At 31.0% G+C, this 63143-nt stretch overlaps 5 protein-coding genes across 6 annotated transcripts; 4 read left to right on the top strand and 1 right to left on the bottom strand.

The window, feature by feature from the left end:
- Positions 1–6557: 6557 nt before the first annotated feature.
- LOC133295930 (pyrophosphate-energized vacuolar membrane proton pump) lies at positions 6558–11558 on the bottom strand. Of its 2 annotated transcripts, XM_061494860.1 has the most exons (8): positions 11236–11558; positions 8955–9529; positions 8478–8857; positions 8255–8341; positions 7824–8154; positions 7309–7719; positions 7151–7210; positions 6558–7063 (listed from the first exon to the last, which is right to left on the bottom strand). In XM_061494860.1, exons 1-8 carry the CDS (start codon positions 11483–11485, stop codon positions 6860–6862), a joined length of 2298 nt encoding a protein of 765 aa, XP_061350844.1. In that variant the 5' UTR covers positions 11486–11558; the 3' UTR covers positions 6558–6859. The 2 variants fall into 2 exon arrangements, with proteins under 2 accessions (XP_061350844.1, XP_061350845.1); XM_061494861.1 differs by lacking the exon at positions 7151–7210 and having other exon boundaries at positions 6558–6887; positions 7457–7719.
- Positions 11559–33754: 22196 nt separating this feature from the next.
- On the top strand, positions 33755–37004 carry LOC133295949 (uncharacterized). The gene is made up of 4 exons (XM_061494886.1): positions 33755–34045; positions 35144–35190; positions 35469–35769; positions 36366–37004. The coding sequence occupies exons 1-4, from the start codon at positions 33967–33969 to the stop codon at positions 36677–36679; spliced, it is 741 nt and encodes a 246-aa protein (XP_061350870.1). The 5' UTR covers positions 33755–33966; the 3' UTR covers positions 36680–37004.
- Positions 37005–43946: 6942 nt separating this feature from the next.
- On the top strand, positions 43947–47180 carry LOC133295868 (monogalactosyldiacylglycerol synthase 2, chloroplastic). The gene is made up of 8 exons (XM_061494735.1): positions 43947–44500; positions 44955–45127; positions 45472–45633; positions 45725–45866; positions 45935–46159; positions 46265–46327; positions 46404–46478; positions 46575–47180. Exons 1-8 carry the CDS (start codon positions 44231–44233, stop codon positions 46830–46832), a joined length of 1368 nt encoding a protein of 455 aa, XP_061350719.1. The 5' UTR covers positions 43947–44230; the 3' UTR covers positions 46833–47180.
- Positions 47181–49747: 2567 nt separating this feature from the next.
- LOC133295939 (actin-related protein 2/3 complex subunit 3) lies at positions 49748–52129 on the top strand. The gene is made up of 5 exons (XM_061494873.1): positions 49748–49802; positions 49912–49980; positions 50104–50212; positions 50304–50573; positions 51632–52129. Exons 2-5 carry the CDS (start codon positions 49978–49980, stop codon positions 51772–51774), a joined length of 525 nt encoding a protein of 174 aa, XP_061350857.1. The 5' UTR covers positions 49748–49802; positions 49912–49977; the 3' UTR covers positions 51775–52129.
- A 4034-nt stretch (positions 52130–56163) lies between these two features.
- Positions 56164–58453, top strand: LOC133295938 (uncharacterized). The gene is made up of 3 exons (XM_061494872.1): positions 56164–56363; positions 57782–57846; positions 57928–58453. Exons 1-3 carry the CDS (start codon positions 56259–56261, stop codon positions 58268–58270), a joined length of 513 nt encoding a protein of 170 aa, XP_061350856.1. The 5' UTR covers positions 56164–56258; the 3' UTR covers positions 58271–58453.
- Positions 58454–63143: the final 4690 nt, after the last annotated feature.

The following is a 63143-nucleotide window of genomic DNA, read 5'->3' as shown; positions in this document are numbered from 1 at the left end:
AGACTGGCTAGGTTGACTAGAGCCCTTGCTCTAAATACCCCCCCTCTCACATTGAGGAGGGGATCTTCTTCTTCTCCATTCAGCTTCATGCGCTGCCACCAGGAGAACAAACCTAGCCATACACACACTCACCCCCTGAGCACATACATGGGAAGCTCCACTAGTGCCTTGGTCTCTACTATGGTTACTATGGACACCCCTATATCAACATACTTCACCCTCACAGGAGACATCTATGTACCACTATGAGTACAGAGGGTCTGCTCTAGCTATGGTGAGATACTAGTATCTAATTTTACCTAATTTTTTTTGGCAAAAAAATAATAATAATAATTTACTTATCTGAATTATTTAATTAGAGGGCAACGTCAATTTGGCTCAATCTACATTAAGCCAACCCAAATAGGTTGAATCAATCCAATATGCATATTGTGACTTTTTTACCAGACAGGTCTTTGACTTTTTAATCTAAAAATTTGGTATATGATATTTTTCATAGAGATGAGTGCTATCAATTTGTATTGCAAGTTTACAATATTTGAAGGCATCACTGCATTGTTTGAATGTTCAAAAAACACGATGAAACATATCACGAGATTCGTCTAGCTCACCGTCCAAAATGTACGAAAGTCGATCAATCCTATAAAATGAACCTCAAGCAAACAGCAACATGTGCTTTAACCATCTTTCCATATAAGCATATGACTCTTCCCAATAACCAAACAACTTTACCATGGCTTTTTGTTTGGCCTTCCAAGCTTTTTGAGAAGGCACTTTATAACTATGAAGTCCAGAAATTTTCTCTTTAATAAGTGCAATGCTAATGGATGGGTCCACCTAAACCATGCCAGATAAAAATATAGGAGAATAAAACTGTAAAATGTAAGTACATAATACCATCATTATTTTTCTTAGACAAACAACATTAATATTTTGTAGTTATACATAGAATACATGAACAAATGAAGTCAGAATCAAGCTACTTGTAGTCTTGTGAAAGATAAGGGTTCACACAAGTGTGTTTGCCTCCTCATTTAGTAACAATCCACTGATCTCGTCATCTCGGTAACATCGCTCGCACCCTCCAAGGACATCCTTCAGCATGATCAACACATTTCATAAGCAGTTTTTTTTTATTTTTTTTGCTTTCCTCCACAAAAGCAGTATGATAATTCTGTTGATCTGTTGAATTTACACAGAAGCGATTTAAGACCTAGTACATTGGTATGCTTACCGAATCATCATCGTCTCACTAACACACAAGGCATACCCCTTTAAGCACAGATCTGTGAGCAACCTCCTTGTGTGCAGAATCCCTTTACGAATTGATCTTGTCTGCATCACAAAATAAACAATCTCCTTGTAGCTGGTTGGCGGCAGACCCTCCAAACTATCTATTAAGGGGGAAAGGGACAGTGTGTGGGCACTCTCTCACTTTGAAGGAGATGGCCTTACATTAGCCTCTGCTACCCCAAAGTGAAGATCTTCAGAAGCTAATGACTATAGGCGTAGAATATTATGAGTTCCAAGAAATCCTAGCCCTAAGTTGAACGGGCTCTAGATTTCTTAGGCTCTTCTTACACATTAGAACTAATTGGGCTTTAGTGAAAGAGAAAAATCCAACAAATTCTTCATACAATAATATTTGCTTGCCTTCTGTACCGCTTCCTTACTTTCAAATTCTTAATTAGCATATAATTCATCCCTCATTTACCAAGAACCATCATTACCCCCAACAATAATTTGTTCTTGATTTAGGTGTTCCCAATTAATATAAGTATAGTGTGGACTAGCGTTCCAGAATGGAGTATTAGATTGACCTACACATATTAACACTCCATCACATTCAACTAACATATGAATATAACATGTAAAATACAATAATCACAAGGTTAAATAACTAACCAGTCGGGACGACATTTTGGACATTATTGGTGTCCACATCAAAACCAAAGTCACTACCCTCGCGAGGAACTGCTTCGTATAAATCTTCATCAGAGGCACCCAAATCAACATCCACGTGAGCTGCACAATCTTCATCTTCCACAGTTGTATTATGCCAGTGATGTGAAGGAGCATAATAATGTGGCAAATTTATATCTAATGACTCAATTGGCAATGAAGAACTGTCTGCATAAGCAATGTCAGCATACAACTCAAGCATCGTCTCATTGCAGACTGTTGTTGAAGAGACTGTTGTTAAAACAAATTGAAAATCATATCAACATAATCATCATCGGCAATTTCTAGCACTGCAAATTTTTCAATTGTACGATAATGGTATGTTAACCAAGACACCGATTGATTGGGACCGAGCTTCAATTTCAAGACAATCTTTGGTTTTAAATCATGTGATCCCACCCTGCATCGTATTTGTGTTCCTTTGGTTTGCCCCTCAAATTTCCATCATGTAGCACCTTCATATATTATGACATTGTAATATATGATTGTATAAACTGGCCTCATATTTAAAAGAAAACAGCAAAAATATTAGACAATAAGAGGTTTCAAAAATTAGAAATGGGATAAACCATCAATTGTTCTAAATTACATTATTAAAAAACTAAACACTACTCATTAACCAATAAGCATTATATAAAATATGTACATCTAATTAATTATACATGTCTATGATAGGATAACACCAAATAATTAATTTCAAAAATTATAACTATTCACTAATTAAAATAAACTCTGTATAAAAAAATTAATCCTAAATATTAATCACAAGTCAATTATTCTAAATTACATTGTTAAACAACTAACCACTACTCATCAATGACTAGTTATTATATCAAATATCTCTAAATAATTAATTACACTTGGCTAATCAAAACATAAAAACAATAACATAAAAAAATTATTGCATCTAATAACTAATTAAAACAATAACTAAGAAATAATCACTATATAATTAAAAATAAATTTAAAAAGGACCAAGTTTAGAAATGCAATGTAAAATTGAGAAATGATTAACTTACCTTAGTGTTTTTATTAGGTGCTACCCTCGGTCAAAATTTTAGCTGCAGTGTTATTATGCTTGTGTGGGTCTGCTGCATTTGGAACAAAGAGGACTGGGGTAAAGTCTCAAAGGAAGGCCAACAGGTTTGGAGTAGAGAGAGACAATGGATGGTGTAAAAGAAAAAAAAAATGGAATACAGAGAAAATGAGTGGGATAGTAGAATTTGAGAAAGAGTGGAATGAGTGGTAAAAAAATTTGGTGAAATTTTTATAAGGATTCGGACCGTTAAGATTGTGCCACTTGCCACGTCATCTCAATTCCTTAAAGGGGCGGCACTTGAATACAAAAAAGGAAATAGTTCTCCAACAAGAGAATTTTAAATGGAAAAAAGTGTATATAATTTTAAATATGTAAAGTTATGTTATTTTAAGTGAGAAAAAAAGATAGATAAAAAAAAGAGTGGACAAAAAAATATAAAAGTATAGGTCTCACATTTTTGTGAGAGTGAAATGATATACATTGTGTTATTTAAAAAGACAAATAATTTTTTCATTTTAAATAGTGCCATGGAGGGGTGAGGGAGATTATTTATTGTCAGTGGCGTAGCTCCAACCGGAGCCTGGGCCAAAAAATTACATGTGTATTTATTTTTCTACTTGAGCAGGAAGCATGAAAAAGAATTATAATTTTATTAAATATTTTTAAATTTTATTGAATATATTTTAGGAAAAACTTTAAAAAAAATCCTATTAGTTATTTTAATTACCACTTACCCCCTCACAATTTTTTTGAATCATTTACATCCTTGTTTAGATTTTTTTATCACTTATCTTTCTCACTTAAAGTTTTTTTTGTCATTTACCCCCTAAGTTAGGGGGTAAATGATAAAAAAAAACTTTAATTTAGGAGAATCAATAATTCAAAATTTTGGAGAGAGGGTAAATGATTATGAAAAAAGTTATAAGGGTTTTTTTGAAGTTTTTCCTATATTTTAATTTTTTTATATAAATGAAAATGGAACATATTCTTAATACAACTTCCCAAATCTCTCACTAAATATATTTTTTGATAGGGCCAAATTACAAATTTTAGCCCGGGCCAAATTATAATTTTAGACTGGGTCAAATTATAATTAATTATATAATTATACATGATAAGTACAATTTGTTAAAATTTAGCCCGGGCCGAGGCCACACCCAGGTACAACGTGGCTCCGCCACTGTTTATTGTGGATCGGGACCACTATTTTTTAAGTGGTCCCTTAATGTAAATAGAAGGATAAAATTGAAAAAAAAATAAAAATAACAGGGATAAAAAAGGAAAGAAAAAATTAATGATGTGAGAAGGAATACCAAAAAATTCAGTGGTCCTTAACCATATTAAATATTTTCATGGTGAAGAGGAACTAGGTTAAAAAATAATATTTAATACTGCCGTGAGAGACTGGAGACAGCATTTAGACCCATTAAACCCCCGGCGGCACTTAGAAACCCGAAACGATAATATATTTCAGTCAGATACCATATTAATACATTAAAAGGTCAAGAAGCCCTATCTCGCCTCCCTATTGTGAATTGTCTATCAATAATATATAAGTTTGTGTCTGTAACCTCCACAGCTTGTTTAAACTACATGCTAAATAATAAAAAATAAAAATTGAAGTAATAAAATCTAACATGTTTCGTGAGCAAATAACATCGATTGCTACGTAATTTTATAATTTTAAAGGCGTGTGCCGCGTGAACCACGCGGTTACATATAAATATAGGGAAATTATTGTCTCATTTTACAATTATCTCATGTTCCTCTCACATAAAAAGTTGTGCCATCATTTTTATTTTTTTATTTTTTTTAATGAATGATGGGTCCCACCACATCATGTTCTATAATAGGAGATATTTATCTCCAACATCATAAGAAAAATACAACCATAAATATATAATATGGAAGTAGTTGTAATCGCTGTAATAAAAGTACCACTAGAGCAGAATTGGCAATTTGGTGTTTGCAAACAAAAACAATACTGTACTATCTCCAAAAACAAAACAAAAAACAATACCATACTAAAATAATTTGATAAAGAAATATTGAGAAAACAACGTCGCAATCTCCCTGCAACGCACGATTCTTTTATTTTATTTTATTGTATATTTAAGATAACCACTTTAAATTTTATAAATAATTATTAGTAATTTTTATTTTTTTTTGGTAAAAGAATTATTAGTAATTTAAATACAATACTAAATCTCATTTTAAAGTTAAAAGTAATTGCTTTAAAAAATATTAAATTCATATAATTTAAAACTTGAGAATACCATAAAAAACTTGAAAATAAAAAAAAAACTAGAAAAAAAATACCATAAAAACATCAAATAAGAAATTGAAAAAAATTGAAATTAGAAAAAACTGTACCAAGCCTGAAACCACGTGGAAGGTAAAATCATATTAAAAAAATAAGATCCCTCATTTATTATAAAATTCATTTGATAGAAAAGATAAAATAAGGACGAATATTATAAAAAAGACGATAAGTACATAATAATCCAAATTTGATTGCACTAAATTCGATACAATTATATTTTATTTGAAAGACAATTAGGTAATATCAAAATGTGATATAAATAAATCAAAATATTTTTTATAATATAAATTTGTAGAAAATATTATATTTATAAATTTTTTGTTTACAAATTCTTATAAATTTTCAGGAATAGACTTGGCTAGGAATGTGTTCCCAAAATTTGTAAATATAACTTATACCTAAATTCATATAATTTCCTTTAAAACATCTCTATTATTTTTACTTAATTATAGATTAGTTTTTATTTTATTTTAATATATATATATATATATATATATTACAATTTAAAATAAAATATATGAAAAATCACAAAAACATTTAAAATACAAAATATATAATTTTTATAAATAAATTTTGAATTGATTGTACTACAGTACCTAAATAAAGTTAGAAATTTATTATTTAATAAAAGATAATGACTTTTTTTTTTCAAACAAATGCGCCAAGAAGGTAATGGTGGTAATGTTGACTGGCAAGGGATCGATGGCACAGTGCTGTTTGAAGGTAGTAAAATAGGCAGCCCGCTGCAATCCACATTTGAAAATAATCTAAAAACTCAGCCTATCCCATTCTGTTTGTCGAGTGAGGCGAGATGATTAATCCATCAAAAAATAAGTCAACTCATTCTGCCCCACTTTTAATAATAAACTATAAAACTCAACTTCTTCTACCCCATTTAACGGGACAGATCAACCCATCAAACCTAGCCCATTTTGCCGACCCTAATCAACAGCAACAATGGCAAGGGTGCTATTGGCTGGCGGCGGCGGATGGCAGTAACGATAGCAGTGATGGAAATGACACTTTCGTTCATAGAAAAACTTAAGGAGCAAGAGGGCTAGTTTTTTTAAAATAAAATTATATCCTATCATAACTGACTGAATAAGCTTATCTTATCCTAACACATCATGTCTGTGTTATCATGTAATCATGTCCACGGCAGTAACGTATTTCAATGCGAATAGCCTACATCAAACAAAATCAAAACCCAAAATTTTTGTTGTCTGCAAGATATACTAAGAAACATACCACTCAGAAGAGATTTAAATACCATCGTCGTCATCATCAACCTCCTCTTTACAAGGAAAATTTTCTCAGCAGATTCAGCCTAATTAAGTATCTCAAAACTACGGATGAGACAAAATATAATTTGTTTTGGGGTTGGGGAGGGAAAGATTTTAAAAACAAATAGAATCTGCATGACAACCAAGTTAAGATTAACAAAGAAAAGGCATGGCACGGTAAATTGACTTTTTTTTTCCCTTGTTCTGCAATTTGTAGCAAATTGATGGACGATGCTCTTCTGTATCAAATTTTTAAATCTTGAAGAGTAAGCCACCATGTGTAGCAAAGAAGGGAGCAAACACAAGAGACTCAACGGCCATCAGCTTGATAAGGATGTTAAGTGACGGTCCAGATGTATCCTTTAGAGGGTCCCCAATGGTGTCGCCAATAACAGCTGCCTTGTGAGGATCTGAACCTTTTGGACCAAGGCTTCTTGCATGATCAGATGCACCAGCCTGTTACACCATAAAATCCACATCATTGATTCATTAGTAGTAGACATTATTAATCATACAGCTCAAACTATCCAATAAAATACTTGCCTCAATGTACTTCTTGGCATTATCCCAAGCACCACCAGTGTTGGATGCAGAGATGGCAACCTATAAACACGGTACAGAAATATGTATCAGAAAGCCAAGAGGAATGAAAAGTTGTTGAGGATAAACAACAAAATAACTAGGGGTGTATTAAACATTACCTGTACACCAGACACCAGAGATCCAGCAAGGACACCAGAAAGTGTTTCTACACCAAAAAAGATCCCAACGATAAGGGGTGTAAGCATGACAAGTGCACCGGGTGGAATCATTTCTCTGATAGAAGCATCAGTGGAGATCTTAACACATGTAGCATAGTCAGGCTTAGCAGTTCCCTCCATCAAGCCAGGAATGGTATTGAATTGCCTGCGTACTTCCTCAACCATCTTCAGAGCAGCTTTCCCCACACTCTTCATGGTCATCGCAGAAAACCAGTAAGGAAGCATTGCACCCACGATCAAACCAATAAAAACCTTTGGAGTTAGCACATCAACTGTTGAAATACCAGCTCGGCTCACAAAGGCTCCAAAGAGGGCCAGAGACACAAGTGCAGCAGAACCAATTGCAAACCCCTAAATAAGAATAATGATATATCAGGCATCAAGCAGGAAAGTGAACTTTCCATGAACTTAATGAATTAGATTGAAAGACGGTTGACAAAACAGAAAATCCAAACCTTCCCAATGGCAGCAGTTGTGTTTCCTGCAGCATCAAGGGCATCAGTTCTCTCTCGAATTCTGTGACTCATCCCAGCCATCTCAGCAATACCTCCAGCATTGTCACTGATTGGACCATATGCATCAATAGCCAATCCAGTGGCTATGGTACTCAGCATCCCAAGAGCAGCAACAGCAATACCATACATGGCAGCAAAGCTGAAACTAATAAAAATACTAACTGCAATAGCAAAAATTGGAATAATAACAGACTTGTATCCCAAGGCAAGGCCAAATATAACATTAGTAGCAGCCCCAGTCCTGCAGGAGTCTGCAACATCTTGCACAGGACTGCAAAACCACACAGAAAAAGTGAAGTCAAGCTAACATCTATGATTTAGAAGCACAAAGTAACAAAAAAGAAAGAAAGAAGAAACCCAAAACTGCTTACCTATATGCATTGCTGGTATAGTACTCAGTCACAAATCCAATAATAAGCCCTGCCCAAAGACCAACAGCAACACACAAGAATAGCTGCCTGCAAATCGAAATCAATCCCAGGAGTCCTCAGATACAAAAATTCATCATTCATTATTTTATTAATAGACAAGAACCCATCCTCTAATGCTTGCTTCACTACAAAAGTAATTCCTAACAGAATTTATAAAACTCACCAGTTCTTGACGTCTTTCTGCACTCCAAAATTGAAGATAGTGAAGGAAGGTGGGAGTGCAATCAAACTCACAATTGCAATCCCAATAGTCATTAGCACAGTGGAAATAATGAGCTGTTTCTTTAATGCAGGCTCAATTTCCTTTACAGCCTTGATCTCAAAAAAGTCAGTTGCAAATAAGGTGGTGAGCAAGCAAACGATGATGCCAACAGAACTGATGATGAGAGGGTATAACATAGCAGTAAACTCGTGATTCAGCCCAAAAGAAGATATGGAAGCAACAACAAGAGCAGCACAGGATGACTCAGCATATGAACCAAAAAGATCAGATCCCATACCAGCTATATCCCCAACATTGTCACCGACATTATCAGCAATCACCTGAATACACAATGATTTGTTCAGACATAGGCAAAGGATTAATTAAAAAAATGTTTAAAAACCAAATAAGTACAAGTTTCAGGGAGCTATTTCTTACAGCTGGATTTCTCGGGTCATCCTCGGGAATGTTTCTTTCAACCTTGCCAACAAGATCAGCACCAACATCAGCAGCCTTAGTATAGATACCTCCACCAACTCTTCCAAACAAAGCCATAGAAGACCCACCAAGACCATAACCAGTGATGGCCTCAAAAAGACCACCCCAGTCATCACCATAGTAAATCTTGAACAGGTTGATGGTAATGTAAAGAACCAAAAGGCCATTTGCAGCAAGGAGAAATCCCATAACTGCACCAGATCTAAATGCAGTAATGAAAGCCTTCCCAACGCCCTTTCTTGCCTCCAGGGTGGTTCTTGCATTAGCATAAGTTGCGATTTTCATTCCAAGGAAACCAGAAATAACCGATGTGATGCCACCAAGCAAGAAAGATACGGTGCTGAAGATGGCAGTGGCAAGAGCTGGCTTACACATCTTAGTTTGATCATAGGTGCATGGCTGGTGGCTAGTACTGAATCCTTCCACAGAGCCAAGAAAAAGGAATATCAAAACGGCAAAAGCCACCATGAAGATTCCCACATACTTGTATTCAGTAAAGAGGAAAGAGGTTGCTCCTGGTAATATTCGCACAAAACAAAAAAAATAACATAAGTGAACCATTATTTACCATCCACCAACATGCATTAATATTTTTCTTTAAAAAAAAAAGACCAGAGGTTAAGAAAATATCCAAAAAATTAAAGGCAAAGAAATATGCAGACCTCTAACCAAGCAATGGTTGTAACTACTACCAATTCTGTTAATAATAAACATAAAACTGACTAAAGCTGAGGGTGCGATTATGCATATTGAGAATAGAACAATTCAGTACAAATGGTCAAGTCAGAACAATTTCAGTGATCTCAGCTATTTAATGACTAATCCACACAACTAAGAATTTAGTAATATCTGCAGTTTAATGCGCACAAGTACTAGATAGAATGAAGAAGAATTTTTGTTATGCATTGTTTCAATAGAGCTGAAAAAATTAAGAGGCTGGAGTTATTATCTTTTATCTCTTTTTGTCATGCAGACAAAATTTTGTACCCTAATTTAGTAGATAATAAAAATTTAGAGTCGTTTTGTTACTTAAGCTACATTTTTCCCAGTACTCATACTATTTTAAAAATCATACAATGTAATATTTATTAATAAAAAATAAAAATCATACAAAATACAAAACTTTTTTCTGTGCTGTCCCTTATTTTTTTTATCAAATTGAAAGAACCCTAAGAGAATATCAGGTCTTTGGAGATAAAATGTTATTTGATAACAAGGTAAAACTTTAAGAAGCATTAAGAGTTTATTATCGGCAAAATCTTACAAATTTATTGTGAAGGACAGAGGGAAAATATGGAAAATGCACTCATATATAAATGGAGACTATAATGTTTACCAATTAAACAGAGCAACTCTTTTATCTATTAATGATTCGAAAACTTCAAATTCAATAAAGGAAATCTCTGAAAACAAATGGGTCGTAGAACCTCTAACACGCATAGGATAGAACACCACGCAAACTTTTCCAATAAAGCCACCAAGAGATAAATAAGCAGCACATATAGCGCACAAAACGAATGATCAAATCCGGTTACACGCGGAATGCAAAAAAGCACATAACTTTACGAAACTAAATTATTTATCAAACTACATGTATTAGGTCTCTGTGATTTTCCACGCCCATCAACTATGATGTAAGAATTTTGTGCGGCAGAAAAAAAGCATAATAAAAGCAAAGAAAACAAATCGGCCATAAAAAACTATTCAAATTGATTTTGAGTAAGAATTACTAATTTACTCTATGACTGGGACGTGAGGGTCCAAATTCAAGGACCAACATAGATCTTTTAATAATTAAAAATAATATAGAGTTAATATCCTGTTCTAGGCTGTCTCACTAGCTCAATGTTTCAGATTTAAAGCGATGAACAAAAAAAAATCAATTAAAAAATAGTTAAGTTCAAAATCACAGTCGGAGCATAAAGTTTGCAACTTGCAAACAACCCTGCTTTCTAAGCTGATAAGAAACAACTTATAAATGAAAATTCAAATCAGAAGCTTTTGAAATCAAAATCCAAACAACCCATGCATAACCACAACAAATACATAACAAGATCTACCCTGAAAATTTAAATCCACACCCAACAAATGATTTCCTTTTAAAAATAATTTTTGAAAAAATAACCGAGAAAGAGAAAAGACAGAGCTCGAGTGTAGATCTCAAAATCACATAAAAACACAAGCTTTAAGATGGCAACCAAATATATAGAGAGAGAGAGACCTTCGGAAATGGCGTTCTGAATTTCAGCGCATTTGAGGACAACGTTGTGGTCGTTGATGCCTTCCTCTTCTTCGATGAGATAATCGTTGTAGCCATTCTTGCTGGCGGCGTTTGGAGAAGCGTCTCTAGAAGCAGTGAGCTTGACCTTAGAGACGAGAAACCACTGAAACAGAGAGAACGCTATTCCAATGACGGCGCATACAGGAATCAAAATCTCGGTTCCGAGATCTGGGAGAATCACTGCTCCCATGGCTCTGTGAAGAAAAGGAAAAGGAGCTAGAGAGAAAAAAGAACTAGACACAAAGAGTGAAGGAACGAATGAGAAAAATTGGTATGGGTAGAGAGGGTTTTATATGTGAGAGAGAGCGGAAAGATAGGGTGTAGGATGGGAATGATGACTAGAAACTGAGACAGAAAAAGGTGTGTGGTTGAGAATTTAAAAAAAAAAATTACCAAATTGGATGGGATCATACGAATATGTAATTTGTCAATTTCCTTAATGCCAGATCTGGTTTTTAGGGTGAGATAGTGTGAGCTTTTCTCTTTTCTCACTCTTCCTTTTGCTCTTTAGTCTTTACTTTCTTTTTCTTTCTTTTTTGGTAAATTACTTTCATTTTTTAATTCATTTCATAATTACTTGCTTTTAATTTTATTTAAGGTTAATATAACAATTAATTATGCGTTTGCCCATTTATCTGCATTTAATTAGATTATTTCACACATTATTTGATTGACTCTCTTCTTTAATTTCATTTCCAACTTTTGATAAATTTTGTTTCGCCCTTTAAAAATTTATTTAAAAAAAAGTAATAATCCATTTTTATATAATCATACATTCGAGCTGACTGATTTTGATTGAATTTTTCATAATTTATTTTATAGTTTATAATTTTTCAATAATTATTAGTCATTTTTTTTTTGATATTTTTAGATTATATTTGAATGTGCGTCGATCGTGCGTTACCGCCTTTAATTTTTTTTATTCTGTTTTGTTTTACCTATTGAAAGCTTGAAGAACTCTAGTATTTTCTCGCACTTTTTATGTTTGTTTTTTTTTTTGTTTAGTCAATTGATTACTGTTTGGACATTATATAATAATAAAATTATATTTTTACAATTAATGCAAATAAATTATCTGTATTTACTTCCAAAATGAAGTCGTTTTGGGATTGAAAAATAAAAAAATTATAAAAATAAAGATTATAATAATCCTGAAATAAATTAAAATTACAAAAATACCATGATTTTCATCCTAAAACGACATCGTATTGGGCTTACTGCAAATAACTTATATGCAGAAAAAGAAAAAGAGAACCTATTAAAAAAAATTAACCTATTTAAAGAAACAATCTTTAACACTAGTATGAAAAGGTGTTATTCCTACATATGTTTTTTACAAAAGGCTTTCTATTTTAATTAAATTCTCATAAAATAAATGCAGACGGCTAAACGGTTGAAGTATACAAATTGTATCTTGAAATAAATAACTTCGTGGCGGTCACATTACTGCGTCCATTTGACTTCTTCAGGAAAAAAAAACCCGTCAATTATTGATTGATAAACTAAGACGTAATACTAATACTAAACAATTGACGGCGATTCAAAGAGTATTGTATTCAAATATTGGGAGTGTAGATTTCCGACACCAACTAATATATAAATAGGAATGATATTTTTTTATTTCAGTGTAATATTTAAAAATTTTATTTTCTATTTTAGCCATTGATTTTTTTTATCCAACAATTATATTTATTTAAATTAATAATAATTAATTAATATAACTTAATAAACTATAATTGTTAAATTGATAAAAATTAATTGTTAAGATGAAAAGTAAGACTTTTAAGTAATCGTATATAAAAATTATAAGAAACGGAAATTATAAGCAAATCAAAAATTAAATAAAAAATAAAAATATTCATATAACGAGTCAATCTCATATCATAAGTCCAATTTGCTAACTCATTAAATAGTATACATCAATCTATTCGTTAGCCAAACTTTGTGTTTCAATAAAACGGAAAATATATTTCAAACGGAAACTAAATGAGAAATAAAAATTATATGTAAATCAAAAATTAAATGAAAAATACAAATATCCATATAATGAGTCAAACTCATATCATAAGCCCAAATTGCTAACTCAGTGACTCAATAAATAGGATACATCAATATGTTCATTTGTCAAATTTTGCGTTTCGATAAAACTAAAATTAATTTTCAAAGGGAAGCTAAATGAAAAACAAAAATTGTATTTCAAACAAAAAACAATTGAGAAACGGAAACCAAACGTAAAACATAAATTATATGAAAATCGAAAATTAGATAAAAATTTAAAACATCTATCTGATGAGTCAGTCTCATATCATAAGCCCAACTTACTGACTCAGTTGACTCGTTAAATAAGATACATTAATCTATTCCTTGACCAAACTTTGTGTTTCGATAAAACAGAAAATATATTTCAAACGAAAATTAATGTTCAAATGGAAAATAAATGAATAACAAAAATTATATTTCAAACAAAAAATAATTGAGATACGAAAACTAAATGAAAAACAAACATTACATACAAATCAAAAATTAAATAAAAATTTAAAACATCTATCTAATGAGTCAAGCCCATATCATAAGCTCTAGGGGTGTTCATAAACTGATCCAAACCGCAGTGACTGAACCGAAAAACCGATAATCGAATAAACCGAAAATCGAAAAAACGAAAACCGATTAAAAATCGCAAATTTTAATTGGATTGGATCCGTTTTTTGATGGGTTGATGAAAATCGATCCAATCCAAACCGATCCAATATATTAATTTTCCTCTACATACTTGGGTATTTTCCTAATCATAGCCTAAAGATTTCTAAACCCAAGACCCATTAACCCATCAACTAAACCCAAGAAAAAATTTAGTCATATCTCATCAACAAAATTTTATCTTTGTAGAGCTTCATATCTCATTGCCAAAAATAAAAAAATTATATTATAGTTTACTAATGCTTTTGTATTTAAAAAAAAAAATCACAAAGCTAATATATACAAAAGATGTTATTTGCAAATTTTAAAATTTTCAAAAAACTGAAAACCGATCCAATCCAAACCGAAAAAAATTGGATTGGATCGGATTTGAAAAAAAGTCAAAATCGAATGGATGATTATATGATCAAACCGAAGGGATTGGATCGGATGATTTTTGCTTCTAAAACCGATCCAATCCAGACCGCGAACACCCATAATAAGCTCAATTTGCTAACTCGGATGACTCATTGAAAAAGGATACATCAATATGTTCGTTGGCCAGATTTTGTATTTCAATAAAATGAAAATTATATTTCAAATGAAAACTAAATGAGAAACGGAAAATTATATTTCAAATGAAAACTAAATGAGAAACAAAAAAGTATATTTTAAACAAAAATAATTGAGAAACGGAAAATAAATAAGAAACAGAAATTATATGCAAATCAAAAATTAAATGAAAATAAAAAACATTCGTATGATTAGTCAAGCCGATATAAAAAGCCCAATTTGCAACTCGACTGACTCGTTAAATAGGATGCATCAATCTATTCGTTCGTCAAACTTTATGTTTCGATAAAACGAAAACTATACTTACAATGAAAATTAATTTTAAAACGAAAATTATATTTCAAACAAATAATAATGGAGAAACATAGACTATATGAGAAACCGAAGTTATATGCAAATCAAAAATTAAAAGAAAAATAGAAACATTCATATGAGGAGTCAAGCTCGTATTACTAATTTGCTGACTCGACTGACTCGTTAAATAGGATACATTAATTTGTTGGCCAAACTTTGTGTTTTCGATATCTGCTGAAATAGCTACGAGATTTAATTTCATCCGCGATCTGACATCATATAAAGAGCAATTGAGGATCAATGTAAGGGTTATCAGACTCTGGAGACAGCTTAACTTTTACCAACCCGAGATGGGAGACAGTGTCAAGATGATTTTAATAGATAAACATATGAGTTTTGTTACACACTTTTGTCACACATATTAGTTTTCTTTGTCTTTCCTATAACTATTAAACATTACTTACAGGTCCTCAATTTTTGTAATAACATGGTGGTAAGATTCAGTGGACTGTACGAGATTTTATGAGGATAAGAGATCAACTAGCGGAAAGTGGAATGTATGTCATACGAAATTTTGGTGTTGGCCTTAATTCTGAAGAATTTAAGCCAACGCAACATGAGTACAAGCTTACTTTTAATATAAGAACTTTTGTGACGCCGAGTGTCGACGCCAACCTTCCTAACAATGGTTTTTCATTTGTGGGATTCGAAGATGTTGAAAAGTATCACAATGACACTGCGTGTTTAGTTGGCAACGTTCTCTCTTCTATTTTTTCAACACATTATTAGTCATTTATAACAACTAATAAAAACTGATGTTTGTAGACGTTATTGGATTTCTATGCGAAATTAGCGATTACAAGGAACACGTGATATTTTTATGAATTGTTTACTTTTTTTTGTCCGGATAATAATTATGTATTTTTTTATGAAATAATGGATGATCTCAAGTATCCTATAGTGGCCGCGTAGAACACAAAATGATGCGCAGTGCAATATAATATAGGGAAAAATATTTGTTTTTTTAAATGATACAACTTATATCTTTTCACTCTCACAAAGAGGTGGGACCCACACCTTTATATTTTTTTATTCACTCTCTCTTCTTCTTTATCTATCTTTTTATCTCACTTAAAATGATACAACTTTACGTATTTTAAAATGATACACACTTTTCCCTATAATATATGAGGACAGGTATTCTAACTACCAAATTTTTTTACTACTAACTTACTACCTATCTAATCACCATTAGATTAGTATTTTCTCTCTCTTCAAAAACTTTTTAACATTCTCTCTCTTTGATCCAATGGTGACGTAATGAATACTAAGTTAGTAGTGAGAATTTTTAGTAGTTAGAATATTCTCGCTCATAATATAATACTACATTTGGGAGGAATTTAAAACTTTAATCCTAGACCCGCTCCAAATTAAATTAATTGCGAAAGAATGAACCGATTGAAATATTTAAAAAAATAATATTCTCACTCGTAATATAATACCCACCATATGCGAAATTGGATTATGTCGTTCAATTCTCATCGATGTATCAAATTGGATTACCACCTTCCGACAGCTGGCAGCATGTTCACTGCACGTCAACACTAGACACTAGTGATGGAACATTGACAGTTAACTAAAATGTATTATAATATAATCTAAACAAGTCAGAACATTAAATTAGAGATTATTACTATTATTCAATACCGCTGCTGCACTTGCCTTTTAATCCATTACCGTCTAAATTTATATTATATATTAAAGTTAATTCGCACGGTGAGACTGTTCTAAGTAATCGTATTTGGTTATTTTATAAATTCCTGTTTATTGACATTTCAAACTCTCTTAATGATGGATACATAAATTACTACTTATTAATGTAGAGATCACAATTCACCAATTAATAATATATGTACATATATAAAATCATTTATAATAATATCTTACTTTACACAATCATAATAAAAATGTTAATGTTTCAAGAATTTAAACTACATAATTATGATAAAAATATATTTATAAAAAAATAAAAAATGTTTTGGCTTATTAGGTTTTGTAAAATTATTTTTTAAAATATTAACTAAAAATAAAAATAAAAATACCCGCACTTGATTAGTTGATATAACGCTAGTCGAATAAGTGGAAATAATATGAGTTAAATTATTGGAAATACATATGTGGAAATTGTTGATAATACTAGCCGAATTATCAGAGATAAATATGGGAAGGGTATCGATCCAATTATAACTACTAATGTAGTAAGAATAAAGGGAAACAAACTATGTTATCCCCTTAATCTATAAGATTGGAATATTAGTTAATTCAATGTATCGATTCTACTTAAAACTTAAAAGTAATGGATTAAGTTAATGTTTTTTAATAAATTAATTATGCATTTATTATAGTTTTGAAAATAATTATATATTTATTGCACAATATGATGTCCAATTTGGGCGTCACTCAGGAGGCAATCACTTGATTCCACATAACTTTTCGAGATCTACGCAATGACATCTCATTTGACATATTTTATTTCTCACAAACACAATTTAAATTTGCAAGAATGGTATTATAAGAGCGGTTAAACTCAGAATCCTCGTAGTTCTGGATTTGTGATTTAATATAAAAAAATAAAAAATTTTGATTTGTGATTTTTTTTTATTATAACAAAAATTTGGTTTGCGATTTAAATTACAAATAAAAATAAAAATTATTATTAATAAAGAAAAAATAATAAAGATTTGATTTGTGATTTAAACAAAAAAATCAATTTGAAAAATCTGTAGAAATAAAGGAAATAATTAAATAAATATTCTACATATCTAAGGAAGAAGGATATTATTTTTGAATTAATGATTAATGCTATAAGTTTCTGGGTTATTATTTGAGGTCTGAAATTAATTATGGCTTATGAATATTTTTCAAAAATAAAATTACCTAAATTAGGCGTAATTACTTCTTGATTGAAACTCAATTTAGACGTTATAGCCCGTTATTGGTGACGTGTTAGGTGTTGACACGTGTCACATTTTTAAACTCAGAAGTCTATGTGTTCTGGGTTTGTGATTTAATATAAAAAATAAATTAAGATTTGATGTGTGATATAAATTAAAAAAATAACAATTATTATTAATAAGGAAAACAAAATAAAAATTTGATTTGTGATTTAAACTCAAAAATCAATTTGAAAAATCTGTATTAATAAAGAAAATAATTAAATAAATATTTCAAATCTCTAAGGAAGAAAGATTACTTGAGTTAAATTTAAATTATGTTTGTCAGAAATATAATATATCAAATGAGATGTCATTGCGTAGATCTCGAAAAGTTATTTGAAATAAAAAAAGAATTACTTGATTTGGATACCCGAGTCAAAAGCTACGGCCTTCAGAAGTTTTATGATTAAATTATTATTTTTTTAGAAAAAAAATATGACACGTGTCAATACATGATGAGTGATGTCTAAATTAGGCGTGATTGCCTCTTGAGTGACGCCCAATTTAGGCGTCTTTAGTGACGCCTAAATTGGACGTCATATTGTACAATAAATATGTAATTATTTATAATATTATAATAAATACGTAATAAATTTATTAAAAAACATTAAATTAATTTTTTTGCGGAACCCATCCTTAACCATTTTCTTGCTATTCTTTTTCTCACTTTTTGTTACATAAAGCCTAATATGTTTGTGTTGACTGATGGGGATCCCATCATTAATGGACTAAGTAGGAAATTTAAATGAGAATAAGTAAGTTTGATACCATATATTAATTCAAAAATTTAAGGCATGAGGGTTCTTTTATTTATATGATTATTATTTAATACTTCCTAATTAATGTAGGACATAATTAATCAACACTCATAGAGTCATACTTAAATTTCTAACCATATCTCTTGAGACCCAACACGAGTTATCAACCTTTAGTGATCAAATATTGACTAAAAAAATTATAACGCGTAGGAGAAGGCCACCACCACCAATGGATTAACTAAATAATTAAAACCATAATAAGCGAGTTCGATATTCGCTTTATGGTCCTTTGTTTATTAGATCCATAATCAATTCTCAATTAATGTGAAACTTATGTATCACTCATGCGTGAATTTTTTATATTGATCAAAATATCGACATAAAAGTATTTTTTACTGTTATTTTTTATATTTAACAATTATTTTAAAAATATTAAATATAATCAATAATCAATAAACATTTAACCACTTATAAGATATTGAAGTGAAAAAAAATCAAAAGAAAGCATGGCAAATTACTCATTAAATTTAAATATTCAACATAGGATTGACAAATAGAATTGCCTAATTTTATTTGAATTTATTTAATTATAGTTATTATGAATATTAACAACTCATTAAATAAATGTACCTGACAAGTATCAGTTCAATGCATGGGCACTATATAACTCGGTGCTTCCTTTCACTAAATAGAAAAAAAAAAAATCCTTTTTATTCATCTCTATTTATATTTTTCTTTAAATCCTATTTTTTTTTCTATTTAATAAATCGCTTGCTTCTGGTGTATTGAAATTTTTGTCCTGGTGCTTGGTACGTGCAGTGCTGCCGCAATATTCTGATAACTTCTATCTCAACGAGTGACAAAATCGTATTTCAAACGCATCTGGTGCCCGAATCAACTTTTTTAATTTTTTTCTAAAAAAGTAAAAGTAAAAAATTTCATGTTGTTGATCATATAGCAAATTTTTGAAAAATTTAATGGATTATTCTTTCTTTCTCTAACAAAAACAAAACTCTAATAGATGATCTTTCGCTGTCATTCAGTTCGAACGAACCAAATCATGCATTTACGAGATGGCCTACCATTTCTATTCTCTATCGAATATGTGCTTAACAGCTGATACTGACACTTTAATAGATTCGCATATATGGATGCAACGAACTAGCCTTTTCTCCCATTTATAAAAGAAAGTAAATGAAAGGTTAGTGCAAATTATTCAATTTCCACGTCAAAAATTAGCAGCATGATATATAAATAAAAAGTTCTAAATTTAAATTCTCAGGTCATGTTCATTCCACCACCGTTTGAGCTCCACTCTAATAAATTCCCTTTCGGGTATTCAGTCAATTAATTCAACATCAAAATTTACTACTTTCCCGTTATTAAGTTATTTTGGTGATGCATTATCTTTTGTTTTTCATTGTTCATAATTTTGTATGTAAATGTCAATCTCTAGTTTTTGGTTGATAGTTTATAATGGTTGAATTTGAATCCATTATCATTATTCAGTGAACTATTATTTTTATTTTCGAATATAAATTATATATATATATATATATATATATATTAAAAATAGACTTTTAATAATATAAAGTGTAATAACTTTATTATTTTGAAAATTTTGAACTTGGTTTCTCAATAAAGATTCAATTTCAAAATTATATAAAACGTCAATTAGTTCATAAATTAAAGTTTTCTTAAACTTTCCACCAACAAAAAATCTTTTCTGAAACTTTTTTTAATTTGGCAAAAAAGTAACTAATTTAAACACACTTTGCAGAATTGATTCATTAAATTCATAAATTGTTTAAATACTAAAACAACGAAACTTAGATATTTGAAGGGGAAAAAAAGAATTTCGATGAAGAAAAATAGGATTTTTCACCCTTTTGCCCCTCATTAATTATTTAATAACCATTTTGCCCCTTATTCAGAACTATCTATCAATCTGCCACTCTTTAATCGATTAAGCCAAAAATTTAATCGATTAAATGGTCAAAATAGGCAAAAATCGTTGACTTGAAGATTTAGTTGATTAAATCTCCATATTTAATCGATTAAATCTCTCATGCATAAGGTTGTTCTTCTGATAAAGTTGAAGATTTAATCGATTAAGTTGAAGATTTAATCGATTAAATCTTCATTTGACCATTTAATCGATTAAATATTCAATTTAATCGATTAAAGAGAGACAAATTAGGAGATAATTTGCAATAAGGGGCAAAATGGTTATTAAATAATTAATAAGGGGCAAAAGGGTGAAAAAGCCAAGAAAAATAACTTCCAACTCTCAAGGTTTAACCATTTTGGAATTATGAAATTTTAAACAAAAATTCTTATTACGAGTGATAACTTTCAATCTGATATGTTAACATGACACGAATTTTTTATATTCATATCAAAATGTATTTATATTTCTGTTGATATAAAATTGACATAAAAAAAATTGTGTTATGATCATATTACGGATATTCATATTCGTGTTAGTTAACCTGCAATTCACTCGTAAGTATAAATTAAGGAAAAATATACCCCGTACAAAGTTAGGAAATTTATGGTGAAATTACAAATTGCATATCAAAGATAGAAAACTGAGAATAGATCTTAGGCCACAATAGGAAAAATTCTCTTCATTTTTTTAGTTATATTTATAATCAACGGTTATAGGAGGTTCCTTGTAGCGAGAAAAGGGATAATTTATTTCAGTTCTTTAGAAAATGGATTTATCGATTCTGATATCGTTAAGAATTTCTTATTATTGCCCGGGAACATGTTCATCTTCAAATTATTTTTTCCTTCCAAAAGTTTTCTATAGGAGCTTCCCTCGTTCATTTTATTGAGCACAATGATGCGAAGGCTTTTATGAGTTCTACTAATGTGGCCAGAAAATTCGACCATATATACTAGTGCTAGCTAGTTTTGAACCTGTATTACTATCTACTATAAGTGAAAAATATTTTTTAAACCACTTGAGATAAGCTATCCTTTTAAGTGTATACTACGGTAGTACATTATAATGTTACATTTTTTTCACTCTTCATGTCAACAGATAAGTTATGAAAAGTTACTGAAGAGAGAAAAAAAATAACTTTAATGTTATAATTATATATAACCCGTAGTATATAGTTAAAAGGAGTAGTTTGAGATAACCTTACTCAAGTGGCCATAGAGATGTTAACCTCATATATTAATGAAATCAAGAAAATAAAAAATATTAACAACAACTTATTATAAATCCTCTAAACCCGGGTGGATCTTAACAAAAAAGTGTACTTTTTTGTTGGATAATTTAACAAAGAGAGAATTGTTTTTTTTTGGTACACAAAAAGATAATTGTTTAACTAACATAATTATCATCAAATTATTATTCTAAATTAAATTTCATCCATTTTACATTAATTTTATTTTTAAGCTCAATATGTTTTCTAGATAGAAAAAAACCTAAAGAAAATGTCGATATGATTTTATGTTATTGTTTGTGCAAATATTCAAACCGATCACCTGGTATTAAAAATATCCGCCAATTAATTTTTCAGTCTGATTTTAACAGTATTTTTTCTTTTAGGATTAAATTTCACTATACCAGATAGCACGGTTGAATGATAGTGATTTTTAAGACTTCATCCAGATCACCAATCATTAATTTTCACGAATATTAATTTGCAGAACGTTCACTGATTTGTATCCACCGGCATGCAAAGACAGCTTAACCATACATATTAATAAAATTTATTACCTTAATTGAATTCCCCTTTTTTTTTTCTGTTGCTTTGAACTTTGGAGTGTGATATACTCCAAATCACACGTTACTAATATTATTCAATTAAATGAAAAAATGCATAAAGATTCAATAATATTAGCAAACTAACCACAGGCATATGAAGCTAAGAGTGCGCTGTCATGTGTGGTGGATGGTCATAATGGGACCATAGGTAGGTACCGAAGGGCGAAGGCCCCCCTGTGTGTTAGCTTAATTTGGCAGCATTTGCAGATGGAAAAAAGGTAGATCCAATATCCTCATTTGTGGGGGATGATTGTCGCTTTTTTAAGGTTTGGTTGGAGGAGGTTTCGATGGGATCGGATCAGGAGTTGTTTGAAACACCATCCATCGCATGTGCTCTTGTGTTGTGCAGATCGATCAACTTCCATGGACTCGGGTCGGACCATTCTTTTATTGTCACTTATTATTCAATGGTTTGCCAACCATTAAACTTATATGAAAAGGATTTTGTCCACATTTTTTAAAACATTATTCCAATCAAGTATGTATGCAGGTTAGGTTCACAAGCTCTAGCTTATAGAATCCATTTAATTTGTTAAAATATAAGGGATGATATAATACTAAAAAAATTGTAGATTATTTAATTATTAAAACAGTATAAGTAGTGTACAAAAAATAAGTCGAGACGACATAAATTTTTAAATTTTTATTACTTATTAAATTAGGTTATAAGATCTTATTCACATTAAAAAAAGAGCATCACCAAGTATGTGGATTAAGGAGTTGTTCTAACTTAATCAGTGATCTTAAGTTCGAATTCTGAATACACACTTGTGTTAAAATATTTGTAAAAAGAGTTTTACAGTCCTTATACTAACTGAATTAATCAATTAATTAATCAACAATTACCATTTAATTAGCCAAATTCTTTTTTTTTTTGGTGCAAAATAATACACAACATAAAGGTATTAATTAATTCTGCGTTATGTAACCATACAAAAAAAAATAAAATAAATCTTCTGACACAACCATTTATATTGTTATGTTATGTTTGTATTATCCCTCACTATGTATTTGCAAACGTAGAGTTTATGGCTTATGGACATTGCTCATAATTTTTTTTTTCTAATTGATGTTTATATGTACAGTACTAGTTTTCGACAGTTAATCTTCTCATGTGTTAAAGCCATTAGGTTAGCTCTAATGCTGAGGGATTTGGATAGGTTATATTAGGTTATGTATTTAATTTTCACTTGTATCTAAAAATAAAATAAAATAATTCTTATGTGTTATTTAATATGACCATATCATATGAGAAAGTCATGATAATTTATAGATAAAACAATGATGATAAGAGATGGGAAAAAAATATTGAGATAAGAATTAAGAAAATCATCACCATTAATTTGCCCATAAACAATTAAAATTCTATTGTTGTACATCATCATGTTAAATAATATGCAAAATGTTATATTTATATTTTTTTGTTTACAAACTCTTATAAACTATATTAAATATGACTGATTATACTTTCATCAAGAACATATGACCGGTCATACTTAGTGTAATTAAAAAAAAAATTATAAACAGATCCTTACCAAATAATATATAAGACAATACACTCCCTAAAATTAGATACAGTCTCACAAATCTTTTAAAAACATGTATTCCAATGGAGATAGATTGGGGCGTGAACATGTAATGTTGACTTTAGAATTTAACCCCTCCTTCGTGTCTATAGGCATTTTTAAAGGTGTAATGAATCCATCCTAGGTTGAATGTTTCCACAATCAAATATACTTTCATATTAGCAAAAAATTAACTTTATATTTAATTTATAATGACAATTTGAGCTAATTATTTTTTTCGTCGGTAATTATGTTCATTATTGTTTTGGTCTATTCTCTAACGAGCTGTTTTGAAGATACTATTTGAATACTCTTGAGGTCAAACATCGGTCCTAAAAAAATACGTATAAAGATATTATAACACGCAAATCAAGAAATAAAGGTATCCTAAAGTTTTGTTTGAGAGTTAATTTTAAGAGGGGAAAGAAAAAAAATGGAGGGTTTTAGTAATCACTTTTCTTTGTTTGTGAGTTCAAAAGAATGAGGGGAAAAAATTGAGAATTTTTATTAAATCCTCCAAAATTCCACTTTTTTTTTTAAATTAAAGTTCTCCTATTTTGGGGGGGGGGGGGGGGGGGGGAGACTATTAAAAATTGCTTATCCGCCCTTACCATTAAAATGTGAAAACTATATAAATCGGAATCATTTTTAAATGTGACATTAATAGAAAAGTCTCAAATATTGACAGAATTTATCGACGAAAAATATTTCGTCAAAAATAGTGATTAAATTTTTGATGAAAATCATATACGTAAAAAAACTTCTGTCAAAACTAAAGACGAAATTAGAGACGGATCCAAATTTTGCCATAATCACACCATACATTTTTTACAAAAAAAAAAATTCAGTCAAAATTATTGATAGAATATAAATTCTGTCAAAACTTCTACGAAAATATTTTCGTCCAAAATTTTGACGAAACACATTTCTATCGAAAAGTTTCAACGTAAAACAATTACGTCAAATTTTTTTTCGGAAAATATTTCAATCACAATTTTTCACAAAAAGTTTCGACGAAAAATTTTTTCATCAAAATTTGTGACTAAAAAAATTTCTTTAACAAATTTTGTCGGAAACTTTTTTTTGTCAAAATTCTTTACGGAATTTAATTTTTGTCAAAACATTTCAGAAAAAAAACATATTTATTGAAAATTTTGACGAAAATTATTTTTATAAAAATTTCTACGAAACACATTTCTATCGAAAAAATTTAACAGAAAAAAATTTCATCAAAATTCTTTAAAGAATTTAAATTTCGTCGAAGGTTTTCGACGGAAATATTTTCGTTAAAATTTTTGATAAAAAAGATTTCCGTCAAAATTTTTCACGAAACATATTCCCATAAAAAAATTTCCACGGAAAATATTTTCGTCAAGTTTTTGGATAAAAAATATTTCCGTCAAAATTTTCAATAGGTTTATATCAAAAAAAATTGACAGAAAATATTTCTGTAAAAAATTTTGACGAAAATTATTTCGATAAAAATTTTGACGAAAAAAATATTCTGCCAAAATTCTTTACAGAATTTAAATTTCGTCAAAAATTTCAAACGAAACATTTCCCTCAAAATTTTTGACAAAACAATTTCCGTCAGAACACATTTTCATCAAAATTTTTAACGAAAAACATTCTGTCAAAATTTTTTACAGAATTCTTTTTTCGTTTAAAATATTTGATGGAGTATATCAATTTCGTAGAAAATTTCGATAGAATTTTTTTTTTTTTAATTTTCATTGGAGAAATTTTTTTTTCGCTTTTCGACGAAAAATATTTTTGTGACAAAATTTTCGTTATTTGCAACGTAAAAATTTCGTCGAAAATATGATCTTTTTTAGTATTGTGAAAAGTGCATAAATAATTTTGTTAGAAAGTTTAAATTTAATTTAATTTATAAAATGTAATAATTATATTAATTTTAAAAATTGAGTAAAATGGTAAAAATATCTCATTAACTCTCTATTTTTCTCCCTTATCCTTTTATAACTCTCGAATAAGGGAATGTAATACCTTTTAATTTTCTTCCCTCCCTCTCCTTTGGATCCCCTTCCTTTAAAATGATGTATAACTTAATCAGGTCTAAGGAGGTGGGATTAGGCTCGATAAGGGATTGATATATTAACATTGCTAATTAGTACAATTCTCAAAATTTAATATATTATTTCAATATTAATATATTAAAATAAAATTTATTTTTTAAAATATTGTAGATTCTTATTTTTATAAAAATTAATACATGTTATCCAAGAATATATATATATATATATATATATATATATATATATATATATATATATATATATATATAGGGTTTTATAATTCTCATTCAACATGAGAATTGAAATCTTCCTACACACCCTTCGATTTTCATGCTAACGTGGGTCCTACATATAATTTTTTCTAACATATAGGTCCCACATGCTTTTTGTCCCTATAACATAAAATTTCAGTTCTCATGTAACTTGAGTATTATAAAACCCATATATATATATATATATTTGGACACATTGATCAATAGATTTTTATAAAAGTTAATATCATATGACATATTTGAAATAATTATATGTTTTTTATTAAATGATATTTTTGTTAAAAATATTTATTTTTATCATATCTAGTATTATATAGTGCATTATCAAACACTTGATAATATTATTTTATACAATACCATGTCAAACGCTAGATAGTATTAAAATTTAATCAAGTCTTATATAATTAGATCTTATACTATCAGACCTAATCTTATATTGTACACCAAATATGCCCTTAGACTTGTTTCAAGACACATTTCATTGTACAGTCCAATAATGCTAAATTTATTTACAAGTTCAACGTTGGAATAAATAAATATAGCAAAGGCTTTTCGAACAACTAACGCAAGTTAATTTTTTTTTTCTCTCCAAATAATGTTAGTCACAAACATAATATCAATTTAATACACTAAATCCAGCATCCCATCCACACGGGACTGTCCTGTATCTCTTTCATATATGTTTAAAAAAAATTATTTAAAATAGATTCAAACCTTATCAATTTGGGATATATGATAATTCCACATGAGAGGTTTGTAAAACTAATCCTAAACGAATAAAAGAAGATACTCACCGTTTGGATAGATATTATGTATAAAACTAGGAAAATAGTTGTATTATGTCACATAAGATAGTTGCCTTATGTTGCATACTCATAAAATTTTGTGTCCATATTTTTTTCTTTTTATAAAAATTATGGACCCCATAACTTTGTTTCATCCTCATAAAATACTTATCTTATCTGATATAAGATTAATAACTCCCATAAAACTAACATTATTTTAGTTTTTTTTTTCTTAAAAAAATATTGTGTTAAAAACAGTGTTTTAAATCTCGGACCGGTCATCGAATCGGTCGAGGTACTAGGACACTGGTTCAACCGGGTTCAACTGGATTTACTGTTCACATATTAAAAATATAAAAATATTACTTATATTAATAAAAATTTACAGAAGAAAAATATTAATGAGCTTCAAAAAATAAATTGATTTTCAATGATAACAAATATTATATACTTCTAAGCTTCTAGGTCTAGACCATATCCTAATATTGGATTAAAACTGCAATATAAGTTAAATGCACCTTTTATGCTTGACACGATACAGATAAATTAAATCATGATAACAAATAGTATGCATGAAATATACATTAAGAAAAAAGTGTCATTGTTATCATGACAACAAATAGTATGCATGAAATATACACTAAAAAAAAGTGTCCACCGTTGAGATGAGATCATGAGACCATCAGTGTTTATTGTCACTTAACTTCATGAGATCATTATAAGATGCAACTAAATTACATAAACAAACTGCACTAATCTAAAATACCTTATTATTTTCACTTTACTTTTAATCATATTATCATAAAATATGAATATAATTTAATTCAAGAGTTCTTATCAACAACAAAAAAATTACCAAAAAAAAAGGAATAACCGGTCTAACTCGAGTCGCCGGGTTTCGTCCGGGTCAACCGGTCTAATCCGAATTAACTGCAGAAGCGGTTCAATTACCCGTTCGAACCGAAGAACCCACCAGATCATCTCGTTTCGGGTCGACCTAACCGGTCCGAGCCGAATTTTAAAACACTAGTTAAAAGAATCGTTGTCCCATATTTCCACACAACCCGCCATCTTAGCAAAGTCCAGCCACATGGCATGCTTTGCTCATTCACCAATACTAATTCCATTTATTAATTAGAGAACGATTTGCTGGAATGAAATTCTAGCTTTTAATTAAAGATTAGTGGTTATTGTTTATTTGTTTATATTACAGCTTTCCTACCGTCACCAACAAAGAAAAGAAATCTTTCTCCACAAAAAAAAAAATATTTCTTACATACAGTCTGCACATATATTATTCCTGCCTGATTTAATTTATAGGTTTAAAACTAATTTGTCAGCATTCTTACGTATAAATATATTACAAATAAATTATGGATTCGCTTTTTTTACCGTCAATGTAAATAACTTATCTACATTAAGTCCAAAACGACGTCGTTTTTGAGGCGAAAATCAAAGTATTTTTGCAATTATAATTTATTTCAGGATTATAATAATATTTTTATTATAATTTTTAAATTTTTCATCCCAAAACGCGTCGTTTTGAGAGCGAATGTAGATAACTTATCTACATTCACTTTAGAAACATTAAAAGCCATAAATTATTATGTATGAATATTTCTTAAATGTAGTTTGAGTTTGAAGTATAAATAATGTATTCAGTTATAGTATCACGTGTTAAATTTAATTTTTATGCAAAATAATAAGAAATGAATTATTAACTACTTAGTAAAATAAATTTTAATGTCATGCTATGAAGTAATTTTTTTTTAAAAAATTTAAATTATTAAATAACCTCACCAGAGCACCCACTAAATAATCTCACGCCGACCTTAAGGAGGAGCACATCATTAGTACATCCATCGTATGAAGTTGGGTGCAATTTTTATATTTTATACTATATATTACTGGTAAATGGTAATATACAGTATAAAACAAAAAAATCATTTTTTCTTTCTCTTTCCAATACACTAGATGATGCGCTTTTATTATTCTGTCATATATATACATCCCAGTACATTAGATTTTTCCCTCAGGGATATTTGGTATAATATAAATATTTTTTTAAAAAAAAATATTTTCGAGAATATGATGATTTTTTGTTTTGTTTACGACAAGATATTTAATAGGTCTAAATTTTTTTCAAAAATATTAAGTTAATTTTATTGAAAAATAAAAATACAATATATCATATGATATTTTCGTTTAGAATTATGTAGTTAAAACTGAAATGATGATAAAAAAAATTCCTATAAATATTTTCAATTTTCTTTTTACCAAATGTTGGAAAAAAAAATTTCCTCACCCTACTTTCTCATCATTTCTAAAATAATCTAGATACCTAACAGCCCCTTAAAGGAGACTCGGATCAAACAATAGCCTATCGCTTCTCTTGAATCATACAACATACACTAAATCCATCATCTCAGGCCGAATATATTAATTTTGAAACAGAATAACATCTCTTTCTTAAACTTTAGATTTTTTTTGAAGGGGAACAAAATTATATTTTTTTCTTGGAAATTACAACTACTTATATAACAAAAATAAAATTAAAATAATACTTACAACTAAAGGAAGGCGATCATTAAATATACGAACAAAAAAATAAAAACAATACTCACTTTTAAAGATTTATACTAATTTAAAATCAGACGAATGCATGCCCTGCTAGTCCCCTTTAGCTCTAGCACCGCCTGAACTTCTGTTAAAAAATGTCATACTATATTACTATAATTGTGATATGATTGCCATTTTCCATAAATAACAATTCCAAAATCAAAAAGAAAGAACCGGATTAATCTAAAAAGAGTATCCATCCATGGGTTTGTCATTTGCACGGCAAAGTTAAGCTGATTAATTCCACCACATAATAATAAAGATTAAGAATTTGGTATACCACTTTATCACGACAGCTTTCTTAATGATATTTTAATATACTAATTGACTGATTAAAAGTTAAAACGATAGATATTCCACGCGTTATAATCCGCGGGAACGAACTTACGAAAGATGTGAATTCGAAATGACAACACCAACTTGGTTGTCAATTCTAGCTAAAATATCTCACTAGTCACTAGTGCCCAGTGCGAAAACCATTTAACATATGCTATGTGCATTAATAAACGAAGAAACTTCTTTCACGCAAACTTATATAATATATTGGTATATTCATAGAAATAAAAACAGTGAGAATTCAATACATAGGAGATTGATTTTATTTTATTTTTTCTGAAGAAAAAGTAAACGATGCAAGTGAATCATATCCTTTAGATGGAGTTTGGGTATTTTTTATTTTGTAGGATGAACATGTGTATAGATGCTGGCACTAACGTTGTTTAGGTACAGAACATAGTTTTAAGATAGATTTGGTTTTCAGATAACCATCCACACAGTTTGCGTCAGAAAACGGCTTCCTTAGAAATAATTTTTTTTTTTAGGAATTTTTTTATTTTTTATTTTTAATATCAACAGTCCAAAGTCCTAACTAACCTCACTAATAAAAAAGATATTATGTCCTTTAAAAGATAAAGGAAATTAAAAAATTTATTACACGGATGAATAGTAATTATTCTTTTTGAGATTGCGAAAGGGTGATTGCTTATCAGTATGTTTATAATGGAGTGGTTAACAATGAGTTTAAAGACTTTGTCTGGACATGGTTTTGATGAAAGCACCCTTTGAGTTGTGAGGTGATCCAATGGAGTGGACAGGAAGGGCTTTGAGTTTATATTGGCATCTAACCCTTATCCACTCAAGATGATTCATTTTACGTCAAGTAGTTCTTTGCTTGTATCAAATAACAATCTCTAAAACGAACGATCATTGCTCAATTGATAGATCGAGAGTTGAGTAGAACTACCTCTCTCCGTATTATTTTTAGGAAGAGTTTAAAACTTTAATTTTGAACTCGTTCCGAACTCCAGATTAATTCATAAAGAATCTATGAAATCATAGAGGATATTCTCCAAAAAATAACATGTAAGAAATTTTCATATAACAATTTAATACAAAGATCGATACATCTATATGATAAATAAAACACCACATATCAATTTCATTATGAGAGAAATTTGTGTAGCTAATTGAACCATCTTATCTACTGAGCGAAGAACCTTGATCTTACGGCTAGAGTCTTCCTCTCTATGACCTATTCCAAAATGGCAGCCTTCAGCGATGGGAGCATGACAACTGATGAGACTTAATCCCAATATAAATAGGTTAGAGAAAAGACTTAGCCAAATACTCTAAAAAGAGTTTGTGTCCACTGGATCCATCCATCCATTATGAAAAATCAGGATAAGATAAAAGCCTACACTGCTTCCCAACTAGGCGAATATTAACAGATGCCAAAAGTCCAACTCAACATGATCACAACGGACTTATCAAAATAATATAAATGAAATATTTATTAACCCGATTAATTTTAAAAAGAAAACTAATTAATTAATATTTTCCACGTAAACAAAAATTTCTAACATAACAATCTCTAACTAGTCAGAGATAATTCAAGAACCATGCTCATATTGTAGTCAAACCTTGGAAAATTAAATTAAGAAAGACTATTATTATTTCACACTCGTGTTTTACACAACTTTCCTTTTATATAAAAAATTGGTTCGAGTGATAATAACAACAATCTTCAACTAAAACATTGTAGTACACGTGCTTCGTACTCTGCTCGTTGTCGTGAATAACCGGATATTCTTTTATGCACCTTTTGGATCCTTCTTTTTGACCCCAACACACAGTTCACACAGCATATTTTGGATCGGGACTTGGATAGGGGTCACATGGTACGTAATTCATTGGCTATTATTTTCTTTGATTACACAGGTTACTCATTTATGATTTATATTTTAACTTAATAATTGAAACTCTAACGCAAATTTTGATATTACTTCCTCTCTATGTAAAATTCTCTTTCTCATTGAACATATTCTTTGAATGTTAATGCTAATTTGCGCAGAAACATTGTGTAGCACGAAATATGATATTCAATTGAGTAGAAACAGAAGAGGGTTATATTTTTTTTATGAGGATCTGCAATCCAATAACATATTTCACCAAAAGTTGGGCCTAGGCGCCTAGCCCTGAAGACTTGATCTGGGCCATCTCAATACTACCACTTAAGAAAACCTTTTACTTTGTGTTGGTTAAGAAGATAATATAAAAATAGCTCTTTTTGAAAATTTGGTTGGGCTTTGTCATTATGATTGGCTCTAACTCTAAGCAAAGAAGCTTGGAGTTGTTCACATCTGCGTCATTCGGCCATTTGGGAAATGGGTTTAAAATAATAATTTCATTAACAGAATACTTTACAATTTACATAGTTCAATTGTGATAGCATCCATCAAATAGTTTTTGGATCTCCCTACCGTAATTTAATTGGAGATTTCGAGAGACTACAAAAATTAGATATTTTGAATCTACTATATTTTTGCTGTCTAATTAGAGTACCATACTATCATAGTTGTTAGTAGAGCATATAATCAAAGCTTTCACCCATGTTTAATCCACTGGGTTTTTAATCCAAAAATTTCACTATGTTCTAGCCAACAAAACAAAGCACAAGACATTCATTCTCTCCCCTAAATAACCTTAATATTTCTCTAGCTCACACAATCTCGATGAAATTATTAATCGAAACCCTTTAAAGAGCAGAAATACACCATCCACTGAATTGGTATGATAATGTTATGCCAAAATATTTCAACTTAAAATAAATATGTTGTCATATAAGAAAATATATTTTTTTTAGAAATATTCCAATCGGTTCATTGCTTCGCAACTAATCCGATTTGGGACGGACCCAGATTAAAGCTTTAAACCCCTCCCAACTGCTTAGTTGTCATGCGCCAACTGAGCTACTACCATTTGATTATAAGAACATATATTAATTCACCAAAAAAAAAACCTCAATTTACTAACAACAATGCAAGCTATCTGTGATGGAATTAATTTGGCTACACATTCCGGAGGTCGCAAATTGAAATGCACGCAAGAAGACAAAAGAAGAACGAGCCATGGTCTCGTAAACAGAATGCTATTTTGCAGGTTTTGGATGGGTCAGGCTTAACGGAATGAGCAATGGAATTGTATGCAATCAATCTTTTGCAGCTCTTTATATGTATATTAACTCTCTTCAAATAATTACAATTTGACACAAACCTCTTCCACATTTACAGATATAACTATTTTTACTTCCATCATCGTCATTACTCATTAGCTTGTTTCCTAAGCATCTTTGATTTTAAAAAGTTGTAAAAAGTTATGTAGGAAATTGGGATATATATTCTCTTTTTATCATTAAATTTATAAGAATGTAATTACCATAAAAAAAAAAAATGATCCAAACATTTTTCTTTTTCTTTTTCAAAACGTGACAGAAACTAGAGGAGGCGGCGAGAAAAAAAAGAAGACAAAGCAGCCCATTACGATGAGGGTGATGATGGCTTTATACATATACAGATGCAAATACCTTGGAGCATCTATCTAGCAATGAATAGTACCACCTAATCCTCTGCGGAATTTGATGCGGCATAACAAAAAATCTAAGATGGTCGGTAACAGTTTGTGCTTTACAAGTTCTCTTACCTTTTTTAGTACCATGATGACACGTGTTCACTGTCAAAAAGACAATCCTCTCCTCTCCTCTCCTCTCTCTCTCTCTTTTTGCACGTCCTACCAGAAAGGTAGAAACTGCTCCACACACACACATAGACACTCTGTGTAAAAATCTTTTCTTGACCGTTCATTCATTCATCCCACAAAACTTTTTTTTCTTTTGCTTTATCACCGCATAGCCACAGACACAACTTCACAAACTTTAAACCCCTCTTCCTATACTCCTACAATTCTTGGGTCTTTCTCAGCCATCAACCCCATTTAGAATTTCCCCCTTTTTTTATTTTTTTATAAAATTAGTTGCTATGGGGAAACGAAAACGGATTTCTGATCACACCCAATCCCAGAGGGATCATCACCCACGTTCATGTTCTCCTTCTTCGGGTAAGGTTTTTTTCTTTCTTTTTTATCTTCCCATTTCTCCTTTCTTCTTGTTTTGTTTTTAAGTTTTGGTAAGTTTCTTTCTTTCTTTTGAGCTACTTGAAAAGGTTCCATTGATGAGAAAACGTGATGTGTCTGCCAACCTTTTTATTTTATTTTATTTTTTCAGTTGGGATTTTCATTGTTACTGTCACTTGTTTCTTCTTCTTTCTTTTTAACAAGAGGGATCCGAGGAAAGCAATTGTCTTTCTTCACCCTTTTCTCCTTAGTTCTAAGTGGTTTTAGTGGGGTTTCAGGGTTTCATTTTTTGTTTGCAAATTTTGATGCCTTGCTATTTTAATTCGCCTGTCCAAAATGTGTTAGAAACGCTTGATTAACCAGTTTAGATTTTGGTTCTTCCATTTTTCTTCCCTCAGGATGTTTTTGCCACCTCATCAGCATCTTTGGGGATTCAATGGAATTGGACTTTTTTTTCTTTTCTTCCTTTAAAAGTTTTAAAGATAGTTTTCCCAATCTAAGACGATGAATAAATGAGTGTACATTGCTTTTTTATTTTTTATTTTCTGAGCATATTTTCATGTGTTTTTACTTCATGCAATTGGCTTAGCAAATCTTTCCTCCTAGGCTCTTTGAAGTATGGTCAATTTTTGACATTAGCATAATCGATATTCGAGTGGGTTAGTTCATCAGTCCTTGATCACATTACATATTATTTTGCTATGCTTTGTACAGATGGGCTAGGATTGAGACTTAACCTATGTGAGCCAGCGAGCATGAGTGTGTCAGATGATTATGTATCGTATGAATAAAGTTACAGTTTAGAATTTCGAATTTGATTTGAAATGCTATAATTTTCATTTATGGTTTTGGGGGCTAGGGATTTGGATAGTCTGTTTCCAGTTTCATACAATAACATTAGATATCAACATTGTAAACCTGACAATGACATTTTGATTGCATTGTGAATCTAGAAGAAATTAGGAAAAGGTTCCTTTATCTTTTTTCCTTCTGTTATTGGTTTTTGGTTTGTGTAATTATTGATATGTGTAATTGATCAGCCATATTATTAAATGATTGTTGTGCTTTTTATCATTATTGCAGAAGCCATTCGATGCTCTTCCAACAACATGGAGCTATTGTCAGATGAGGTTGGCTTTCTTCTTCCATTCCTTCAATGATAAATTATAAATTCCTCCAATATGAATTACTCTTCCGCTTTCATCATTCTTATTCATTTTCCTTATATCGCCCGTTGATAAGGTCATACATGAATAAACTTGTGCAGATACAGAATGTACACTTGTGCTTATCTTTGGAAGTAGTATGAAAGTAATTCACAAGCATCCATTGCTTCCTTTTGATCTCATTGTACATAATTGATAAGATTAGCTTCTGTCATTTGTCCCATTTCTTTGCTTCTTTCCAGAAGCCTTCACATTCAGGCAACCCTGGTGCACACCCTCTGCCACCTGTATTGGATATAACAGATGGATCTATGAAGCTACTAAATTCGCATCCAACAATGGCACACCATCATCAAAATCTTGGTCGTTCAATATTTTTGAAACGTTCACGGCATTACTATGGCCACCAGTATTCTCGACGTAACTCTGCCAATCATGCCAATGCATCTTCTTCTCGTGGCAAGGGTACTTCTTCATATGATGATGGACTTTCTTTCAAGTTGGCTTCTCAACCCAACTCACTGTCCAGACAACAACATGCAGGTGTGTCTTTGTTACGATTCCATTTGCAAGGTATGAGACTTATAAGGCCCTGGGCACTCCCACTTAGAGCTAGTTTTTGGGGTGGTGAATCCCAAGGTTCTTATCAAAGGGTATCAGAGTCTTCCATTACGTCTCCCGGTTGCAATCAAGCGGCACAGGTGGTGACGCCGGCATTGCAGTGTTCGCCCTGGGCTAGTAAAAATACTAGCACAAAGCCAGCCCGCGTGGGCGCTAGGGCTGCGGAGCGTGGTGTGGGATTTATAAGACCTTGGGCATTTCCACCCTTTGAGCTAGTTTTTGGGGTGGTGCATCCCAAGGTTCTTATCAGTCTTAAATGATTATTTTTGTGCTGCAGAAGTTAATTTTCAAAACTTTTAGTGTTGTTAAATTTAGTTTACATTCTTTATGCTTTGGTGGATAATTTCACTATAAAAATTAATTTCATTATATGATACTAACATTGAATTTTACGGGAATACTGTCTATTTTATTGTATTTTGTGTTTTTACTTTTGACAATCCATCTTGTCACCAGTTCAGTGTTTCTACTTTGGAAGATTGATTACTCTTGTGCATTCTCGAATAATTTTTTTCCAGAATATAGAGAGAAGACATTTTCCAGGCCTGAGAGAATCCGGTCAAGTTCCTTAGTGATGGATTCAGTATCACCAGATGTAGTGAATATGGTTTGTGGGATTTGTGAGAAGCCATTGAGACGGAAATTGAATTTTCTGGGGAGTTCCTTGTCTTGCTGTGAGCTTTCAGTTGTGGCAGTGTTAGTATGTGGTCATGTTTATCATGCAGATTGTCTGGAGCAGAGAACTAGCCTTGAAGAACTACGTGACCCGCCATGCCCCATGTGTGCAGGTTCATTACTCTTGCAGGCTCATGACTCCAAAGGACAGGAATAGTTTCCAAGTAGATCAATATTACAAATTTGACGTTGATCATCTACATGTAATGGGACAGAGTTTTGTCCACAGATAACAAACTCAAAGATAGGTCATTTTGCTGCAAATGGACTATAGACTATAGAGAGCTACCATAAAGATTTTGTACATTGTAAGGATCTCTGCATGCATTATATGTAGGATTTGTGGATCAGGGGTAGTTTGTGTAATTTCTTTTGTTTTGTTTTTTCACGAGGTCCATAGGGGATTATCTGAGTGATGACGTAGAAATTCTAATAGCTGTAAATGTTTTAGAATTTCAATGATATACTAGTTGAAATAATTGTTCGGTCTCCATCTTTCCAGCATATTTATTGAATTTCATCAATCTTGCTTTAAAGGAAGAAATACTAACGACGAAAACCTTAAAATTTCTCTCATTTTTTATATGAAAAAAAACATGATATGTTCACGTGTTATACGAAGGTGGATCAATGATAATAAAAAAAGAGAAAAAATAATATTAAAATAGATATCATATAATGAAATTATAAGCGTTGATTTATCTTTGTATGATTGTGATCTTTTTACATAATCATATTATATATATTTTTTCACACGCGAGGATTCATTTCAATTTTTAGAGTGTTTTTGCGTGAAGCACATGGCACGTAACATTATTTGTGGGGGTTAAAAAAGAAATGATTTTGATCAGTGTACCTCTTATTTTATACACAACATTATGGAATCATCTCGAGGGTCCAATGAGGTGTATACGATGAGAATATTTCTTAAGACCATGTGTCATATTTTGTTCTTGTAGCATTTCCTCCTACAATGTAGTTATTTTTGTAGACTGCATACGTGCCTGATTCGAGGATAATTTGTCAACTCCAAAGTCTAGTGCTTCTACCTTCTATGTTGTGGTTAACTCTAGCTCACCGGCCCGCACTTGAATATTGTTCAACTCAATCGTATAGTCTTGGAGAATTTCACTGGCAATCTCCTTAATTTGGCTTGTGTCGAGGGCTATTTTAACAACCGGATTCTTTGTGGGATGAGGATACTTCCAAGATTCCCCTCCACGAGTATGTGACATGTTAAATTATATTCATCTTTGTTTATAGTTTTTCTATTTAGTATGACAGGTAAAATATATCCTTTATGAAATCTGAAATGTAGGGTGCAATTGAAATGGCATGTGCCTATAGAACTAGATACTTGGTCCTTGAGAGTGACTGAGAATTATTAGTTCTGTCTATCCCTTAAGAATAAGACAACTAATTTCCCAAATACTTTCAATTTTCTCCTATGCATAAAAAATGGCTGGAATTCGATTGGAACTCCTTGGTGACTAAACCACATCTCCTCTGCAGACTTAAACCATAAAGTGTTGTCTTCTCTTTCTTCTGGAACTTAAGCCTCGTTGCATAATTTCAATAAATCCAAAAACATCTATTAAAAAAATTCCAAAAAATATGCACCTAGAATATTGGATGATCAGATCTTACTTGTACGTTATAATTGTTTTTTTTTTTTTTTAAATAAAAATAAAAACCTTTTGAGAAGGGGACGAAAGCAACACTTCGATATTCAAAATTCATTTAAATTGTTTTCTACTATTCTATAATCCATTGGAAACAAATTGACAAATTAAGATATAATCCATAATTGTGAAGGAAGAAAGGCGCATATATATATATATATATATATATGGGAAAAATATTTCTGCAGTTAATGCAGATAAGTTATCTGCATTTATTCCCAAAACGACGTCGTTTTGGTATTGAAATCTTAAATTTTTTTAAATATAAAGACTATTATAACCCTGAAATAAATTAAAATTACAAAACACCATGATTTTCGCCCCAAAACGACATCGTATTGACTTACTGCAGATAAGTTATCTGCAGTAACTGCAGAAAAAAATAACCCTATATATATATATAGTCGTTAAATGACATTCGGATCAATCTGTACAGATCTTATTTATGTTGAAATTAAAAAGTTCATAAAAATACTTTTAATTATATAATTTTAAGTAGGGATTAATCTTTCTCATATTATAAGAGATAAAATTATTCCTTATACACACATAAAAGCATGTGAGGCCATATGGAGAGATGAAAGAAAAAAAGAAAATATAGATCTCACACACTTTTATATGTGTGTATAAAATAAAATTATCTCTTACAACATGAAAGATATTAATTCACTTTAAGTAATGAACACTATGTTTTGAATAAGTAATATATGTTTATATGCATATCATGGGATAAGATATTGTGTCTATCTTTTTTTCATGCCTACTCTATTTACTTATTTAACTTATCACAAATTTTTGCAAAATTATGATGTTGAAAAAGAGTAGATAAAATATGCATGAAAAAAATATAAGAAAAATATCTCATCTCGCATACCGTATGCCTTTTTAAGACCAGAGTAAAGTAACTTTTGAGTTGCTTACCAAAAAAATAAGATTAAGTCCTCAACAAAAATCACGGGAACGATTTAATTTCTTAGAAAAAAAAAAGTCACCTTACAATCTCTCTGAAATTAAAAGTAGACTTAGTTAGTTGAAATCGTAGTCCCTCTAAAATTTAAAGAAGACCCACGAGTCCCTCAAAAGAATTAATATAGATCTATTTTGAATTTCAGAAGAAACACAAGTCATTTTTTTTAAGATATTAAATTGGGCTTCATAATATTTTGTTGAGAACCTGAAAAATACTTTACTCTTAAAACTATCACTTTTATTTATTTTTTTATACATGTTTTAACTGTTAGAAATCGACAATCACACAGAATCGAGAAAACAGAAAAAGAGATAAGAGTAGAGAGATTAGAAATAGCGATTTACCCTGGTTCACCCAATATAAGCTACGTCCAGCTTGTCTGTACTATATTCACTTCACTGCCACTCGTTACAAGTCTCTCGGTTTACAAGGCAAATATAAATAGGATTACAAAACCCTAACAGCAGCTATTCATGGGTCTAAGCCCAAACTGCTAAGAAAATTACAATAAAACAGAGGCCCACAACAGTACCTAGCCTCTACGGGCCCCGGACGCCGCCGGGGCGACTCTCCCGAACCCCCGCCCGCTCACCTGGGAGCGAAACTCCAGTTGTCTTTTTGCTGATCCCGATAATTAGGACCTTCATCGGCCTGCGAAGTATGAGCCATACCCAACATTAATACAATCGTTTGTTTGAAAGGAATAAGCATTCAATTCTCGCATAATAATTCATAAATTCCACGACAACGTATCAAAAGTTATGGTCTCTACGAAATTTTAACAAAATCTCTTAAAAACAATGTAGACTTTTTGACCCATCGACTCATGTTAATTTGCTTATGTATGACGTCGCCTTTCCATAATAGACTTAACTTGTCCGCTTCTGTACAGCCACAGCAGCGTGACACGGTTCCTTGGCCAGCTAATGACCTTACACTAGAAAGCTAGTCACTCAAATCGAACGAATCCATATCATTCAAACATGAGAATAGACATGTTAAAATGTTTTATTATTAAGTGAAATTTTTTATGTATGTCTCTCTCACCATGTATCCACAAATTTTGATAAAATTCTATTATCCATGTTTATAAAAAAAAAAAAATTAATTCTTCTAATATTATAAGTGATTTAAAAATATACGAAACTCGTATAGAGTTATATGAAAAGAAAAATATATATATATATATATCTCATATGTTTTTATGTACGTGTAAGAGATATTTTTTTTTCCTATAATACGAGAGATATTAAAAGAAAAAAATATTTCTGCAGTTACTGCAGATAAGTTATCTGCATTTATTTCCAAAATGACGTCGTTTTGGTATTGAAATCTTAAAAAATTAAAATATAAAAATTATTATAACCCTGAAATAAATTAAAATTATAAAAATACCATGATTTCCGTCTCTAAACGACGTCGTATTGAGCTTACTGTAGATAACTTATCTGCAATCACTGCAGAAAAAACGAACCCATATTAAAAAGACAAAAAAATAAACAAAAACTTCAAAGAAGTTTCCTTCGCCGGCTAATGACCTCCCACTAGAAAGCTAGCTGGTCACTCAACTCAGCACACATCACAACTCAGTTATGAACATATTCGCATAATAGTCCTTGTACTTATGTGGTATTATGTTTTGCTCTTAAGGCAGCAGTCTTTTTTTATCCTATGTTTCATGTTTGTTTCGGATAATTTTCGGTTAGATATCCTTAATGTGTACTTGTTTTTTTGTGCATTTAGTCCACATATATCTAACTAATGGTCTGGTCACCCACAAGTCAAGGGAACCCACTAACCATGGAATATGATCCCAAGCCCCAAATGGGTGTACTATGGGGTTTTAACGAATAAAAACTTTAATCTTTGGCTGGGAACCTCAGCATAATCCATGACATATTCTACATCTCTATTAACTATTATTAGGGTAACTTTTTATTTTTATACGAACTATTATTGTGCCCAATTGTTTTCAGCCAACTCAAGGATGCGCTCATTATTATAATTGGACTTTGACACTCATCAATTTTGTACAGTAAATTGGTCTTTTACCAATTTAAACCAAATGATTCAGTTATTTACTTGCCAAACCAGACCCTTGGGACAATAATAAATGGATTGTTTTAAGTAATTCAAATTGCAGGCATAGGGATAGCGAATATTTTGAGAGTTTAGTGCAAGCACTCATGTTTGTTAAGAAATAAAAATACAGAAGAAATAAAAATTCTGTTGTTTTCGCCCATGGGATAGTGTCTCAAAAAGAGTTTTCCTTAAGCTATGCTAAGATGATTGAAATATAAACAACTTAAATAAATTAGATTTTTGATTATTTCTTGATATATTCTTTGAAGGTATCTCTACACAATCTCCTCCAACCATTTGTCCTCGAAGTACAACATTAAAACTAACTCCTCATTGAAACATAAGGTGTGACAAGAGAAAAAAATTATGATACATTTTACAAAAATTATAGCAAAATTTTTTTGTGTCAAAAATAATTATGTAATTTAATTAGATTATTTCTAACAAACATTTTTGCATCTTTAGCATAATTATTTCAACCAAAACTAGTATTCCTTTTTTATAATAGTAATATAAATTTCTGCCGTGTCATATAATTTCCTGGGTATGCTAGGATTAACATGTTTTGTTATGCCTATTAGTTTGGACATAATTTGGATATTTTTAATGATATTTGATTAGATGAAATACTAGTTCGGGTTTTTTAAACGTTTTTTCCTTCCAAATGTTATTTATGTTATTATAAAATCAGTTAATAATTTAAAAAGGTATTAAATATTATTCTTAAAATTTTAAGATATTAAATGTATCTATCTATCTATCATTTCATATATTTACTTTTCATTCTTTATCCTGTTACCCTGTGTTAGTTTTAATTAAAAGAAATAAGGGTTTGGAAAAATATAATGAGAACTTATTGTTGTTAACTTGTTATCTAGAAAGAATCAGTTAAAATTTCCATATAATCATAATAAATATTTTTTTTTTTCAAATGAAATGGTTTTTTAAATAAATAAGAATTTTTTTAATCTGTTTTTCACTGTACCGAATTTACCTGCACTCTTTTATATAAAAGCAAAACATGCAGACAAAGTCTCGTGGAAGACAATGATAGTTGCTGGCACTTTAGTGTCCCACTTGGCATTATTTCTCCCCATTATAACTCTCTACGTATAAATTCTAATTTTAAGAAATAGATTTTGTTAAGAGATAACAGTTATGTGTAATTTATTTATGAAAGGAGAAGTATTTTTTTGATATTGATGACTCTTCGAAAATCATGTTTCATCTATTTTTTTTGTTTTAAAAAACTCGTGGGATCCATCAATTATTCTCAAAAAACAACATATTATAATTTTTTTTAATTTTAATACTATACATTTATTATTTATGATAATACAATTATTTAATAGATTTTCAAGTTATCTTAATGTTAAATGATTATACCTAAATAATAAAGGGAATGAGTTTGCATTTACCGAAAAAAAAAGAAAAAGGGAATGAGTTTGCACAAAATAAAATAAAATCCCTTCAGCCTTTTTTTTAAAAAAATTTGGTAGGTCGCATGATTTCATGAATCTGCATAAGTGTTATAAGGAAAAATTTATAACCCAATAATAAATGCACGTAATATGTGCGGTAATTAAGAATATGTAACTTTAGCGAAGCGTGGTGGTTCAGTTGGTAGCATGAGGACTAAGTGGTGGGAGATGATCTCGGTTCGAATTCCACAAAGTCATCTGGGGAGGGGGATAAGTACCGTAATCCTTGGACTCGCACCCAAACTCTGGATTAGTCCCATAGACGACTCAAAAAGTCGAACCCGTGAGAATACCAAGAATAATTAGGATCAGTTTCAAAAAAAAATATGTAACTTGACATTAGTGATGCATTAATTTTATAAATCTTAACGGTTGATTAAATGAATAAAAAATAATTTAATATATAATATAATCATATTTTTTGGTAACAAATATATAATATAATTATATTATTGTAATATTAAGATTTACATTATATATTAAATAATTTTGTACATTACACGTACGATAAAAAAAACTACTTTATATATTATGTATCCAAAACAAACAAACAAACAAAATACTTTATACATAACAGACAAAGCTTGCCCAACTAAAATTCAATTTACAAATATGTATAAAAAAAAATTCAATTTACAAATCGATTATATTTACACCTCATGATTTAAAAATGAATCAATCTCTTATATATGATAATTAACATAATCTGAAATTCAGGATTTAAAAATGAACCAACTACTTTCTTTATGTCAATTTTTTTCTTTCTTGAAGATAGGAACTATGGTACCCTTATGAAATCCCATTTTTCTCTTGAAGTGAAATTCACAATTTTATTTTCTTATAAGCAAATCCGCATTCAGCTCTTCGCTTATAAGCTATGGTGAGACATTGATACAGGGAGGGCAGATATGTCCAAACAAGTATTGTCAACAACCAAACCCATCATTTTCAGCATCTATCACAAACCTAAACAAAAAAAAATGCAAATACGGAAAACCAAGAGGGCATGACAGCAAAATTCAAAGACAGAAATTATTAAACAATACAACCCAACACTAGTATTGTTTCAAAACAATGTAAAAAGATTCGAATCTTCTAACACGAACATTCCATCACAAGTTAGCATATCCTACGGCTATCACGCAACAAAGCCCCGCAACCTCCAAAAATTCCATGGCATAATTCTAACACAAACACTATTATAACAAACGTTACACACATCTCTCTTTCTTACCCTCGTATGTCGCCAACTCTGCACCAATCATTTCCTTGAAACCTCTCTCTTCTTTCTTCAACCACGCTACCACTCTTTCTTTCTCTCTCCCTCTCCCTCCCCCCTTTGTTTCTCTCGCTCTCTCCGCCTGAGAAACCCCGTTTTCGTGGCGGGAACAAGGTTTGACCTTTAGGTGAGAGATCCTTGTGGGGTGGTGGTTGTTTTTGTTTTTTTGTTTTTTTCGTTGCTGTTTTGATTTTCCTCTGGGGCTTTTGAAGACATGGAGGTTTCGGTCGCGACACCTAGAAAGTCAATAGCGGAAAAGGTATTTAGAGGATTGAATCAGGTGAGTAACAGCCAGAAGAAACGTGGCAATGATGCTCAGAATAATCACGATGAGGACATCGATGGTGGGTTGGAGCTCATGGAGATTGGAGCTGAAAGGACCAAGAACGTGTTGATTCTCATGAGTGATACTGGTGGCGGTCACAGAGCTTCTGCTGAGGCCATCCGTGATGCCTTTCAAATTGAATTTGGTGATGAGTACAGGGTAATCACCGTCTTTTCTTTCTTGATTCTCCTTAGTTCAGCATCCTTGTGCTTTCATATTCTTCTTCTTCCTTTCTATTTTGGTAGTTTCAGTTAATTTGGGGTATTTCTTGATTTGTTTGATTTGAGGTTGGTTCTGGATCTGTTGTTGCTTTTGTTCCATTTTTCCCTGAACAAATTATGCAATCAATTCAAATCACGTTACAATATTGGTTTCTTACTTTCAAATTTTGTTTTGTGCAAGACTTTTCTGGTCTGAGATTTTTTATTTATTTTTTCTGTCATCTCTTGCTTTATGGTCACGTGAACTTTGTCGCTATGTTTCATTTTCTTCTTGGAGCTATTTGCACAGATTTTTTTTTTATTTTTTTTCTGTTAAAAAGAGTTACATGCAAACATCAAGTGTTTGTTCCTTTATGTTTCTGTGCTGATCGGTCAACCTCTTCAATTTTCAGATATTTGTTAAAGATGTCTGGAAAGAGTATACGGGGTGGCCATTGAATGACATGGAGGGACAATATAAATTCATGGTTAAGCATGTACAGCTATGGAGGGTTGCATTTCATAGTACTTCTCCTAGATGGATTCACTCTATGTATTTGGCTGCCATCGCTGCCTACTATGCCAGGTACATTCCTCTTCTAATAATTCTCTTTTTATAATTAACTTTGATAAGTAGTTTTTGCCATCATGATCTGATATAACTTTTTATTGTTAAAAGGGAATTGTTTTCCTTGCTGAAGATGACTTTATGGACAACTTGGCCTTTAATCATTATTCATTTGTTTATGAATTGCAATAATGGTCATTCACCTTTGCTCTGCAAAGCAACAATCATTATTCATTTCTGTAGCTGTAGAAGCTTTTTCACTTTTTTAGCTTGTGGGGTAAATAACTTTGGACGTTATGCATTCTATATTTTATGAAATTAAGTGGTGTTTTCTAATTGGTATTGCACTGCCTCAATTTCAGGGAGGTAGAGGCGGGGCTGATGGAGTACAAGCCTGATATTATAATTAGTGTCCATCCCTTGATGCAGCATATTCCATTGTGGGTTCTAAAGTGGCAAGGTTTGCAGAAGAAAGTGATTTTTGTGACCGTGATCACAGACCTTAGTACCTGCCATCCTACTTGGTAAGTTCACTGTAGCTTTTTCATTGTCTTGCTTTGAAGTGAAGTCCATTAATTAATATTTACGGTATCTAACCTGTTAAGCTGTTTCCAGGTTTCATCCTTGGGTGAATAGATGTTACTGTCCTTCAACAGAGGTGGCTAAGAAAGCCTTCCAAGAAGGCCTTGAGGAGTCTCAAGTCCGCGTTTTTGGCTTGCCCATCAGGCCTTCCTTTGCTCGTGCAGTTCTTGTGAAGGTAAGCATATTGAAGATATGAATGTAGTCTTGCTCTCGTTATTGGAACTGACATTGTCTTTGTTATAGGATCAATTAAGAGAAGAACTCGAAATGGATCCCAACTTGCCAGCAGTTTTGCTGATGGGAGGTGGTGAAGGAATGGGTCCTGTCAAGAAAACTGCAAAGGCTTTAGGAGAAGCACTTTTTGATAAAGAAGCTGAGAAACCAATCGGGCAGATGGTGATCATATGTGGTCGTAATAAGAACTTAGCATCTACCCTTGAATCTCTTGAATGGAAGATTCCAGTAAAGGTAATTGTCTTCACTCCTTAAACCTATCTGAATAAGTGCATGGTCAACTAGAGACGAGCACAATAGAAATGCACCCGGTGAAACTTTGTTTCTCGATTTGTGTAGGTTAGAGGATTTGAGACCATTATGGCTAAATGGATGGGAGCCTGTGACTGCATCATAACAAAAGTAAGTTATACCAATTTTCTCTTTATGTGCTACTTCATATGTTAGCATAGGCTCATTAGTTCTATGAAAATTTCAGGCTGGACCAGGTACAATTGCAGAAGCATTGATCAGAGGGCTTCCTATAATCCTCAATGACTATATCCCTGGACAGGTAAGTGATTAAATTGTCCTCCTCATTGCCATTCAGTCTTTTTTTTTTTTTTTTCATTCCACCCCGTACTGATTCTCAGTTCCAATGGTATCTCAGGAAAAGGGTAATGTGCCGTATGTGGTAAACAATGGAGCTGGTGTCTTCACCCGTAGTCCTAAGGAAACAGCAAGAATTGTAGCCGAGTGGTTCAGCACAAAATCAGATGAACTGAAAACAAGGTCAGAGAATGCACTCAAATTAGCACAACCAGAGGCTGTGTTTGACATCGTGAGGGACATTCACGAGCTTGCTCAACAACGTGAGCCAGCAAATTTTCCATACTTGTTGACCTCATCATTTAATAGCCTAATCTAATTGATTGTTTGGGCATCTTTCACATTAATTTTTTTTCCATTAGAGTTGACATGTACAGTTAACTTTTCAAATTATATCATTTTTTCCTCGTGGCTTGGTCTTACCATAATAAGCTACAAATTGTGGTAAACAAGCTCTGGTTTTAAAAGACTTATTTAGGATGTTTGTGGGAGGGGGATGGATTGTCAGTAACTTCATGGTGGATTATCATTGTACTGTACATTTCAGTCTAATGGTTTCTCTTCATTTTTTTCTCTTTGGGATTGTACTTGGCACTTGAAAAACAAAATTTTGTCTTTGTAGGGGCTGCTTTATTATGCAACATAAGTTGTTTAAGTTATCCCTTGAGAAGCACATTATATAAATTCTTGCCTTTGAAATTTGGGTAGAGCTTAAAGTCGAGAAACAAAAGCTGATGTTGCACATAGTCTTAGCCAAGGTTCAAGAAAATTGAAACTCGAACGCATGACCAAAAACAATACATTCTGAGTTATGAAATCAACGTCTTTAACTCGGATTTTTAAATTTGTCGTTTCCTTCATGAAAATGAAAAGGAAAAGGCAAAAATTGACGTTGTGTCTAAGCAAGAAATATGAATTGATATAGACTTGCAATTTTCAATTTTACCAAGCATACCCATTTAGCAGTGATTGATCATCAACCTGGCACATAAATCTGTCTAAAATCAAACGTATGGCAATGTGCGCTTGAGTTCAAAACTTCAAACAAAGGGCATTTCATTTGTACTCGAAGCATGAATTTCTACAACTAATGGCAATAACAAAAGAACAATACCGAACAGGGTTGAGAAATTGTTAGATAATCACACTATCAAAGGACTGGTAGTGGTAGTTCTTGACACTATGAAAATATCAACAATGCCCTTTTCTTTTTAAGAAAATGAAAGGCAAGAAAAGATAAAGGGCTATGTGCCTATGTCACATGTTCTGGTACTAATGTATATGATTGCATCCTTGCACATTAAGTTTACATACTAAAATAAAGGTGGACTAGGTGTGTGATTTGTGAGTCGTGATAAAGGCAGCGGGTATTTATTGTTAGCAAGCAGGTGGTGACAGACTAATATCATCATTCGATAACACGTGATGTGACCCCAACAATAATCACATGCACTTGACATTGTTGAGGTGCTATAAGACAATCAGACAAAAACAACACTGTTGTTTCAATCTGTACTTTTGCTTGTATTTGATCGTGTCTTCTCTCTTCTTAGGTGGTGGTCTTCTTCCTGGATGAGGAATCGTAATCAATTGGATAGGAGGGCGTGATGAAAATAGAACCAATATTAAAAAAAATAAATCTAAAGCCAACTTAATTTCAATGAGATACAAACATGTAACTATGTGGACCAATGTATAATAAATAGACAAAAATGGCAATCTATATTTGGTTGTGCTATAAACATGTAACTATGGGGTCATTTTAAATTTGATATTTGAATTTAAAATTTAGAATTAGTGCGTGTGCAAGAATGGACTCTTGAGTCTTGAGTATTTCCAAGGAAAAATGTATTACGTCTTTCTCCTCATGAGCCCAAGTGGCCAATAATATACTTTATTTTGATAAAACAGAATATGTATTACTAATACTAGGATTAATAAACATAAATATCGACAAACCTCACCCTAATAAATAAGGGATAAGTTATTTTACTTATCAACTTTTTTTTGCCTACCTTTGCCTACCACCCTTCAATACCGTTAGATCAGAATCTCAATAGGAAAGAGAAATAAAAAATGTAATTGAGATTCTGATCTAACAGTATTGAAGGGTGATAAGCAAAGATAGACAGAAAGAATGATAGGTAGAAATGTAAAATAACTTATCCCAATTAAAAAACTATGAGAAAAGAGCAAGTTGGCTCAACCCCACACGTTAATCTAAGGACAAGAGATATAAAAAAAAATATTATCATTTCTCCATTACATCAACAAATATGAAAATTAGTCAATAACAAAAGCAGGATGGTTGAATTTCCTACACCACATTCATTATTCTCCGTTACAAATATTTTATTTTACAAAAATAATAATTAACAAAATGACAAAATGATATAATAAATAACAATATGTTATATTTTCATTATTTTTTCAATATTTACTATTTATCAAAATGAAAAAAAAAAAATTAATGCACGAGTTCAATCGAAAAGCTATTCTTCATATTCACGCACTATTTTCCTATGTTTGGGACCACTAAGGATAAAAATGTAAAACTATTAACTAATGGAAAAATTAACATATAGAATAGGATATTGTGACACCCAAGTTATGTTACACCCATGTGACACCCAGTCAATCTTACCGTTAGATCGCTTATGTTGATCCAACGGTTATATTTATTTTCATCTTTGTAAGGTCATGATTTCCCAAATTTAGAGTGAAAGCATTAAATATGGAAAATCATAACCATATAAAGGTAGAAATAAATATAAAATATTAAATTTGGGAAATCATGACCATACAAAGATGGAAATAAATATAACCGTTGGATCAACATAAGCGATCTAACGGTGAGATTGACTGGGTGTCACATAACTTGGGTGTCACAATATCCTATCCCACAATTAATTACGTCAGTTGTTTATGTTTTGCTTTATTAATAATTGTGAGTGGAATGATAATTATAATAGATTGCGCGAAGTCAATAAATAATGTATAAAATATTTAATTGAATTTGGTGGGCAACTTGCAATACTTGACTGAGCAAAAGCAAGCGTTGCCTTATATAATAAAATATATAAGAACCCATCTGGGCCTTTCACATTACAGTTTGGTATGGGCCTAATGGATTCGGGCTTTATCGCAGGTGGGCCCACAATGAATATCAAGCTTCTCTTCCCTTGCCCGTTAAGTTTTTTAATTAATAATGTAATAAACTATTATTATTCTCAGATCCCATCAAATTTTGATTTCACGCCCATGTTCGCTTCTTCTTCAAACAACTTTGGTATCTTAATTCATCAATTTAATTCAACTCTCGCAAATTGTTTGTATCATTTCTCAATTTCGAAACGACCAAATTTTTACATGCCTGGATTCATTTTTCCCATTTGCAGAATCATTCGGGGGTTGCAATTGAATTCTTCTGAGCAAACCTTGTTATTATCACTGCAACAAGAGACATGGTACGAGGTTTCAATTCAGTTCATGCTTATTCTAAATTTACAATTTTTTTTTTTGTTGGGTCAAATTTTGAGTTACAATTGAAAATGGTTGTTGTTGTTGTTGTTGTTGTTACGGGAGGGAAGGTTTATCACTCTAGTTTTGTGGATGAAGATGGAGCGAATAGAGCATGTGGGTGCCCTCTTCTTCCTCTTAAGAGCCACATTAAGGGACCTGCTCCTGTTTCAGATCAAGGTTTTCAATTCATTGCTTTTTTTTTTTTGTTCAGTTGTTTGCTTTTTGAGAAACTGAGATATTATGATGTGTGATGTGATGTGTGGTGCAGACAGAACTGATATCGTGGATGAAGCAATCACCTTCTTTCGTGCCAATGTCTTCTTTAGAAACTTTGAAATCAAGAGCCCTGCTGATAAGCTTCTCATATACTTGACGTTTTACATTAACGTTGCTCTCAAGAAGCTTGAAGGTTGCAGAACTTTAGCTGAAGGAACCAAAGCAATCATCAACCTTGGTCTCGAAAAGGTTCCTGTCCCTGGAGAGTCTGGCTTTGCTTTTCCGGGCCTTTTCCCTCTTCCTCAATCACATAAGGAAGCAGGTGAATACTGTGATGATGACTATTCCTTTACCTTGATACTCTTATGAGTAGATGCATACATTTTAATAAGTATTTTTACTTGTCTGAGAGGTTTTTTAATTGGTACCCACCTTCCAAGAACTGTGATATATTATATTTCATTCAATTTCTTACTGAAGATTTGATAGATTGTTCACTCACATACATATGTGCGTTTATGCCTCATTGTGTGGCATTCTTTGAGACACATCAAATGATATCCCTGCTTAATCTTTTTGAATTTTGAGTACTTACCCAAGGAGGCATGTCTGTTCTTTGGTAAATAGACGACAACCATTCATGGTATTTTCCTTGCATTATCGGTTTTCTGAAAGTTAGGATATGGCATAAAACTAGGCATGAAGCTGGATAGATATTTCAAAAGATAACCGAAAAGAATACAAACATGGAATGTAGTGAATTCCAAATGCTAATGCATTGGTCATGACTTGAGAGACCTAAATAGATAACTCAAGTATGGAAAACTCTCTTTTACAAAGGTTCTAGGTGGACCGGTGCTTGGATTTCAACTGAAGGAAATAGAAAGAAGAGAAGTACTTTATAAAATAGAGTATAATATGTACTTCCTTAATGAGTGAAAACTGAAAACTCATGAGAATGAATTCTTCGGTTTTATAACTTAGAAGAATTTTCAGCTTGAATGTCTAGCAGTACATGTAGGTTTTCCTCTCTTATATATTTGTCACTGAGCCTTTTTGCAGAGTCAAGTCAAGTGGCTTTGTGCTTATTTTTCAAAGAGTTGATGTCTATAATTGACTGAACTGAACAGTATGTTGTAGCTTTTGGGTTTCCAATCAGTATGACTGTAATAAAAAAAATTCGGTGCAATGGCAGATGATTAGAAAATTCTATACATTTTGAGGTAGCGAACTGCACATACTACCAATGCCATTGAACTTATATATTGTTGTTGTCTTCACTCTGGTTGATGCAACGTTGCAAGTTAGTCAACTTGTTTTTAGACCTTATATATATATTATGTCCTTATTTTTCAAGCTTTGTGATGTCAACAAATGCAGAATTGTTCAGAAATTATTTGAAGCAGATAAGGGAAGAAACAAGTGGGAGGTTATTGAGCGTTGCATACCGACATAATGGCACTCCAAATAAATGGTGGTTGGCATTTGCGAAGAGGAAATTTATGAATATAATTATCCCTTGAACTGTTGTGGCACACATGCAGTGCTTCAATCATAGATTGAGCTGTAAAAATACACTCAAAACACTAAAAAAAACTATTATGATTCTTGAAAGGTATATTGTTGCTTGTAGGTTTTGAATCTCTGATTTTGAATTCACTGAACTGCTGCTAGCTAGGTAGCACGCATTCTCACAATTCGTTTGCTTGTCACGTCTACTTTGCTCCTTATGGTGAAGTCAGTGATCATAATCGGGTTATTATGACAGCAGCCTTGCTTGTGCTGGTGCTGCTGGTCATGTTGAGTTGTATTGTCAATTAAGTGTTGCAAAACTGCATCAGCCTCACCTTATTATCAGTATTATGAATGTGCATTATACCTGCCTGTTTTATCTCAGGTATTTTCCTTTTTTATGTGATTGCTTAATATATCCAGTTGTTATATTATTTCTGTTTATTATTATTTTTTCTTGGATAAATAACCTTTTGTTGGGAAAAGGAGTGTTTAGTAATGGGGAAGTGAACCATTTTTCCATTTTGTGTGATCAAAATAGCCAAGAATAAAGAGAAATAGAGACAATATATCTGATTTCACGTGGAAAATGCCTAAAAACGAAGGAAAAAACAATGGAGGTCTAAATATTTCATAATAATAATAAAATTATAAGATATTTTTTTTCTCCGGTATAATGTAAGAGGATTACACTCAACACCTCGCCTATTAATAAGATGGATTACAAGAAGTTTTCTCTTACCCATTTTGTAGAATCACCTTCCTTATTGGACGTGGAAAATTCCTAAAAACGAAGGAAAAAACAATGGAGGTTTACATATTTCATAATAATAATAATAATAAAATTATAAGATTTTTTTTTCTCCGGTATAATGTAAGAGGATCACACTTAACACCTCTCCTATTAATAAGATGGATTATGTTCGATATGAACATTAAAGAGTTAATCTTGTGAGTAATCTGTTTATGGAGTGAATTTTGAGTACCACACTCTTTTCCCATTTAGAAAATAACAAGGGTATAAAAGTTAATAAATAAAAAATACAGGATACATGTGGTATTAAAATTTTCTTATTTTGAAAAAATGATATATTGAATTCAGTACTACCGTGGTATTAAAAAAATTTCCCTGTTTATGATTCTTATATATTGTTTGATTAACGGTTATCTTAATTGTGGGTAGTTAATAGGGGTACAATTATTAAGATTGTGGTAGGATCCACGTGTGTCAATAAAACATAGGTTAGGGCCATGTTCCAAACTCCTATTTGGGTTCCGTGTGTACAAATTGATACCAAGCCGGTTGACCTTATCTGAATATGAACTTTGATTGTGACCTCATCCCGTTATGGGCTTTAGTTATGCTTAACTAAATCCACGTTACAAACCCAAGAAGTTTTCTCTTACCCATTTTGTAGAATCACCTTCCTTATTGGGATGGAACTTAGGGGGACGTTTGGTTGAAGAAATTTTTTTGGAATAGTAGGAAAATGAGATAGATAGAGAAATAATTGGAAAGATAGATAAAGTGAGATAGGTAGAAAAATGTAAAAAAAAAAGTTGTTTGGTGGGGAAAAATTTTGTTGGGAAAATTAGGTAACTTTATGAAATCAACAGTGCATTAAAAGCCAGATAATCGGTTTTTCGAAAAATCCCACCTTCAAATTGAGTTTCTAAACAGTGCGAATATCTATGTTTCTCATAAATCCAGACAATTGGATAGATGGGTTTTTGCTGAAAAACGTTGAAACAAACATGGTGTTTCTAAATGTCATACTTGAGAAAGATAAATATCCCCTAAAAAGCTCCCAACCAAACACCAATTTGAGAGGATCATAATCTTAAATCCTTCACTCATTGGTGCCTCTGTCTCACACCCTCTCTTGCTCATGAATTCTAGATACTTCAATCTTCTTCTTTTTTTGGTATAAAGATACTTCAATCTTTGGCAACCACTATTTATAGATCGCCAGGAAACTTCTATAATATTCACCAATTAATTAGGGGGGTTTACAAAGATAACAAGTCATATTAAAAAAAATCATTTCCCCATGCATAGGGACTTGCATGATGCACTTTGAAGGTTGGATTAGAATTATGTAGTCAACAGATTTTTAATGTTTCGTCTCACTCAATTAAGGAGAAAACCCAACTCGTGTTGTTGTGAAGGTATTTGTGCCTATTACAAAAGTTCTAAATTCAATTTCTTTGGAAATTTTTTTTAAAATTCCTTTTTACATAAAAAATCAATAAAAATGAAAATATTGAAAATATTCATTAACCTTAATTCAAAATGTTTTGTTTTAATTGGTTTTAAATATCAGATTCATTCAAAATTTGTGTCTGGATTGGGGCCTTTTCAGATTAAAAAAAATGGTGAAGATAATTATATGAACTGATGATGATTGAAGTTTACTTAAGTGGTCTATTTTGAGTTCAAGTTTCTGTTTGGTATAATATATAACGTCTGATATTATAAATTTACATTATATGTTATGATATTTTTAATTATTTGGTGTGACCATCGTATAGTATAAACTTATAAGCAGTATCTTTTTATACATTAAAACAGTGTATAACTTAATCAGGCTTAGAGAGTGAGATTATGCTTGATAAGGGATTGATGTATTAACTAATGCAATTCTCAAGAATTAATATAATATTTTAATATTAATATTAAAATAAAAAATAAATTTTAAATTTTTTTTTAATATATTGGAGATTTTATTTTTATAAAAATAAATATATTTTTGGGATACACTAATCAATAGATTTCTATAAAAATAATATATATTTAGAAAAATTATATAATTTTTTTTATTAAAATGTATTTTTGTCAAAAATATTTATTTTTATCATATCTAGTATTATATAGTGCATTAGCAAAGGCTGTATGATATTATCTTATACAGTATATTATTTTATACAATACCATACCAAACGTTGGATAATATTAAAATTTAATCAGATCTTATACAATCAGGCCTTATACTACCAAATCTTATTTTATTAAGGCATGTTTGCTGCACAGTATAAGATAAAGCCTGATAGTATAATACTTGATAATATAAGGCTTGATTGTATAAGACCTGATTAAATTTTAACACTATCTAGTATTTGGCATGATATTATATAAGATAATATCATCTAATGTTCGATAATGCACTGTATAATATTATATAGGATAAAAAATTATTTTTAACAAAAATAATAAAGAATTTATATAATTATTCCAAATATGTTGTATGATATTAACTTTTATAAAAAAATTATTGATCAATGTGTCCAAAAAAATATATTAATTTTTATAAAAATAAAAATCTTCAATATTTTTAAAATTAATATATTAAAAAATAATTTTTTTAATATATTAATATTGAAATAATATATTAATTCTTAAGAATTGCACTAGTCAGCAATGTTAATACATCAACCTCTTATCAGGCCTAATCTCACCTCCTTAAACTTGATTAAGTTATACAATATTTTGATATATTAAGAGTTCTGCCGTATAAGTTCATATTATATAATAATAGGGTTTTATAAGAGTTATGTTGTAGGAAAAGTGATTGTGTAATGTTATAGAGATTCGTTTTGCGTGCCTTAATTTTTTATTTATTTTTTTGTTTTAAAAAGTGTGGACCCCACAAAATGTGTGAGTGTAAAAAAGTTTATTGTGTTATGTTAAAGGATAAAACGAAAACCCATAATAATAATACCAAATAACTAAAAATATCTTTAAGATATAATATAAGCTTATCACGTATGGTATGACGATAAAGAGGGCTTAAACCTTATCCTATCCTATTTACAAAGCATGCCCTACGCCCTACGGTATTAATGGCGGAAATATATAAGGGACGAACCCAAAGGGGCACAGGATCCAAAGCCAGGACTCGAAATCAAAATTTTAAAAACAGTTAATAATAAAAGGACACATACGGAATTCGGAAATATGGAAAATAGAAAATTGTTATAGCCACTTCCACCAATAAATATATAATAATAATTAGGGAAGGATATTGTGACAACCAAGTTGTGTTACTACCAATCAATCTCACCGTTAAATCGATTATGTTGATCTAAATGTTATATTTATTTCTATCTTTGTATGGTCATTATTCCTCATATTTAAAATAAAAACATTAAATATGTGAAATCATAATCATGCAAAGGTAAAAATAAATATAAAGTATTAAATTTGGGAAATCATAACCAGAGATGAAAATAAATATAATCGTTGGATCAATATAATCAATGTAACGGTAAGATTGATTGGTATAGTAACACAACTTGGTTGTCACTGTATCCTTTTCCTAATAATTAAAAAAATTATTATTAGAATCTGGCGTGGAAGAAAAGTAATTAGAGGTGGCAATAGCAATTTCGTTCACAAAAACCCTAAATCGGTGGAGAGTGTGGGGTTTACTCGAATCAGGAATCAGATTTCGGACCAAACTCATTGACTCGTCTCTCGCGTGACACTGTATTGGCAATGGAGGTTGTTGAGGTTCCAATTCTCAGCGTCATGGAGATTCCCTCTCTTCTCCACGCTGTAGCCGCCGACACTCTTCTTGCGGCAACCCAATCTCTCGCTCTGGTATTCCTTTCTCAAAATCCTGTCTTTTCATTCTATTTTGTTCTCATATGATCTTCCCCTTTAATTCCATGATTTTTCTGAGTGGTTTAGCAAGTTAACTAGGTTAGCTTTCGTGGCAATAGGGTTTTTTTTTTTTTTTTTGTTTCAGCGATTTTCTTGCTTGGAACAATATTGCTCTATGCTGAAAGGCGTGCTTAGTTGGGTTTTAACATGGAATTTTTTTTTTCTCCCCCCCCCCCCACTTTGTTGGCATTTAGAATGTTTTTGCTAATAAACTGTAGGGTTTGTTTACAATTGTATTTCATGTAACTGTATTGAATGTAAGTAAAATGTGTTTCCCATTTATTGCTGAAGCCCTTTTTTTTTTTTAGTGTTTTTTGCCCTTGATTGCTGTACCGTTGGTGTGCTTCCGGATTTATTTGCAACATGATGTGTTTTGGTGCTTGTTGTATCTGTGCTGTTTGTCATGAGTAAATATGCTATCAGTTGCTTTGTTTTGGTTTGTACAAACTATTTCCATCCCAACAAGTAGAGAAAGATTATACTTATAATCTTTTACATACAACTATTTTTGTATTTGTTAGATGAAATAACGGTAACAAAATGACATCAACGAGAGCAGTTCATTTGATTTTAATCTAACAATAACAAAATTGTTGTACGGAAAAGAAGGCTGTAAATATAACCTGCCTCCAAGAAGTATAGAGGGGGTCCAGCATAAGATTTGGGAGTTTGGACAGATGTTGAGACTGTTTGCTAAAGTAGACTCTTACATGGGTGGTGTCTGCCACTCTGCCTTATGAGCATGCTTGGTTTTGCAGTTTTGAAACTTTTCAACATTAAAATTGGACATTGTCTGTAGCTTTACGTTCCATGGCTAGTAAAGGGGCATTCTTTGTGATTCTTTGTTCTCCTTATTGCAGACAAAATTAATAATTCATTAAGAAAGGAAGTGTGCTGAACAAGAAGATCAAGAAATTCTCCTTATGTCGTAAAAGAAACAACCTGGGTAAAGAAAAACCACACAATACATCAGTTCAAAATAACAATGATCCACTTTTTCCCTTTTTTTGTTTATGTGTTTTTTTGAAAAGAGCAATCTTTGTTTTTTTGTATCCATTAGTTGTTCTGTCTGTCCAACAGTTCAATTTCTCTCTTAGGATTTGAAACTTGAGAGAAACTGTTGATAAGTTACAAGCTGTATTTGAAAGCTATAATTTTCACTTTGTTTCTTTCTTGAATTTGTACAAATCTTAAAACTGCTGTAATAACTAATAAGTGTCCTTATCTGTATGACATGGGTTTTGTTGGTTTAAGATCTATTTGATGAGTTTAAACAAGAATATCATTGGCATTTATTATCTGTTGCGTTGAATTCAGTAATTATTTTTTATTTACTTCTGTTTGTTTCCCCCCAGATTGGATATCTGCTGACTAATATCACTAGTTCAGTGTCACAAAACTTGACCTTAACGGATGGAAGGTAAAGAATAAACTATTGTACCTCATTTAAAGGTAATACAGTTGTTATTAATTATAGTGATGTATGTTAAATCCTGGACAGGTTTCCTTTAGAAGATCTTTGTGGGAGGAAACATGCTTACCTTAAAAACAAGGACAGTGAAACAGAGGATGATGAGGATGACAATGATGAGGATGGACATGATGACGATGATGATGGAGATGAGGAAGACTACTCAGGTGACGAAGGCCAGGAAGAAGGGGGGGATCCTGAAGATGATCCTGCGGCTAATGGTGGAGGAGGAAGTGATGATGGGGATGAGGATGATGACGATGATGGCGACGATGAAGATGAAGATGATGGGGAAGATGGGGAAGATGAGGAGGATGAAGAGGACGAAGACGAAGAGGAGACTCCACAGCCACCATCTAAGAAGAGAAAGTGAGAATTATATTTGTTGGAAATTATTTTCAGAGAATGCATTTGATCTAGCTTAGTGATTAGGACAGAGAAATTAGCAACCTTCTTGAGTAAACCTGTCTTGCTTTATTTTTATGTCAAGGATGATAATTGTTATATTAATATTTCTCATTATTTCTACTTTACCTACTTACGGCCAGTTATTATCGTCAGTGTCATTTTTCAAAAAAAAAAATTCAATTCTTAATTGCTTTAAAAAGTTGTGATTTTTGTTTATGATTGCTCTATTTGATCGTTGGTTGTTTGCTTATTTAACCCTCCGAAGTTAGGTGCAATTTATGTCCCTTATTTCTCAATCACTAGTCTTTTGGCTTTCATGTGAGTAGACTATTATGCAATATTAATGCTATGGCTGATTGGGATGGGAGTGCACTCTACCTTCAACTCCTTAATTCAAATATAGTTAAATTAGAATTTATGTATAGTTATAATTGAGAAGAGGAACGTTAGTAGTAAAACTTCTGACACATTTTGCTTAACATATATCTTTATTGTGGAATGAATTTTAGGGGATCTAACGTAAAATTTGTCTAATAATAAAAACTATTTTCAAAAGAATGTGCTACTAATATTTCACTCTGAGAAAACATCCATCCATAAGAATCCTACTCTAGGGATTACAACATTTTGCCAATAATCTATGGGTATATGCGGTTGAGGGGATCTCTAAGCTCGTCTTAATTTTGTTCAAGATATGTTCGGTAGTTCCGACGATAGACAACGTCATAAAAAATGACTTAGCATAAATAATATGCATTGTAGTAATATCCTAACAAGTTGCTAATAAATTAGTGCGATAATCATATTTGCATGTGTCACATTAATTCTTTTAGGAATAACTTTATTTTCACCTCTTGTGATTGTGTGGTTTCAAATTTGTCAATTAAACCCATTGTGATTAGAAATATGCATCATTTAACCTTTTATAGTTTCAAAGTACCACGTATAAAAATATATCACTAGACCTCTTTTTTTGGAAATACAATAAAAACTAAAGCAACATCAATATCACTAGACCTCTTATTGTATATGAGTTCGTTTTTTCTGCAGTTATCTGCAGTAAGCTTAACACGACGTCATTTTGGGACGAAAATCATGATATTTTTTTAATTTTAATTTATTTCAGGTTATTATAGTCTTTATAATTATAATTTTTTAATTTTTCAATCCTAAAACGATGTCATTTTAGGAATAAATGTAGATAACTTATCTGCAGTAACTGCAAAAATATTATTCTGATTGTATATATATAAAATTCATTTATTTAAATGTATCACTTAAGTCTTTGATTCACTATAAAAATAAATGAATTTTTTTTAAAAATATATTTGAATTAAATTCATTAGATGATAGGTGTTTGAATCTTGTGGTCTTATATTTTTTTTGTGAAAATAAATTTAAGTCAAACAATATTTTATTTTATTTATTTTTATTTGATATTGTTATAATATTATCAAATAAATAATTTAGTTAGCTATTACAAAAATAGTTATAATATTTTTAAATATATTCATTTAGATAAATAAAAAAATTAAGATAATTTTTAAATTATTTCAAAATAAATAACATTAAAGATTTTTTTAATTTAATCTTTAATAATTAATTTTATTAAAATTTTATTACACAATGTCATAATTATTTAAAATAAAATATTAAAAAAATAAAGAATTTTATATTTATACCATCAGCAGTCTAACTGATATATTTTTATCACCACAATTGGCCGGCGGTTAGTGCTCTTATCCCCATATGATCTTTTCATTGAATGAGTGACACTTGTATAAAATTTTCTTTTACTCTTTTCTCTCATCTCTCCTAATTAGTTGTCACATTTTTATTGGTTTGGACTATTGAAAAATTGGTGGTTCAGGAGCACCAAAAGTCTTCTCCCAAGTTGGGCAGCTTAGTTGGTTATAGAGTGACTGAGCAAGATAACGAAAAGAACCACGGTTCGAGTCTCACCAAATGCCATATTGGGGAAGAGCAAGAAATATCATAATTTCATACCACGACCCCAAACTTCGGATGAGTCTTATAGACAGCTCAAAGAGGTGAACCTGTGGAGACACTGAAGAGATTTGATTCACCTTGAAAAGATAATTAGGTTTGGTTATCCAAAAAAAAGTGATGTTATATCAATTTTGGTGATCTTAGGTGAATAATTTTATATTATTTTTTAACATATTTCTTTATATAAGAGTTTATTGAGTTTAAAGAAAAAATAATATATAAAGTTATTTACCTATGCTAAATTTTTTTTATAATATTTATTAAAAGGATAACGACAACAACGATTAAACTTTGGACTACCATTTTGTCATATAGATTTTGATATCAAATCAAACAATTAATTTTCCAGAAGCTTAACGACAAATAAATAATTTTGTAATTTTATATTATATTTCTAATATTAACATTTTTTTTTTATAACACTAATATTAACATTTTGTTTGGTGGAACAAAGTGCATATTTAGAATTAGAGCGGACAAAATGGGTTCGGCTCAGCGGGCCAACCTGTCCCACTCGCCAAACAATGCGGGTTGATGACGGGCATAGACAGGACGAGACATGTCAGTGTAAAATAGGTTCGGGTTGACGTGCTAACCCACCCAGCCCGCTAAACGGGGCAAGGTGGGCCTAATTTTTCAGCTCACTTTCAAAAGTAGAGTGGGGCGAGCTTACTCATTTTTGGTGGGTTAATAGTAGGGGTGTAAATAGGCTAGACTTTGGCTTAAATTAGACAGACATGTGTAAAAAATATTGGGTTTGGCATGACTTGTTAACCTATTTAAGCCTATTAAACATTCAACAATTAAAAGAATAACTAAAATTATATTACTTTATTATTCAAAATTATTAAAATAATAATTTTATTTATTTTATTTAAAATAAATAATATGATATAGGCCGGCCTGTAGGCTTATATGCCTAAAAAGCCTATGACTTATTTTCTAAATAGAGTTTTTTAAAAGCCTAAATCTGTTCTATTTTACTATTAGTAATAGATCAAGTCTGGCCTAATATATACTAGGCAATAGGCCCTTGTAGGCCGGCCTAATCCATTTACACCCTAATTGATTGTGGGATGGGGGCGGGACGGGACGGGCCACCCACTTTGCCACCTCTATCTAGAACTGTTAATAATTAGAAAGATTATAATAACCCATGAATTTGCATATACTAATAGGGTTTCAATTTTTTTATGTAAATTTTTCTCATGCTATAGACACATTTTGTATAGGACCCACATATGTTAAAAAAAATACTACACAAAAATTGAAAGCTCACTAATATAAGAAAATATGAGAAAATATTTTCTCATGTTAATAAAGTTTCAATTTTTCATCTAATAGAAAAAAAAATCTCATACTATAAATACATCTTTTAAAAACTTTTCACAAAACTCACCACTGCAGATTACCCATCCTTGTTTAATACTGATGACAAAACTGCACACATGGCAATCATGAACTGGTACTTGCAGCTGCAAGCATGGGAATGTTTGTTCAGGTTGGGCTATCATAGATGGGTCCAAATTCCTTGCAGTGTCTCTCATGCAGTTGTATACATGAAATTAAATAAAAAATTTACTTTAACGTCCAGAATTAAAACTTTCCATTTTGTGATAACAAATTAATGAGTAATTTTTAATATAATCATATGAATAATTATAACAATGATATATAACATGCATAATTTAATTACTCATTCAAACAAATTAATAAAGTTTTTAAACATATTATAAAATTAGTTACAAAATTACTTTTATAAATAGAAAAAAAATATATTAATATAGTTGTGCCTTTTCTGGTTTATATGGCTATGCACGTGGAGCAATATTTCCAGAGTTCCATTTACATGCACTTCCATTTCTTCAATATATGTTCTGTATTATATATTAATCTGCCTTGAAGAATTAATATTGATAATGTTAATACACAGAGTTAATCATAATGATAATTTTAAATATAATTTAATTTTGAAACTACAAATTAACACTAACAGGTCATATATAAAGTCATGCAAACGTTAAAGGGGGTTTATACATAACTATTCCAAACGCGAATATTTACCTTATTATTTTAATATGAATATTTTGATAGATATCAGTGCTGCTGAACTTTTGATGAAGAAGAGTTAAAAGTATTAAATCATTACCGTTTCATGTAATGCCTCGTCTATTATTATGAGGTAGAATATTTTTTTTATTAATTTTTTTTTACTATTATTTCATTATCACGCTAATTATCATTGGATTAGAGAAAAAATAAAATGAAGAGGGATAAAAGAAAAATAACTTTTGAATTCAATGGTATTAAAGTGATAGTGGAGTGGTAGTAGAAAAAATTAATAATAAAAATATCCTACCTCTATTATTATTCTCTCCCATGAAAAAATAAATACTCAAGCATAGGATAGAAGTAATTTAGTTATTACTAATATATTTAAATAATTTGTAGAAATATAATTATCTTATGATTAAGGTAGATTAAGACTGTCTTTATCATTTAACATTGTATTTACAGCTCACTCATTTTGACGGACAACATACCAAAACCTTTCCAAAAACTCTTTCTTTAATAAAGCATGAGTTAAATGATGCATATTAATAAAACTCTTACCAAGGAATAAATATTCCTTGGTAAACATGGTGGGTCATATTTCTTATTCTCACTCTTTTTTTTTCTTGGATTATACATTCACCACTAGAAAAATGTCAATTTTCGACGAAAAATATTTTGTCGAAATTAAAGATGAAAATTTTGAGGAAAAACGTATTTCATCAAAGTTTTTGACGGAAATAATATTCTGTCAAATTTTTTTGACGGAAAACAAA

This window comes from Gastrolobium bilobum, unplaced genomic scaffold, assembly GCF_033153095.1.
Source record: "Gastrolobium bilobum isolate Gb01-03AN ecotype WA unplaced genomic scaffold, APGP_CSIRO_Gbil_v1 utg2195, whole genome shotgun sequence".
Lineage (NCBI taxonomy): Eukaryota > Viridiplantae > Streptophyta > Magnoliopsida > Fabales > Fabaceae > Gastrolobium > Gastrolobium bilobum.
This window is presented reverse-complemented; position numbering and strand designations above follow the sequence as displayed.

What these genes read in the sequence shown, in the direction of transcription:
- LOC133295868 (XM_061494735.1), top strand. Translation starts at nt 44,231, where the DNA reads ATGGAGGTTTCGGTCGCGACACCTAGAAAGTCAATAGCGGAAAAGGTA. An exon ending in AATTTGGTGATGAGTACAGG is followed by an intron (nt 44,501 to 44,954) that starts GTAATCACCGTC and finishes TTCAATTTTCAG; the next exon opens with ATATTTGTTAAAGATGTCTG. An exon ending in ATGACTATATCCCTGGACAG is followed by an intron (nt 46,479 to 46,574) that starts GTAAGTGATTAA and finishes ATGGTATCTCAG; the next exon opens with GAAAAGGGTAATGTGCCGTA.
- LOC133295949 (XM_061494886.1), top strand. Translation starts at nt 33,967, where the DNA reads ATGGGGAAACGAAAACGGATTTCTGATCACACCCAATCCCAGAGGGAT. An exon ending in TGGAGCTATTGTCAGATGAG is followed by an intron (nt 35,191 to 35,468) that starts GTTGGCTTTCTT and finishes GCTTCTTTCCAG; the next exon opens with AAGCCTTCACATTCAGGCAA. An exon ending in GTCCAGACAACAACATGCAG is followed by an intron (nt 35,770 to 36,365) that starts GTGTGTCTTTGT and finishes ATTTTTTTCCAG; the next exon opens with AATATAGAGAGAAGACATTT.
- LOC133295939 (XM_061494873.1), top strand. An exon ending in TGCTCCTGTTTCAGATCAAG is followed by an intron (nt 50,213 to 50,303) that starts GTTTTCAATTCA and finishes TGTGTGGTGCAG; the next exon opens with ACAGAACTGATATCGTGGAT. An exon ending in TCAATCACATAAGGAAGCAG is followed by an intron (nt 50,574 to 51,631) that starts GTGAATACTGTG and finishes CAACAAATGCAG; the next exon opens with AATTGTTCAGAAATTATTTG.
- LOC133295930 (XM_061494860.1), bottom strand. Translation starts at nt 11,485, where the DNA reads ATGGGAGCAGTGATTCTCCCAGATCTCGGAACCGAGATTTTGATTCCT. An exon ending in TCAGAACGCCATTTCCGAAG is followed by an intron (nt 9,530 to 11,235) that starts GTCTCTCTCTCT and finishes GAATATTACCAG; the next exon opens with GAGCAACCTCTTTCCTCTTT. An exon ending in TATACCAGCAATGCATATAG is followed by an intron (nt 8,155 to 8,254) that starts GTAAGCAGTTTT and finishes GTGGTTTTGCAG; the next exon opens with TCCTGTGCAAGATGTTGCAG.
- LOC133295938 (XM_061494872.1), top strand. Translation starts at nt 56,259, where the DNA reads ATGGAGGTTGTTGAGGTTCCAATTCTCAGCGTCATGGAGATTCCCTCT. An exon ending in CAACCCAATCTCTCGCTCTG is followed by an intron (nt 56,364 to 57,781) that starts GTATTCCTTTCT and finishes GTTTCCCCCCAG; the next exon opens with ATTGGATATCTGCTGACTAA. An exon ending in TTGACCTTAACGGATGGAAG is followed by an intron (nt 57,847 to 57,927) that starts GTAAAGAATAAA and finishes AATCCTGGACAG; the next exon opens with GTTTCCTTTAGAAGATCTTT.